Source organism: Mytilus galloprovincialis, chromosome 2, assembly GCF_965363235.1.
Source record: "Mytilus galloprovincialis chromosome 2, xbMytGall1.hap1.1, whole genome shotgun sequence".
Lineage (NCBI taxonomy): Eukaryota > Metazoa > Mollusca > Bivalvia > Mytilida > Mytilidae > Mytilus > Mytilus galloprovincialis.
The window spans coordinates 77222966-77295054 of NC_134839.1; the positions used below are offsets into that span (position 1 = coordinate 77222966).

General features: G+C 32.5%; 1 protein-coding gene across 3 annotated transcripts; it reads right to left on the reverse strand.

Moving 5' to 3' along the window:
• Positions 1 to 11660: 11660 nt before the first annotated feature.
• Positions 11661 to 43559, reverse strand: LOC143064440 (late secretory pathway protein AVL9 homolog). 3 transcript variants are annotated; one of them, XR_012975249.1, is made up of 16 exons: positions 43395 to 43559; positions 41531 to 41651; positions 40815 to 40900; positions 35854 to 35925; positions 32287 to 32443; positions 31483 to 31562; positions 28574 to 28643; positions 24597 to 25873; positions 23442 to 23576; positions 21462 to 21600; positions 20163 to 20243; positions 19497 to 19611; positions 17940 to 17993; positions 15817 to 15884; positions 13836 to 15141; positions 11661 to 13769 (listed from the first exon to the last, which is right to left on the reverse strand). XR_012975249.1 is itself a non-coding variant. In XM_076237268.1 (15 exons), exons 1-15 carry the CDS (start codon positions 43473 to 43475, stop codon positions 15044 to 15046), a joined length of 2634 nt encoding a protein of 877 aa, XP_076093383.1. In that variant the 5' UTR covers positions 43476 to 43559; the 3' UTR covers positions 11661 to 15043. The 3 variants fall into 3 exon arrangements, 2 of the variants coding, with proteins under 2 accessions (XP_076093383.1, XP_076093384.1); XM_076237268.1 differs by having other exon boundaries at positions 11661 to 15141; XM_076237269.1 differs by lacking the exons at positions 32287 to 32443; positions 35854 to 35925; positions 40815 to 40900; positions 41531 to 41651; positions 43395 to 43559 and adding an exon at positions 32255 to 32274 and having other exon boundaries at positions 11661 to 15141.
• Positions 43560 to 72089: the final 28530 nt, after the last annotated feature.

The window sequence follows — 72089 nt, forward strand, 5'->3', positions numbered from 1 at the left end:
TTTAATGTAAATGGTATGTAGATATCAACATTCTGAACATTACTATCCCTGTAAGATTTTCCTCGTCTATAGTGGTTTTAATGATAACAGACAAAAAATTAATTTTACCCCATTCCTATGATGGTGGACATCAGACAAATTTTTAAAATAGATAGAAAAGAGGGACAAAAGATACCAAATGGACAGTCAAACTCATAAATCGAAAATAAACTGACAACACCATGGCTAATCAAAGGATGAGTTTAGTGACAGTAGTTTTTTCAGAGGAAAAGATTTTTTTTAAAGTTAACAAACAAGAGTAAGGACAACAGGCACCACATGATGAGAATAGAACTCCTGGCCAACTTATAAACCATTGAAATGACCTACAAAGAATGCTGATGGTCTATACCCCTATACAAAAATAAATAGAGATAAAAAAATCAACAGAAAAGTCCTTGCAATCATATAACACTGATTTTTCCATGTCTGTTTGATTTCATGTTGTTAGAAGGATATGTATTGAATGAGTAATCTGTATAGGAATGATTTTTTTTTTGTTCTTGTAAGTCACCAAAATGGTTCTTCCCCTTGGTTTCCTTGTTTCACTTTTGAATGACATTCTCCTATTTTTAACTGAACATGCTTAGCACACATGAGGGTTTAACTGATGGTAAAACATATGATCATGAATACAGATTTAAATGAGGTTCTGGCTCTTATTTTTATACTTATTTTGACAAAATTGAACCAAATTCATATCAAAATGTTATTTCAAGATTCCACTTTTATAAATGTTTAAAACCTAAAAAAGATAATTTTTACTTTTTGGTCTTAAAAGGGCACTAGCTAAGAGATATATAAAAATCTAAAATTTATTTTTTTTTTGTTCAATCATTAATGAAAGTGAAAGTTCAAACTACATGTAGTGAAATAACTTTTAGCAGCCAGTATGGTTCAATTTGGTCAAAATAAGCTAAGAAACATTGATGACGAATTATTTACTTGCAAGTGAATAATTTGACCACATTGAATCTGTATTCATGTGAACTTCAATTAAACCCCTTAGCTAGAGATGGATAACGCATGCATTGTGGGTGTAAAAGTATTTAAAGGAAAAGAATGTCAACATTGAAAGTGAAACAAAGGTCATCATTTGATAGACTGATTCGATCCACAAAAATTATTCTTATATAGGTAAAAGCAATGATAAACATATATTTTAATCTAAAATATGAAATTAAAAAGACCTAATAAAATCCAATTGCACGAGTTGCTTAATCTATTTATATCTACATTTATGTTAACATTGTTTATGGTGGTCACCAGAGGTCACCTCAATAGTTAACTAGAAGGGATCTAGGTCTAAAATACATATGAAACGAAGCTACAAATTATTGTGCCCATGCCCTGTAAATTGTCTATTTCAGACATTTGATAGTTTGAATAAATGTTTTACATTGTTAAAAATCAAACATAAGAATTTTAGTCAAATCGGTGTACATGAATTTGACAGCTAGTGCCGCCCGTATATGACACGGAAACCAGGCTTAAAAATCATACTTTATCCTGGCGGCATTGCAGTGTTTACAAAATGCATGTCCAGGCGTCAACCAGGCGTAAACTTGGCGTAAATAAGGCGTACCTAAGGCGTAAACCAGGCGTAAAATTAGGCGTAATATTTAAATGAGTACGCCTGGTTCACACTGTAAGCACTGTAGGCAGTTAACCAAAATCCAAGGCAAACATGATTATGAAAAATTTAGCAATGTTGCTTCAATTTTTTTTCAAAGATTTAAAAGAACAAACATTAAACATTCTTATATAATTGTACATTTATGTTCATTTAATGAATTAATCATTAAGGCAAATAATTCATATTTTATCAAGGTTTTCAATAGCAACGCATATATCAAGTATATTTTTTTCGTGGTCATGAGTCTTGAGTCAGCAGTGGTACAAATTCGCAATGATTGCAGTTCTTCTAGTTGATCGTATTAGTTGACTGTTAGTAGTTCAAGTTTACTTGAGTACGAGCTTGTAAAAGTATGAATGGACTTGCTTCCCTGCAAAGAAAACTGAGTTTGTGTTCTACAGTACAAAATTTATGAGACACAAATCAGACAAATGTTTACTACTACAGGGATCAATGGTGAGGTCTGACTGACCTGTCCATAGTAAATGTAAATGACTCCCACCTTCACCCCAAGTCCATGATGTCTAAGTTTGGAATAAAATGACAGGTGTTAGGTCTAGCAAAGTGATATGCATATGTGACGCCTATGAGATTGACCTTGTATGTCATTCAATATTTTTGAAATAACAAACAGGAATGAATATGGTTTAGGAGTTGGTATCTCAATCTTTTACAAGTTCTCAAAACACACACAAGAGGGTGTGGGGTGACCCTAGGGACTACCCCTATTTTTCATTTGATTTTTTATATTGTCCCATACATGAATATATATGGTTTAGGGGTGGGGATCTCCAGCCTTATCAAGTTTTCAAACAGGAGGGGTTTGGGGGACCCCAGTGACTTCCCCTATATTTCATTTGATTTGTTAAATTGTCCAATACATGAATATATATGGTTGAGGGGTGGGGATCTCATCTGTTTCCAAGTTATCAAACAGGATTGGGTAGGGTGACCCTTAGGACTCTCCCTATATTTCATTTGATTAGTACTTTTGTCCCATACACGAAAATATATGGTTTAATTTAAAGGTGGGGATCTCGACTGTTTCCAAGTTATCAAACAACAGGACGGGTGGGTTGACCGCAGGGACTTCCCCTATATTTTATTTGATTTGTTATTTAGTCCCATACATGAGTATATATGGTTAAGGGGTGAGGATCTCGACTGTTTCCAAGTTCTCAAACAGGAGGGTGCAGTGACCCTAGGGACTCCCCCTATAATTCATTTGATTTGTTATATTGTCCAATACATGAATATATCTATACTATTAAACGAGAAGACCTCATTTTGGGTGTCGCTTCTCCTCTTTCCACATTAAATCAATCAACACGCCTCTGTGTCCTATAGGTATAGTGCATAGTCGCATTTGTCATCTATTCATATGATTATTCAGATTGAGTTATTTCGGGAGAAAAACGAGAAAAAAGGCATCCGGATATTGTCCCGCCATTGGAAGAAATTTTAAGTCAGATTAGACTTCCGGTTTGCGTTTTTCTGTATACTTTGAACATACATATACAAAGAATAAATTGTATTTTCAGAATTCTAACTGCTATCATTTTCAAGTTTACTATCAACGGCGGTCACAGAGTTTATTAAATAGAGAGGGTCTGTATACTATATCAATGACCACCATGGATCGATTAGTAAACTTAGAATTGAAAGTAAATACACTATATTTATAAGTAATGAATTTTCATAATATACAGATAAGCGCTAAAAATATTCATGTGAACTTTTGATACCTTTCCTGAAATTCTCAAGTCATTAAATCTTTTACAAAAAAAAAAGAAGATGTGGTATGATTGCCATGTTGAGACAATTCTCCACAAGCGACCAATATGACACAGAAATTAACAACTATAGGTCACCGTACGACCTTCAACAACGAGCAAAGCCCATACCGCATACTCAGCTTTAAAAGGCCCCGAACTGACAATGTAAAACAATTCAAACCAGAAAACTAGCGGCCTTATTTATGTACAAAAAATGAACGAAAAACAAATATGTAACACATAAACAAACGACAACCACTGAATTACAGGCTCCTTACTTAAATGTCCATAACATACTAAATGTATGTTCATATTGAAATTGATAGAAAACCAAAAATTCGGAATTTGGAAATAAAGGAGGAGGGATAAAAAAAAAAAGCATTTTCCTGTCCCCAATAAGCTATGACTTATGACACTTTTTCTGAAATTCTCCAGTCATTCAATATTTTACATAATTCTTCCAACAACACTTTACATACTTTAAGCTACGCTCTGAATGCCCGCGATTTCGCGGGTGTGTTCTAGTATGGTTTATGGGTGGGAATCTCAACCGTTTTCAAATTCTCAAACAGGAAGGGGTAGAGTGGCCCCACGAACTCCACCTATATTTCATATGATTTGTTATATTGTCCATTACATGAATATATATGGTTTAGGGGTGGGGATCTCGACTGTTTCAAAGTTCCCAAACAGGAGGGGTGGGGTGACCCCAGGGACTCCCCCTGTATTTCATTTGATTGGTTATATTGTCCCATACATGAATTAATATGGTTGAGGGGTGGGGATCTCGACTGTTTCCAAGTTCTAAAGCAGATGGTGTTGGGTGACCATAGGGACTTCACCTATATTTTATTTGATTAGTTATATAGTCCCATACATGAATGTATATGGTTGAGAGGTGGGGATCTCATTCGTTTCAAAGTTATCAAACAGGAGGGGGGTAGAGTGCCCCAAAGGACTCCACATACATATCATATGATTTGCTTACATTAAGGTATCATATAATCTAGTTGCACTATATGTGTAAAATAAGAAACTTCCAGCTATTTTAACTGACCCATCAAAAATTGAGAAAAAAAATATCATTGAAATTGCAGTAATATGTTTACACTTTAAAAGCATCTAACTTGCTTTACCAACATTTATTACTGATAAACAAATATACTGTCACCAGGCCCATATATATTGTTAGATATACTGTTCCCAGCTGTCACAAAGACTCACATTGTATTGGATTTTGACATTTAAATTTGTCAAAAAGTAATTTTGAGTTTCAGTACAAAATATTTTCTGTTTTTTTCATTCTTTTACATATATCTTTTGGTTTTCAATTCTAATGTTTATATATATTTATTTACCATGCAAAGATGTATTTTGTCATCTGTCTGATGATTTTAAAAGTTGATCGCCAAAACCCGGAATTACCCATATCCGCTTCCGGAATCGGATCCGGTATTGTAATTTTCTTCTCATGTCAGCCATTTTGTTTTCAATGTTGTTTTTGTCAGATACGATTTTACTCGAATTTAAACATTATTTGTCGGCGATTTTCTGTATAAAGCTAGCGGTTGAACATAATGATCATCGCTATCATGAATAACAATGCTAAAAACAAGTTTTGAGATCATTTATTAGGAGACTTTGGTAAAAAGGTTTGAAAAGTATATTTTTATTTCCTCTCAAGTCCGGCATGTCGAGCGTAGCTAGTAACCAAGTCGAAAGTCCGACTGCAAAAGTGGAAGGTCGCAGACCTCGGACAACCGCTAATTTGAACCCCTGCCTCCAAATTGAAAAGATACAAAAAGTTCGTCTTATAATTTAAAATTGCCGCCAACAGCATGAACAGTGGAACTTGTTTTAAGACTACTGACGCCGTTGACTACGTATTGACACATTTGAGTGACTTTTAAACATATTATTGAATAAAATTATAATAGAAGTGTATTTTATAACCTAAAAATTATTTACAAGTTGCAGGTAAGTTAATATTGATCATTATAAATTTATGGATATCGGTGTGTACTTCCAAGATGGCGACCAAGGAAATCGTATAGAATGAATAAAAGAAAGATTGCATACAATCCCTCAACGTGTTCATCTTAGACCACCAACGTGGAGCCCTCACGCCACGTCAAGGCAATGAACAATGTGAGGGTGGGCCTTTTTAAAATAAAATATGGAATAGTAAACTGTTTAAATTAGTTTTTGTTTTAATCTTAGTTAGTTATTAAAAAAAATATTATCTTTATCATATTATTATATTTTTAATTTAGAAATGGATTTAAAACTCTAAAATTACAACTACTAAGATATCCTGCACAAGGCACGGGCTTATCTGTCATAGTCCGCGAAAATACTTCATTTAGAATTTATTGTAAAAAATTTATAACTATTAAGATATCCTGCACAAGGCACCGGCTTATCTGTCATAGTCCACGAAAATACTTTATTTAGAATTGTTAAAAAATATCATCCAGTTCAACCTGAAAACATGCGCAACAATACTATACATGCATTATGTATCAAGTGTATAAAACAGCAATGGGTACTTGGGCATAGCTATGTTGAGAAACTCAGAATTTGAGACGTTTGTGTGAGAATAGGCGTAAACCCAATACCTGGGAGAACCCGTCTAATGCTCATGGGAAGGTCTCTGTTCAAATGCATGGTTATCCTGGTGCCACTTTCAAGAGATTAACTGAAGCAATTGAGGCTGGCTTGTTTGTGCATTATAGTCCACATGTGGTTATTTGTCAAATAGGTAACAATGATTGTGACAGATATTCTTTTGATGAGACTGCCTTCAGAACAGACATGAATATTTTCATTTATGCTTGTCTTTCGAGAGGAGTATCAGTGGTATTCATGTCAGTTATGAAGCGGTCTTGGCCTTGGTATTGCACTCCCGATGAGCATACAGTTCGCCGAGAGATAGTGAACAAAATGATGAAAAGCATAGCTCTTGAAAATCATTTTGTACATTATTTCAAGCCAACTAATGTTTATCGGGTGGGATACGAAGCTCGTGACGGGATACATTTCACTGAAGAGGGTTACCGTGCCTTCTTAGTAGCTTTGAGGAAGTCGGTCAGTTGGTTTATTAACAAAGTTAGCAAATGAACTGAAATATTTTCTCATGACTCCACGTGAAATGTATTTTGTTTAAGAAGAAGAATTTTTTTTAACATCGAATGACTAAAATAATCCAAAAGTTCTTACATATTTTTAATTTTAAATTATAATTTGCCAGAAGAAAGCTTTTTTTAACAGGAAAACTCACATCAACTTTAAATACTTTTTTTTTTTTAATAATTTTAAATAATTTTATTTTCAATAATCAAAAATTATTGGTGAAACATTATTACCCTTTCACAGAAAACTAACAGGATGTACATATTGTATATAGTTGTAAATATTTATTTGTGTTCTTTTTTTCATTATTATAATTATTGGTGTTGGTAATGCAGCCTTGGTATACCAAGACAGTCACAAGCCTGTTTAATGCAGAGTGTCCATACCGTAATATAATTTCATTATCTCTTAATGATTAATTATGTAATGGGCACGTGTCAGTAAACAACAACCGAATTAACAATATAACAGAAGTGTGAGGTAATGATTATTTTGTTTATTGGAACATATTAACTCATTATCACTATTAATTATATAATTGGTACTGAACATTTCACTATTAAAACTTACTAGAACACACCCGCGAAATCGCGGGGAAGTAGAGCGTACGTAAACTTAAAAAAAAATATACTGACTGGCGAATTTCAGGAGAGATATCAAAAGTCAAAGGTACTTAGGGACTGGGCACATTTTTTGCCCTCCCCCTATTTTCCAAAGACCGATTTTTATACCTTCTGTTTTTCTGTAATGTATGAACATGCATATATACTTTAATTACTATACAGAGAATTTCAGGAGAGGTATCAAAAGTCAAAGGTACTTAGGGACTGGGCACATTTTTTTTGCCCTCCCCCTATTTTCCAAATACCGATTTTTATACCTTCTGTTTATCTGTACTCTATGAACATGCATTTATACTTTAATTACTATACAGAGAGAGGTATCAAAAGTCAAAGGTACTTACATATAACTCGTCTAAACATCAACCCAACAATGTTAGATCTGCAAATTTGCTTTCGCTTTCGCAAATTTTTGGTTCTTCCCTCGCCGGGATTCGAACCCATGCTACTGTGATATCGTGACACCAAATCGCCTGCACTGCAGCCATATATATATATATATATATATATATATATATATACATCAGTGAACGCCATGAATAATAGTAGAGCCCCCCCCCAAGATAACCATTGGAATTTATTAGTAAATTATAACAAATACAGTTATTCATAGTAAATGTATGTATACAGAAATATATCCGCAGTGACCGCCGTTGATAGTAAACCATACATAGGCGGATCCCAAAGGGGGGGGGGGGGGGGGGGCGTTGAAAAATGTTTGTTGATTATATGGGGAATCACTGAAGCATGAGAGGAACGCCCACCCCCCTTTTAGGTCAGTCAGTGCCCCCCTCCCTTATGAAAAGTTCTGAATCGGCCACTGTAAACTAATTGATAGTAAATAGCAAATATTATTCATTTTCGTTTTCCTCCCAAAATAACCCAAACTGAAACACGTTAAGCAAGTATGATAAATGCTAGAACTCAAAATAATAGCAGAAAGCAAATTTATATACTTTATTCATAGTCTTTGTATGTTCAAGGTACAGAAAAGGAATTTATAGTAAATTATAACAAATACAGTTATTCATAGTAAATGTATGTAAGTATGTACAGAAATATATCCGCAGTGACCGCCGTTGATTATAAACCATAGGCGGATCCCATTGGGGGCCTGGAGGTCCTGCCCCCGTTTTCGTTGAAAAAAAATTGTTGATTATATGGGGAATCACTGAAGCATGAGAGGAACGCCCCCCCCCCCCTTTTAGGTCAGTCAGTGCCCCCCTCCCTTATGAAAAGTTCTGGATCCGCCACTGTAAACTAATTGATAGTAAATAGCAAATATTATTCATTTTCGTTTTCCTCCCACAATAACCCAAACTGAATTTAAACACGTTAAGCAAGGATGATACATGCTAGAACTCAAAATGACAGCAGAAAGCAAATTTATATACTTTATTCATAGTCTTTGTATGTTCAAAGTACAGAAAAATACAAACCGGAAGTCTGAAGTTTTGTCCAATGACGGGAAAATATCCGGACGCATTCTTTTTCGTTTTTATCCTAAAATAACCTCAACTGAATGATCATAAGAATGGATGACAAATGCGACTATACATGTTACCTATAGGACACAGAGGCATGATGATTAATTTATTGTGGAAGGAGGAGAAGCGACACCCAAAATGAGGTCTTCTCGTTTAATAGTATAGATTCAATGTATGAAAATAAAGGAAAGTAGCAATAAAAAAAACGTAAATACTAATTTTAGAAGAATATTAATTGAGTTTCCTTTTATTACTTTTCTGATTTTTTAGTAACTTAAATTAAGTAAATCTAATACATTTTAAATGAAATAAGAAATAAATGAAATATAATAAACTTAGTGAAAGATTGTCTTCTTCGAAATTAAATATTTTATTTTATTCTTCTTGTACCATGTTTTGTTCTCTATTAATAATATAAAAACTCAATTTCACATTTATATACCTTATAATAAATGGTATGTCTGAAATATACTTAAAAAAAAAAAATACTTACCTTTCTATGGCCTTGGCCATGTCATACTTGTTGTCTGTAAAGCAGCAGTCCTTACACAGGAACTTTAGAGACACATCTGACCAGGCCAATAACAATGCATCATCCATTGGGACACAAGCACTGTGAACCCAACGATCACAACAACTGCATTGAATGGTGCAATCAACACATTCTTCATCACATTGAACACACGGATATAAAGCCATTTTGAAAATGGAAGACAGCACAAATGTCTTCATGGTTTTTTATACAATATGAAAATTCTTAATTACATTTTATTTAATGTTGCCCGGAGTAAATTGTTATGAAAAGTAATTAGTGATTGGAGTAATTGCATTGCTTCGATGTACTGGTTAAATTTTCAAATCCTTTCTGAAAAACAATTATTAGACAATTCTCTGTATATACAGTAGATTATTTAATACTATATTTTCATAGCGTTTTCCTTTGAAGACATATGCAATCTTTCTTTTATTCATTCTATACGATTTCCTTGGTCGCCATCTGGGAAGTACACACCGATATCCATAAATTTATAATGATCAATATTAACTTACCTGCAACTTGTAAATAATTTTTAGGTTATAAAATACACTTCTATTATAATTTTATTCAATAATATATGTTTAATGTGTCAATATTGATATTTGAAGTGTCATTACATGTGTTATTCGGATAATAACAGTGTTATTCGGTCATTCGAGGTACCGACGACAATCAATATTCCTACGACTTTTTGCCATTTGGGAAATCTAAACTACTTGTCTTTAGAGATTTTCCGCGATTAAACATTTCATACGTTTGTTCTTTGACAGCTTAGCCAAAATCTCTGGGGATAATAAACTACATAAAGATTCCTAATGTGCCCTACTTCCTATGTGCAACTTCAAAACTTTTGGATAAGTCGACGATCATTTAAGGTTTTTCTGGTCATATTTTTTGTAATCAAGAATTAAAAGTATGTAAAAACTGTCCAATTAGTTATAAATAACATAATATCCAGCTAGATAATAACAATGGCACATATTTCACCATTTATTAAAAAAAACACAAATCTAGGGCGCTCACATAAGGCAGCTTAACTGCCTAAAAATAGGCGTAATATGCAAATGAGTACGCCTGGTCAATAAATAAACCAGACGTAATATCCTTACATAATACTACACTTATTTTAGTTCAGTGTATTAACCTAAGCTGTGTACTTTTGTGTATTTGATACAAACTTCTGTACTGTTGTTTTTATTTCTTATTGTTTGACAAAAAACTTGTAATATTAACCATTGAAGAAGCTAATATAGAAATAAATACATTTTATGCAAACAGTGGCTCAAATAAGTTTAAGTTTAAATAAGAATTATGACCATTATTTTTTCTTGAAATAAAGTAGCATTTTAACTAAGTTGTTTTTGAAAATTATTGTCTTTTGAACTAAAAAATGATAATACTGCAGTTGAACTTAAAGTAAAAGATTTTAATTTTAATTATGCAAGGATAAAGGTTTTGGGATTTTAAAAATTCTGATAGAACATAATACTTAATTATACTCACATTATTATTATTTACCCATGTATTACTTCTTTCCTTTTATTTCACAATTTTCATTAATTTATATGATTCAGTATTTCCAATTTCAGATTCTTCCAAAAAGCACAAAACAAGCAAATTATCCCTGAATATACGAAGCTGCCATGTGTCCAACTCTTGCAAACTAAAACCAAAGAGCCAAATTTTGAAAATAAAATCCCATGATCCTTTAAACAAAGCATTATGGGTATTTCTATTTACGCCATACCAACAGTTTTACGCCCATAAGAAAATTTACGCCTTGCTTATTTCAATTTACGCCTTGCTTATTTTAATTTACGCCAGGTTTCCTGTTTTTTTCTATGCCCGTAAGGACTACAAATTTATGTTTCCTGCTCCCTTACGCTTGGATCTAGACACGTAACTACCACTTACGCCTGGCTTACGCCTTATTTCTAGGCGTAATACGCTTTATAATTTCGTACGGACCCTTTAATTGTTGCTTATTCCCTTTCAACCAAAAAATGATATCTTGCATTTTTGTTTTGTAAATAAATTATTTTCAAAATCGTCCTTAGCAGCTACGAGAAGCTTTATCAAATATTAATTAAGGAATGTTTCTAATAAAATATCAAATTGGTCTTTGTTGTTTCAGTGAAGATGAACAGAATATTTACCCTGTTTAAATCGGAAATGAATTTAAGGTTTCCATTACAAAGATTTGTTAACATTTTCAGGAACAAACTACTATTTTCCTTCTATGTCAGAATGCGGTTTGAAATTTAGCGAACAATGATGAAAACAAAAGCTGTCATGTTAGTTGGTCATCAGATTCAACTTTAAATGTATCCACTACATTCCATTCTTGTAAATCTTGATACTGGGTTAGACATAATCTAACATTTCCTTGCTTCCCTTTTGGTAATTGACAAAGGAAAGACACAAGTCATAAAATATATTAAAGAAGTTTCAATGGTTTATTTGTAGATTTGCAAAGATAATTAAATAATAATGAATACTCAACTTGATAACAAGACAAGACAAATTGATAACAAGACAAGACAAACATAAATATGACCACGTAACATCAGTTCATAACTTCATATTGCACACTTTTTGATTAAAAATCAAGATACATTTCTCTTTAAGGAAAGTTCCACATTATTACACACTTCTTTCAATTCTTTCTAGATTAACAATATACCAAACCCAATAACTACAGGTATAACATTTCAACTATTAAATTTAAATATGTAAAGTGTTCCAATATGATAAATAATTTGAACAGGTAATGTTTCACATTTTTCAGTGGCGGATCCAGGGGGGGGGGTTCCGGGGGTGCGCACCCCCCCTTTATTTTTGCCGATCAATGCATTTGTATCGGGACATATGTTTTGCACCCCCCCTTTGCCCTGGGTGCCCTGGGTTAGCACCCCCCCTTTCGAAAATTCCTGCATCCGCCCCTGTTTTTGTAGGACATCATAGACTTTGTATTGCTATTTACTTAATATTTCTTTTTTCCATTACATTTTTCTTCTTTCTGGATAGAAGAAAGTATCTGAACAGCATCAGATAAGGATTAACAAAAATATTATGCAAGTTGAAATACTTTCTGATATGTTAAAAGACATTTTCCTGTACTATAAGTATAAAGTGCAAATACAGCATTAATTATTTTTCAGCAACATTTTCATACAGCAGTTTTTAACTCCTTAACAACTCTCTCTTTATATATAAAAAGAATAAGAAAAATTTGACATGGCCTTACAGGTGTTTCCTAAATACTAAACAAGCATAATAACAGGAAAAAAGTACCTTTAATTTAGATCATTTCAATCAGAGAATCATTATTTTCCAGCATGCAGTATTGTCTTACAAAAAGAAAGTCTTTACATCAAGTCTAGAAAGATATGTAAAAAATTTCAGGTTTGGCATGAATGTGAAAGTTACATGAGTCATGTTTAAATAAACTTTAAAATGCATTTCATTATCATTATGTTTACTGTTACTGTCTTATTAAATTAATGATTTTCATAAAAACAAATAAAAGTTATTAGGTGGACAACAACCAATTTTGCTCATTTTCTATTTGTGAAGGGCATATCTTCCGAATTAAAAAAGCTTCAAACAATGATACCATTTATTTTGTTCTCCCTGTACAAAAATTGAACAAAATGACGCAAAGAGTGTTTGTAAGTTCTACAGGGACATGCATGCAAGGAATGGGTTTACAATGTTTCAGACTTGATTTATTTGTAAGAGTATCATTTAAGTTATTTGTTATCACAGTGACAGATTTTCATTGATAGACTTCAAAAGTCCCTAAATAAATAGAACTAGAATTTCATCTAAAGTCAAATCTCTTAAAATCATCACAGCTATTGTTAACAATAATTCTAAGTTTAATTAAACTATTGACAACATATGATCTCAAATTTCTGGCAGTTTCAAACATCAAACATGATTTGAAATTAAACATTCTTTCATATTCACAAACCAACTGTTTATAAAAATAAATAAAATACAAAACTTATTTCATACACTAATTTTAAGTACATATAACTGAACACTGCATATTTTTATACATAAGCTCCCACAAGTCCATACAATAAACTGTTCTGTTTCTCAAACTCTATGCCATCTCATAAGTTATTGTCTTGTAAAGTCTTGGTCTTTTTTCAGTTTTAGGTTTTCTTTTCATTTGTTTATAGCTTTCTTTTGTTTGATAATTTTTCTTGTTTTCTTTTTAATTTATACACAGTCAGGTCATACATTAGTAACTTAGTTCCATTATCTTGACACACTACAGGATTAAATTTTGTATTTACACCAGACACATGTTTTGTCTACAAAAAACTCATCAGTGATGCTCGACTCCAAAAAAGTTATAAAGTAATCATTGTTCAATTTATCAAAAAATTGCTCATGGATAAAAATTAATCAATAAAGGGTACAAATTTGGAATGGAATTTAACTGATATAGGGAATTTCTAAGCATAGTTTGAGAATTAACTTTAGATGTGTAAATCCCAAGTCTATGATATGTTGTCATCAGTACTTGACCTACAAGTCATCAGTACTTGACCTACAAGTTATCAGTACTTGACCTACAAGTTATCAGTACTTGACCTACAAGTTATCAGTAATTTTAATTCTTTATTGGTTGTAGCTTAAGTTCTTAACACGACATAACTAAACTGATTTCAGTGCATATTTACCCTAAATTGGAGCTTTGATTTTTTTATTGACATATTTGTATAAGTAATGTGTACCATAGGGACACAGATGATGCCCCCACTTGCATACAACATTATAAAGGGACATAACTAAAGAACAATAAAAGTCACACCACCCCAATTTATACTTGAATTGAGTTTTGTGGTAATGAATATTGTGTATAGGTTGCATTATATTTGGTTGGGGCAAACTTAAGTTACAGTTTTTTTCAATTTTTCAATTTATAAAGGGGCATTACTAGTTAATGGTTAAAGTGACACTACCCAAATTCATCTTGATCTGTTTTTTGTGGTAATAATGCTTCATAAAATTTGGTTGAGGCAACTTAAGTTAGGGAACTGATTCTAAATATTTTGCAATTTTTTTCATTTATAAAGGACATTACTCGAGAATGGTTAAAGTGACCACACCAAAATTCAAAATTGATCTGTATATTGTGGAAATAATAATTGTGTATAAGTTTGATAACATTTGGTTGAGGCAAGCTAAAGTCAGAAAACAGTAACCAATTTTGGGACATACGGATGTAGGTACATACTGACCGAAAAGGGTAAAACTTATTTCCCCTCCGCCTCAGCAAGGACTACATGATTATATATCAATGTTGAATTGAAATATTTTTAATTATTCCTAAAACATGATTTAAAATAAATTGGAACCATATATTCTAGATTTCCCAAAGCAAATCAAATTTAAGATTTATTACAACTGTAGTTTGTAATTCATAAAGCATTTCCTGCATTGTGTGCAAAATCCCTTTAACAATGTATTTACAAATAACAAATATGGAACAAGAAAATATAAAAAAAATGTTTCTTTGTAAACTTTGTAATATGGAAATCTGAGAAACAGAAAAATTGTTTGAATGACTTCAACTAAGATACCTCTATAGACATGATAATATAAATTAGCTTGTTATGGAATGTACAATGATATTTATACAAAAACAGTTTGTCACCCCCTTAATTCCCCATGATTTGAATTCAGTTCAATTATGCTTAAATCTAACTTTTCTAAATTTAATATCACATTTCTCACAACTTTAAATGTTGAGATTTTCATGTAAGCTATATGAGGGTTTAACAATAATAGTATACAAGCTATGATTCTGGTTCTGATTTCTCTTCCTTCTTCCAATCTGTAGTCAAGTTACTGAACCATGAACTCACAGCTGATTTAGCTGTCGTTATAGCACCACCTATCAAAATAAAGTAAAGATATATTACACTTTCTATGTTAAAAACAGCTGATTTGTTCAAATAATTGCACAAATAATTCTTCAATGAATAGGCACGAAACTGTGCCTACACATTTAAAACCTGATATATAACAGCATATTAAATCTTTTCAGTGGCGGATCCAGAAATTTTCATAAGTGGGGGCTGACTGACTGACCTAAGAGGGGGCCCGCTCCAGTCACGCTTCAATGATTCCCTATATAAGCAATTTCTTCCCAAAAAGGGAGGCCCCCCCCCCTAAATCCGCCTCTGCTTTTGTCCCAGGTTTCTACTATTCATGAAAACAATACAGGCAGAAGAAACTCAATAATAATTTAAAATTTACTGCTTCCATGCTATACAGGAGTTTACATCAATTCATAATTTACAGTCTTCATTGACATGTGGTTTGGTTCAACATCATAATAAAGATCACTACAATCTATTAATGATATAGGACATAGTTATTTTTTCCTTATAAAAAGATGGCAAGGTACACATGATCTACTAGAGTATGAATTATTTTGACAGAAAAGGGGTTTACACCAATCCGGTGTCCATGCACAATTGACATCATTCATTGAAACAAACAGAAATACAAAATGTATAACTAATAAGTTTGCCTCTACTTCATTTATCAAAATATATCAACTTACCAACAAATTTTCCTGTCTGTGTTACAGCAGCATTAATTTTCTTACCCCTCTCTGTACTTTGCATGGAACTATCAAAGAAAAAAAACCTTATCGATTAAGCTAAATAAATTGGTGACACTTGCGTATCAGAAATCTCGATTCAGAGCTGGTTCATGGTAGTTCATAGCCTAGGCCTCTCTTATGTCCAAAAAGTCTTGTTTTTTTTTTTTTGTGCATTAGTATTCAACTGTTCACTGCCCCTTGAAACTTAATTTTGAATTAGCCCAGTTTCAAAATTCTGGATCCATTCTGCTTTTGTACTTATATGTTTATTTAAGAAGTGTACTAAGCTTGATGTATTCTATGCCTCAAAATACATGTATATGAGAAAATGTGCTAATACTCAGTGGTTGTCATTTGTTGATATGGTTCATTAATGTTTCTCATTTTTTTATATAGATTAGACTGTTGGTTTTCTCCTTTGAATGGTGCTACTGGTACAATAGTCATTTTAGGGGCCCTTTATAGCTTGCTGTTCGGTGTGAGCCAAGGCTCTGTGTTGAAGACTGTACTTTGACCTATTCATGCTACAAGTTTACACAAAATTATCAGTAAAACATAAAATGTAAGAGATGTAAACAAATAAAATACACATGGACTATTAATATCTGTAAAATCATTATAGTCTACACCAAAAAGCAGACAAAAAGGAAAAAAATATTCTTTTTCTTTGAGCATTTAAAGAACAGAGCTGCATTTTTTTAATCTCTCCAAATTTGATGAACCTGATATGGACAATTAACAAGTTTATGTCATGAAAAATTTAATTTGAATCCTATTCTTTTTTTTCCATTCATTTAACAATAAAGGTGAGTTGTAAGAATTTAATCATTTTTACCATTTTTTTTTCATTAGTTTAAATAAATAACAAGAGGCTGTCACAACGACAGCAAACCGGATTTATTTACATTTATTTGTGTCCTGGCAATATCACAAGAATCATTACTGATGAATGGTGAAAGTGAAAATCATCAATATCAAATTTGACCTCCATTTTGTCATCAGTATCAACATTTTGAAATAATAATATTTGAAAAGCTAAGATTGAATGGTTCATGAGTAAATGCAACAACGTGAATGGAAACGCCATTTTACGATCTTTCAAGAACCATAACTCCTGAACAGTAAAAGTCAAAATCGTCATTATGGAACTTGACCTCTATTTTGTCATCAGTAACAACATATTAAAATTTCAAAAGCTTTGGTTGAATGGTTCATGAAAAAATGCATGGACACAACGGGAAACACCATTTTTCAATCTTTCAAGAACCATAACTCCTGAACGGTAAAAGTCAAAATCGTCATTATTGAACTTGACCTCCATTTTGTCATCAGTAACAGCATATTAAAATTTCGGAAGCTTTGGTAGAACAGTTCATGCATAAATGCACGAACACGACTGGAAACTCCATTTTTCAATCTTTCAAGAACCATAACTCCTGAACGGTAAAAGTCAAAATCGTCATTATTGAACTTGACCTCCATTCTGTCATCAGTAACAACATATTAAAATTTGGGAAGCTTTGGTAGAACAGTTCATGAGAAAATGCACGGACACGACTGAAAACTCCATTTTTCAATCTTTCAAGAACCATAACTCCTGAACGGTAAAAGTCAAAATCGCCATTATTGAACTTGACCTTCGTATAGTTGTCAGTAATAACATATTAAAATTTTAAAAGCTTTGGTTGAACGGTTCATGAGTTAATGCACGGACAACATTTGATTGCCGCCCGCCCGACCGCCCGGCCGCCCGCCCGACCGCCCGCCCGCCCGCCGTACATCCCCAAATCAATAACCGACATTTTTGTCACAAAAATCCGGTTAAAAAGCCATGAAATGTTATTCCTCAAATTTTTGAACTAACCTGATGAGGGTCAAATTTGCTATACATCAACTTATTTCATGGCTTATTTTCTTGAGGAATAATAAATTATCAAGAAATTGAACATAAAATATATAAATTTCAGGGTTACACAAACTATAAATAGACTTTGTGATGGACCTTTTATCTACACAAACATCTTGGGAATTGGAACACTTATGTATATTATATATGTAATACGTTTTGTTTCATAACTTACTGTGCCAGTCTGACTTTGATATCACTGACTCCTAGATTACCATGGCAAGGATGTCTATAAATATAAATAATATTTTCTCCTTTTATTTTGTTTATTTGGTGCATATAAATAGTATTTCATCATAATCAAGTGGGAGATGGTGTTAAATCTAGTAATTATTCAGAGCATATACATTGGTTATCAGTCAATGAACTGTAAATGGACTATTTGGTCAAATTTTGCCTATAATTTTCATATTTGTCAACCTCTATTGTAAGTCAAAGATGCCTTTTTACAGCTGAAAGTTACAGATTTGAATTTTATGCTATAATTAAGAAGATAATTAATGAAATGACAAACAAACAAACTTTTGGCAGTTGTCAAAACAATATTTATAGCAGAAAATTAAGTTCAAATTTATCTTTTACAGTATTTCAGAGGAGGACTTTACTATTTCGACATCAAAAGTATTGGAACTAGCTATATAGAATACGGGTGAAACCAGGTCTGATACTGAAATCCAGGATCGGTTCTTTAAAATATTATACTAACTCAAATTTTATGGAATAAGAATCCAGCAAAATTATCATTAACAAGAATGTGTCCCCAGTACATGGATGCCCCACTCCCACTATCATTTTCTATGTTCATGTAAAATTAGAAAGATCATATCATAAGGAACAGGTATACTAAGTTTCAGGTTGATTGGACTTCAAGTGTATTCTACTACTATGTGTCCCCAGTACATGGATGCCCCACTCCCACTATCATTTTCTATGTTCATGTAAAATTAGAAAGATCATATCATAAGGAACAGGTATACTAAGTTTCAGGTTGATTGGACTTCAAGTGTATTCTACTACTTCAACCAAAAACTTTAACCTGAAGTTGGACAGACAAACAGACAGACGGACGGACTGACAGACGGTAAACGGACGGACGAACGGACACACAGACCAGAAAACATAATGCCCCTCTTCTATCGCAGGTGGGGCATAAAAATAGACATATTTAACCTTTTGGGGGTTAATCTGAATTATCTCTGAATGACGTTAGATCTGTCTCTGAATAAACTTCTGATGTCATGAACACTAATAACTTTTAAATTATGACATTTAATGTTCAAACCTCTAAGCAATAATTTGAGGTAACTTGTATAGTTTTAAGTGATGGAAGACAACAAATTGCTTATGTATGTATGTTTATTCCATTCTCTAAATCCAGTTTATAGATTTTTCTAAAAAATAAAGATTGTTGCCAGATTAATTTCAGTTTTAATGATTTAAAATAATCCTAGGGTATATTTGATTCTTTTTTATTTACACAAGTCAAAGTTGTTTCCTGGTGATAAATAGCAACGAAATAAGCTTAACACTGTTGTATTGTTAAGCCAGAAAATGTTGGGGTTTTTTTTTCACTTTTTTTCTAAAACTGGATACTACACAAAGTGTATTACTGCAAGGAAAAAAGGTTATTAATAGTGTTCAAGTTTGGTATAATATCTTTTCATTTTACATATATCCCATGGCCACTATCAATAATATTCCTTTTAAACTTTTAAGACTATATAAAACTAACCCTAATGGAATCCCACTCATTCCTGGATGAGTGTCACCAGACCAAACTCTGTAGCACTGAGTTGTCTTAAAGGATTGAAGAAATGGAAGTCCAAAATCCTCATGTAATTTCACATCTAAAATGAGAAGGCTTCTGTTAACTTTTTATAATTTGAAAAATAAAATAAAATGTTACCCATTAGTACACAGCTATCAAGCCTGCTGATTTTTCCAAAAAAAAATTATATGTGTCAGGTGCATAAATACAAAAGTGAGTTATTATAGCTTGTCAAATAATTAAATGGAAATTATTCTTTTTTTGAAATTGCTGGATGCCCTTTCTGACCTAAACAAAATTTGTGATCTAAAAAAAAATGTCAATGTGAGATTCCATTCTCACAAAAAATCATAGTATGCCACTAACGTGACTAATGTTTCAAAATTAAAAAAATAAAATTTAACCTTAAATAGCCCAAATTTGTGACAAAGTATTTATGATATCTTAATGATACTGTAGACAGAAAGCTATCAATTGAAATAAAGTATAGAATTGAAGGAACTATATATTTTTATTACACTAGGAAATCAAAGTAATAAAGTAATTCATTGTAGCCAATGTAATAAACTATTTTGCCATTCAATTGTAACCAGCTGTAGATAAAGAAAAATATGTTAACATAAGACTGACCATCCTGTTTACAGGTAACCAATAAAGACTGTAGATAGACTTTAAACTGTGCTCTTAACCATTCATCTCCACCTTCCCAGCCTGAAAATAAAACAGGGTCAACAAGTATTAAATCTCCCGCCTTTTTCAACTGAAAAAAAAAATGTTATCGAATGGTGTCATCATACATCAACTGTCAAAAATTTCATGAACTCACCACTAATTTTCACAGCAAAATAAATATCAAATACAAAATTAATTTATTACAGTAGACAATAGCAGACCATGATTTACTACTACACACATGTATATAAATACACCATATTAAACTTAACCTTAAAAGAACCATTCACTTTACAAGCAAGCAACAGGAGTACAAAATGGAGTGGAGGGATACAAAACTACTGCAGCTGCAGCAAAACAATAGCAGGAATAGGAATTCAAGTCCCAAGCAATCCACATACCATTCTCTTTTCATGGAGTTTTGACCACTGAATGAGTAGAAGTATCTTTCATTTGCATTTAAAAATAAATCAAACATTTCATTGTATTGCATTAAGTTTAGATACTGTATTTAGGAAATTTTATAAATTGACTTATCTCCCTTTATCAATAACTGGGGGAAACCCATAAAGTTGCATGCAGCATATATACCCCATTCCTAATTAGAAATATTAGAAACAAGGGTGGATGTCTAACAGATACACCAAGCCCTCACACATCACTGTGAAGCTGATGATCAAATATAAACTCATTCTGTCCAATGGTACGTGAGAAAAGGGTGACTTCAAAGTTTTTGATAGAAAGGATTGACAAAGTGAATGCCATATAGCCATGTTCTAGAAAGGGGATATAATATCCATATTATACTTTCTGAAACTTGATAAAAATGGTTTTCTTGACTAGTATGGTTATACATATACACACAACAAACATCTTTTTTATAAATTAAATAGTTTTCATCATAAATGAATTGCTAGACATTTGAAAAATCTAAAGAAAGTTCACCTTACTAGCTATGTACTCTATGTTTGATATACTCACAAAACAAAGATAGAGAAAATAGCTGACTGATATAAAATAACTAGTCAATGTCTACTGTCAATTCACAAATTATTGCATGCATCTATTATTGCAATTTTTAAAGAAAGGACAAAAAGTGTAATTATTGCGATTTGAAAAAAAACTACATACAGATGTTTCTGTTAGCAGAATGTGAGTTCTTAACATTGTGATCGCCACACATTATTTCCATTAATAGCACCCTTAAAATAATTTCTGAATTTACAGTAAGTATATTTAGTCCAAATTAACAATTACCTGTTGTTTCAAACAGAGAATCTTCACTGTCACCAACCACAGCCTTAACAAGTATATCAGCAAATCTGAGATCAGCAGTTGTAAGGTTTAACAGTTTCTGTAACTCTTTGTCATGGAAATCAATTTTCTCTTCAGATACCTGAATTAAAAACAAAGATAAACACACTGTTCTAATCAAGGATAACATTTTTGGTTATTAGTTTCTATTGACTCTATCTGTTTCAATAATAATGTGTACAACAGGTCTGAAAAGGTCCCACTATAAAGGTGATTCTGAACACAGGTAGTCTGTTTGTCAGTTCTCCTAATTGACCCTGTAATTACTATTAGAGATCCCTTTTATAGTGGTCTACTTAGGAGGGACGTCAATTGTTATTGACAATTTGAAGTGCTAGCTGAAAGAGCACATTTATCTGTGCATAATTTGAAGAACCTAGAAGTTTTTCACATCTTTAAGTTTAAATTACATTTTATTAACTGTTAAGCTAAATACTTTTAATACACGAATTCGAAGTTATCAGTCAGAGCTCAGACATAAACAAGTTGATTTTTGTTTTTGACCTAAAGAAGTCAAAACATGCATTTATTAAAAAAATGCGTTTTCAATTTTAGACTTATCTAAGTTAGAAAATGACAGACTTGTTTAGGTCTATTTATGTTGATGAAAAAACATAATTTTACTTGGTGGCCAAAGTACACCACCTACGACAGCAAAAACCTGTCTGAGAGTTCACAAGGACTTGAGCTATCTATATTTAATTATCTAATTGAACATCCTTACGAAACACAGATGTTTTACCTCATTAAGTGTGGTTCCAGGTGGTTGCATTGTAAGGTTAATTAACATTATCTCTGATTTTTTAGACCCTCATTCATATTTTTCTTTAGAAGACAAAGCATTGTCTTTCAATGTTGTCATTATTTGATTTAGATGCATGACCTTTTTATAAATATGCGTGGGTCTTGAAGTTTACCAATTTTGATAACTTATCGACTTGTAGGAGTCGATATTTGCAACTTTTTGATTCTGGTCAATTATTTCTTGCTTAACAATATTTGACTTCTTAAAGTCTTATTTTGTCTTGCATTAAAGGGAGACAAATCCTAAAACTTACAAATTTAGACCTCCTGATTCAAAAGCAGATTCAGTTTTCTTTATGTCTGAGCTCTGACTGGTTATTTTTCACTAAAAACACCAAAATTTCACTTTCAACATTATGCTTTGCATGGGCAAAAGACAATTTTGTCCTGTATAGAACAAGTCTATGATTGACAAAGGGAAGTTATTTGTTTGAAAAGTTTGTATTATGGCAAAAAAAATTAAGAACTCAGGGTTCTCACTAAGGCAAGTCCATGAGTCCTGGACTCATCAAAATCTGTCTGGACTCACCATTTTCGAAATTGGTGAGTCCACAGTTGCATCAAGATTTAAATATTCTGTATAAACTGAACACAGTTAAACACAAATATCATCATTTTACAGCAAAAGTTTAAAAGTGATCTGAATTTGATTTCATTTCATTGCTCTGTTAGGAAATGGAGACTAAAATACTTCTTTATATTGCAATGAAATATTTTCTTCTTGCTGTTGGACTCCTCATACCTAAAAATGATGAGTCCCTGGACTCGCCTTCAAAAATCCTTAGCAAGAACCCTGAAATTTAGTCTGAACTTCTTATAATATCCATGAATACTAACTTTCAAGTTGATATGACCACAACTTTCTTGGAAACTGAGGATTGAGGAAAAGAATAAACAGAATAAGAACGAGAATTTCTCGTTGCATTGAAGACCTGTTGGCGACCTTATGCTGTTGTCTGCTCTATGGTCGTGTTGTTGTCTCTTTGGCACATTCCCCATTTCCATTCTCAATTTTAGATAAAGGTAAATTAAGAGAGACACACAGACCATAAAATATAACCCCCCCTTTTTATACATGTTATAGTAGGCACATAAAAACAACTAGTCTAGACACCTTACCTCCACCACAGCATCTGTTAGGTGGCGCTTCTGTCTAAACAAGATGTTTGTAGCACCAATCACAAATCCTCTTATATTCACATCATTAAGTAGGTCATAATACTGCAGAGACAAATATGGATGGCATATATAACCCTGAAAACAGAAGAAAAACATGTACATAGTAACATCAAGACATTTAGCATAGCAAATTAAATCTCTTTATCCATTTTGCACTTAATAGACTTGTTTTAAAACTAGTCATTGGATGTATAATAACCTATAATTGTTTAAATATTGTCATTTCAACTCTGGTGGATAGCTATCTTGTGTTACTGGCAATCGCACCTTAAGTCACTATTTTTATAAGATCATTTAACATGTTTAAAGATATAAAACTATATTATAATAGTCTACATGTATATAATTCCACTTCATCTGGAGAATTCCTTTATAACGGTTGCATCATCTAGGACAAGATTTATAATTTACGATAAATGACTGCTTTCATATTTTACCCACCAATTATCATAGCTAATAAATGTAATGCAAAAAGCCCTGACATACAGTGCTCAAGTCCCCTTAACATAGTTAACTTGGAAAAAAAAGCCCAAAACCTTTAAATTTACGAAATGTGCAAAATTTCCCTTCTTTTAATAATAAATACTGACATATATGATGACTTTAAATCAGTTTAATTGAGGTCTGCAGCTGGCATGTCAGTAACTGATAGTAGACCTAAATGTTAATGAACAAAGAATGTTATCATTGATATTTTGCTCCTGTTTTTTCTGCCTTTAAACTAATTTTAACAGTAAGAATGGCAGTATACTTGTTTATTTTACATTGGCTAGAGGTAAGGGGGGATGCCAAATCTTTCCACCTGTCCCAAGTGATTAATCTATGGCCATTGTTAATCTAGTACACATTTGGTTAAGAGCCAGCTGAAGCTAACCACCAGTTGAGCAATTATCTTACTGTGTTGAAGACCCATTGGTGGCCTTTTGCTGTTTTCTGTTCTTTGGTAGGGTTGTTTTCTATTTGACACAATTCCCATTTCCATTCTCAATTCTATAAACATGATAAAGGACAATTTATTTCCAACCTTTATGTGCACATTCTTCCATTTTCTGAAATATTTTTTGTTAGTATTGAAAGAAACACAACAAAACTCACCTTGGTAAATATAATCAATGGAAATCCACAATCATCCTGCTGCAGTTTTGGAATAGTTGGTACTTTGACTTTCAAATCTTGCATCGGTATCATTTTATTATTGTTAGCCTTTCTGTTCCTAATTTTCTCCTTAACATTAAAGCCACCAAAAGCAGTACTTAACTTATTTTTAAGAGCAGCTGCTTTTTTGCCAGGACTGTCTTTTTCCTCAGCTTTAGAATTGTTTTCAGTGAGAGGTATATCTGTAAATGAAACATCTTCCTTTTTCTCAACATCTCCATCCAGTAATTGACTAGTTTTTGTAAATGGGTTTTCTATTGGTTGACTTAAGCGTTCATCAGCTTCTGACTTTTTTTCAGCCAATGAATTAGCTGCTTTTAATTGTTCTGAATGATCTCCACTAGAGTCTAGGTTAGGATCTATAGTAAGGAGAAGTGAATCTTCCTCCCAAGAGAAACAATCCTCCCGGTCTATTTTCTGTATACTCTCTGGTGAGTCAATATCCTCTATACTATTACTTCTTTTTAAATCTTCTAAATTCAATGATAATTCTAAATTCGAAGATTTTTCATTTTCATCAAACTCTTCACATTTTTCAGCATATTCCTCAATATTTACCACAGAACTGTTATTTTTAATTATCTCCCCTGTTTGAACAGCTTCAATGTGAGTAATTGACTTCATATTCATAAACGGGTCAGACTGAATAGAATCTGCACTAGTTGGAGTTTTTGGCTGTTTTTCTTTATCACCTTTAGTAGATTTTTGTGGTGTTTGTGTGTTTGCTGTCAACTTTGTCTCACCAAAATTATGTTCACCAATTAATATACCATTGCAAAATCCAATAGGACTTGATCCACTTATATCTGGTTTAGCTATATCAGCGTTGTCTATATTATCACAATTATTTAAATCACTAGATTGAGTAGATGATTTCTCAGCCTCAGTATCACAGCTTTCTTTGACCTCTGCTTCAACCCTAACATAATCACTACCTACAGTAGAACCTTCTGAATCTTTGTCTACTTCACACTCTCTATCAATAGTCAGAGGTTGAGGTTCCACACTTAAACTTCTGTTCAGTTCAGCTTTATCACTGGTCTGTTTGTTTAAACTGCTGTCAGAACTTGTTTTAAGAACAGGTTTTTCATCATGGTAGTGAACCTCTAGATATTCGTCACTTTCAGTACTGCCATACATTGCTGGGTGTAAGGTTGGTGATAGTAACCTCTCACCTCCACATGTAGCAGCCTCCTCTAAACCGTACTCAATCATACCTAAAAGAAACACATCAAAGTATTTATAGACATGTACAAGTGGCAAGTCTTTCGCACATGTTACTTATTTTTTTGTATATTCCCATGCCTCACTTAGACTATCATTTTTCTTAAGAAGTGAACCATGAAAAATTTAAGTTGGCATATTATTCCAAATATTTCATAAGGAATATGCATACTAAGTTAAAAAAAGGTTATCTGAACACAACTTCATTCATAGTATACAACCTTAAGGGGGCTCGAGGGTATAAACCTTTTTCTTTTAAATATATGATTTCGCTTTTTTTTTTTATAAATGAACTTTATCATATACTTAATAGAAAAATAAAATTTAAAGATGGGGTCACCATTCATTTGAGCTCACAATCTGCCTTCGAAAGAAGCATGCATTTTTTGTTAATGTCTTTTTTCTATTGAACTAATAGGAGAAATAGAGGGAATATGGAAATAAAAAAAAGAAAGAAATTACAGAAATGGCCTAAAGGAAAAGATAAGCTATTACAACTGGCCCCCTATTTTCGTTGAAATTAGAATGAATAGATTCCAAGAAACATGATTATTTCTAAAAATTATAGTGTATCATCTTACAAATAAACTGTTATCACAGAGATATGTCTCGCGTTTTTGTAATTTTGATGATGCAAATGTTGAAATCAAAATAGCAATACTTTAACATCTTACACAAGTTAAGAAAATATTCAAAGTCAATGAACCATGACTGAGGTACATGGCTAAACATTCTCCATGTAAATGAGATGTGCCAATGCTTATACAACTGCATACCAAATATCATTGACCTACCACTTGTGGTTCCCCATAAACTGACCTAATCACAAACTAATACATGTAAAATAAGCAAAAGTTTCAAAGTCAATAGACCATGACTAAGGGGGCGCAGCTAAATTATTTCCATGGAAATGAGATATGCCGATGCTTACACAACTGCATACTAAATATCATCGACCTACCACTTGTGGTTCCCCATAAACTGACCTAATCACAAACTAATACATGTAAAATAAGCAAACGTTTTGAAGTCAATAGACCATGACTAAGAGGGCGGAGCTAAATTATCTCCATGGAAATGAGATGTACCAATGCTTATACAACTGCATACCAAATATCATTGACCTACCACTTGTGGTTCACCATAAACTCGATGTCGCCGGAAACAGCATACCTATGTCTCACTTTTTGACTCCGTCAAGGCGAGAAAAAAATCAATATAATTTTTCTTTTTCAGTATGTGAAAATTATAAAATACCCATTTCATTCTCTTGAAAAATGTAAATTTTATGAAAATCAAAAGTGTTTGCGTCTGTTTGAGCAATTTTTAACTATGAGTACCACAAAGATATTTCAATGTGTTGTATGGTGTAAGTAAATAATGTACTGTTTTTAATAAATTCATGGTACTCGCCTCGTCTCATGAAAATTTAATAATATTCTACACTGAAAATTCCTTGTTTTATGGATAAGTCGATAATATGTGAACCAAGGACCAAAACAAACTTCCAAATCTGCACAAGTATTTTATTTTAACTCAGGTGTTCTTGATTGAATTTCAAAACTTCAATGCTAGGAAGAAGAAAAGCTTTTTTTTCCTATGTTATTTTTGAAGTCGGGGAAAGTGAAGGAACAAGTGATTTTTGCAACATTTTGAAAGTGTCGCTGACAGTCAGTGGTGTCAACAAACAACCAGCAAACTCTACATTTAACAAAATAAAATGTATGTAGACAAATTATAACCCTTTTTATCCTGGTATATAAGTAAATGAAATGCATCTATTTAAATGGATTTCGAGTGGAAACAAAACTTGAAACGAGATTACCTCCCCTGTCAATGGATTTTAAAGGAAATTATTTGAAATACAACTTTTTAGATACTCTTAAAGATAAAAAAAATCTTAACACATTAAATAAAAAGATAAACAATATGCCTCAAATTGAAATGCTGTGAGGTTTTGATAAAATTTGAAACTTTATAAAAGTGTAGGCAAATATTGTAAACCTTTGGAAAAATAAAAAGTCGAATATATATCTATATTATTATCTCGAACAAAAAGGTAGAGTCCGACTTTCAAGATCCCAAAATAAAATGTATATGCATGCTTCATTGAAAGAAAATATTTGTATTTCGAGCCTCCTAAACAAAAACTTTCAACTGGGAATGTATTGATTTCATACTATCATATTTCCAAGTTCATTGAACCATGAATGGGGATGTAAATGCAATTTGGCATCAAATCTACAAATTTCACATCATAATATACCATAAGCTATAAGTTTAACACTGTAATTAGATTCTCTGATATTGTATTTATCGATATAAATTTTTATTTTGTTGTCAATAAATTAAACCACAACTGAATATTATTGCTATAGACCAATGAACATTCATTGTCCTACATTTTGTTGATACATGTACCTATATTTGAATTTGCACAAGATCATGCTTTATCCGACTGGTTATGATGTCTTTACAATTAAAAATTGCACACCCGCGAAATAACCCCCTTTACAGTATAAGGAGTTTAACCACAAAGTTAAAGTTTTCCTTTGTTTAGGTCAAAGGTAAGGTACATACAATTAAGAAAAAAGGTGAAAAAGTATGATTTTATATAATATAGTTCCTTTTTTACTAGGATTGAGGTATATAATATTTCCTATTGTTTTAACTAATTTTTAGATAATGCTTACCTGGAAATAATGATAAAACTGATAACAACGAATTACACAACCTTTCAACAGGTGTACCAGAAAATAATACCTGTAAAAATAGGAATAAATGTTGACAGGTAACAATTACACAACCTTTCAACAGGTGTACCAGAAAATAATACCTGTAAAAATAGGAATAAATGTTGACAGGTAACAATTACACAACCTTTCAACAGGTGTACCAGAAAATGATACCTGTAAAAATAGGAATAAATGTTGACAGGTAACAATTACACAACCTTTCAACAGGTGTACCAGAAAATAATACCTGTAAAAATAGGAATAAATGTTGACAGGTAACAATTACACAACCTTTCAACAGGTGTACCAGAAAATAATACCTGTAAAAATAGGAATAAATGTTGACAGGTAACAATTACACAACCTTTCAGCAGGTGTACCAGAAATTAATACCTGTAAAAATAGGAATAAATGTTGACAGGTAACAATTACACAACCTTTCAACAGGTGTACCAGAAAATAAAACCTGTAAAAATAAGAATAAATGTTGACAGGTAACAATTACACAACCTATCAACAGGTGTACCAGAAAATAATACCTGTAAAAATAGGAATAAATGTTGACAGGTACAATTACACAACCTTTCAACAGGTGTACCAGAAAATAATACCTGTAAAAATAGGAATAAATGTTGACAGGTAACAATTACACTACCTTTCAACAGGTGTACCAGAAAATAATACCTGTAAAAATAGGAATTACACAACCTTTCAACCGGTGTACCAGAAAATAATACCTGGAAAAAAAGGAATGAATGTTGACAGGTAACAATTACACAACCTTTCAACAGGTGTACCAGAAAATAATACCTGTAAAAATAGGAATAAATGTTGACAGGTAACAATTACACAACCTTTCAACAGGTGTACCAGAAAATAATACCTGTAAAAATAGGAAATGTTAACAGGTAACAATTACACAACCTTTGAACAGGTGTACCAGAAAATAATACCTGTAAAAACAGGAATAAATGTTGGAAGGTAACAATTACACAACCTTTCAACAGGTGTACCAGAAAATAATACCTGTAAAAATAGGAATAAATGTTGACAGGTAACAATTACACAACCTTTCAACAGGTGTACCAGAAAATAATACCTGTAAAAATAGGAATAAATGTTGACAGGTAACAATTACACAACCTTTCAACAGGTGTACCAGAAAATGATACCTGTAAAAATAGGAATAAATGTTGACAGGTAACAATTACACAACCTTTCAACAGGTGTACCAGAAAATAATACCTGTAAAAATAGGAATATATGTTGACAGGTAACAATTACACAACCTTTCAACAGGTGTACCAGAAAATAATACCTGTAAAAATAGGAATAAAGGTTGACAGGTAACAATTACACAACCTTTCAGCAGGTGTACCAGAAATTAATACCTGTAAAAATAGGAATAAATGTTGACAGGTAACAATTACACAACCTTTCAACAGGTGTACCAGAAAATAAAACCTGTAAAAATAAGAATAAATGTTGACAGGTAACAATTACACAACCTATCAACAGGTGTACCAGAAAATAATACCTGTAAAAATAGGAATAAATGTTGACAGGTACAATTACACAACCTTTCAGCAGGTGTACCAGAAAATAATACCTGTAAAAATAGGAATAAATGTTGACAGGTAACAATTACACAACCTTTCAACAGGTGTACCAGAAAATAATACCTGTAAAAATAGGAATAAATGTTGACAGGTAACAATTACACTACCTTTCAACAGGTGTACCAGAAAATAATACCTGTAAAAATAGGAATTACACAACCTTTCAACAGGTGTACCAGAAAATAATACCTGGAAAAAAAGGAATGAATGTTGAAAGGTAACAATTACACAAACTTTCAACAGGTGTACCAGAAAATAATACCTGTAAAAATAGGAATAAATGTTGACAGGTAACAATTACACAATCTTTCAACAGGTGTACCAGAAAATAATACCTGTAAAAATAGGAATAAATGTTAACAGGTAACAATTACACAACCTTTGAACAGGTGTACCAGAAAATAATACCTGTAAAAATAGGAATAAATGTTGGAAGGTAACAATTACACAACCTTTCAACAGGTGTACCAGAAAATAATACCTGTAAAAATAGGAATAAATGTTAACAGGTAACAAAATCGTAACACAACCATTGAACAGCTACCAAAATATAATACTTGTAAGGTTAACAGGTAATAAAACATTACAAAACCTTCAACAGATGTACAAGAAAATATTACCTGTAAAATGTAAAAAAAAAAAGTAATTAATGTAAAACAGGTAACAAATCATTATTAAACTTGTGTATGGGAGTACCTGACAACAACACAACTTTCTATAACAAACATGATTGTTTCATTAACAAAAGTGAAACCAGAAACCACCTCACTCCCTTTTATGTAAGTCATTGTCACTTGGGAATTGTAAAATGGTTCTTTTTGTGTTTTTTAGAGATATATTTTGATTCACTAGTTTTAACACATTAAATGATTATTAAAACCATCTGATTAAAACATCACCTTGTTTTCCTCTACATATTTCAATTTGTAGCACAAGTATACTGATTGGAATGCACTAGTTAATGTTTTTCTGACACCATTATACATATACTGGAATAGAGTTTTTTTCAATTTTTTTATTGTGTAATTTAATCCTGTCATGTGTGTTTCCATGTACTTGTGAGTAATTGTTACTGTTTTTTGTATATTTTTTTGATTTTTTAAAATCTAGCTACCTATGAGGTCAGTGGTATTTCTAGATATAGAAGTTTGAACCTTGACATTCCAAGAATGATAGTGACTATATTGGATCTAAGTTTAAGTTTAAAGTTATAAAAGTGGTTTCTGAAATGTTATAGTCACAACATACCCGTCTTTCCAATAGTATTAGTTTAAACAGTACCACAATCTTGTGTTTGAATTCAACCACAACATCTCTCACAGACATTCCTATAAAATAATATTGGTAATTTCGTTATGTAATTATTCTGTTTTCTTATTCTGAGTCCACATCTTCTTATATCAATCACACAGTAAACACAAGAAATAGAAATATAATGTCAACTAGACTTAAGAGTGCAAATCCTGAAAGGCTTGCCTTACTGATCATGGTTGATTTTATATTGGAAGTCTTTAAGATCACATCAAAATCAAAATAGATGATCTTCTCCTCATAGTATGTGACTATATAATATCTATCAATGTAAGGTTGCTATACATTTATATTTGATTAAGCATCTGGAAATAAAAATTGCTAATGGTTTGACTGATAGAGGAGGGTTAAACTATAAGCTCCCACTACTTCACACAATGTAGTTTGAGATATAAGTATTAGTATAAGTTCATAGGAGTTGGTTATTTTGATTGATGTGGTTTGTTGTACTGTGCAGTATTCATGGTAGTTCTATCTTTATGTTTTTACCATATCTTTAATTCAGTTGCCTTCCCTGTTTTATTACACATTGACTAGCACTTCTAAATGAATATTATCAGATTCTAGAGTAGCAATAAAATTTCCAAATGAAAATATATTTTCCTGTTTTCATATTTTCTTAAATGTAGAGTATGGTTTTCAAATTTTTCTGATTTAAGAAATCTCCTGTAAAGCTGTCAGTAATGAATTTGTGTCTCTTATTTCTTACCTAAACACATATGTGATCCTTCTTTCTCTTACCTAAACACATATGTGATCCTTCTTTCAAGCTGTCACTTAATGAGGTAGTAAGATTTTTGTAGGTTTCCTCTAACAACTGCACTTTACTGAAATCTTTTTCATCAAAGTATGCATGTGTAATAAGTTCTAGTTTGGTTTGTATCAATCCAAAAAGAGGCTAAAAATAAATATAATTCATTACAAAATAAGCAAAACATTTCAGTATAGAAATCTGTTAAATCACCTAATTATCCTTACATATCTTTTCACAAGTGAAAGCAAACTATTGAAATCTCAATTTCTAAAGACCAAATCCATAATCTAATGCTTAGTACTGTGGAGTCATTATTTTTCATTGGGTTCCAATTTTCGTGGATTTCGTGAGTACAGGTGAATGTTCAACGAAATACAAGTTTTACACAGACTTTTATGCAGACATTAGCAAAACCATGAAAGTGTAAGTTTTCCTCAATCCAAGAAAATTGGTACCCACAAAAAACTAGAGGCTCTAAAGAGCCTGTGTCGCTCACCTTGGTCTTGTGCATATTAAATAATGGACACGGATAAATTCATGACATAATTGTGTTTTGGTGATAGTGATGTGTTTGTAGATCTTACTTTACTGAACATTCTTGTTGCTACAATTATCTCTGTCTATAATGAACTTGGCCCAGTAATTACAGTGGAAAATATTTTCTACAAATTTACAAAAATTTATGAAAAATGTTAAAAATTAACTATAAAGGGCAATAACTCCTTAGGGGGTCAATTGACTATTTTGGTCATGCAAACTTATTTGTAGATCTTATTTTGCTGAACGTTATTGCTGTATACAGTTTATCTCTATCTATAATAATATTCAAGATAATAACAAAAAACGGCAAAATTTCCTTAAAATTACCAATTCAGGACAGTAACCTAACAACGGGTTGTCCGATCCATGTGAAAACATCAGGGCAGATAGATCTTGACCTGATAAACAATTAAACCCTGTCAGATTTTCTCTTAATGCTTCGGTTTTTGAGTTATAAGCCAAAAACTGCATTTTACCCCTATGTTCTATTATTAGCCGTGGCAGCCATTTTGGTTGATTGGCCAGGTCACGCCACACATTTTTTAAACAAATTACCCCAATGATGATTGTGGCAAAGTTTAGTTTAATTTGGCCCAGTAGTTTCAGAGAAGAAGATTTTTGTAAAAGATTACTAAGATTTACGAAAAAATGGTTAAAAATTGACTATAAAGGGCAATAACTCCTTCAGGGGTCAACTGACCATTTTGGTCATGCTGACTTATTTGTAAATCTTACTTAGCTGAACATTATTGCTGTTTACAGTTTATCTCTATCTATAATAATATTCAAGATAATAGCCAAAAACAGCAAAAATTCCCTAAAATTACCAGTTCAGGGGCAGCAACCCAATAACGGGTTGTCGGATTCATCTGAAAATTCGAGGGCAGATAGATCTTGACCTGATAAACAATTTTACCCCATGTCAGATTTGCTCTAAATGCTTTGGTTTTTGAGTTATAAGCCAAAAACTGCATTTTACCCCTATGTTCTATTTTTAGCCATGGCGGCCATCTTGGTTGGTTGGCCGGGTCACGCCACACATTTTTTAAACTAGATACCCCAATGATGATTGTGGCCAAGTTTGGTTTAATTTGGCCCAGTAGTTTCAGAGGAGAAGATTTTTGTAAAAGTTAACGACGACGGACGACGACGACGGATGCCGGACGCCAAGTGATGGGAAAAGCTCACTTGGCCCTTCGGGCCAGGTGAGCTAAAAATGAATCCACAGTATTTGAGCTTTAAATAAATTTGACTCATGTACATGTCTTGCCATGGCCGTTTCCTTTATGTATGTTTTTATCCTTTTTTTTCCATTATGAAAATTCAATGACAAGAGATGTATGTTTCAGTAAAGATCATGTTGTTGGTTTTATTTACTTTTACTTTAAAAAAAAAATAAGAAGCAAAACAGAATCCTGGACCTTAGTTTTTACATGCAATTGATTAGAATAATGCATACCTGATGAAGATGATTTCCAAAACTATGATCAATTGGACTTTAATAAAGCACTTACATTGTTATAATGATAAGGAAGGAAATGATTGAATATAAAAATTTATTTAGAATATAATTTATATTTAGGAAAAGGTTTACAGAATCTTAATATACAATTCATACAAAGGATTCCATTAGCAGGAAACCAGTTTGCCCAACCAGACAATTTAGTTCTTCACTTAAAAGTTCAGTTCCTAGAACAATGAGTATAACAACATTTTATTCCTATCTGTAAACAGGAAGTGGCTTCACAGGAAAGGTGAGATTTGCTTACACATTTAAATTGAACAATATCATGCTGCAGGCCAATATATAAAATTCCCATTCATAAAAGCAAGGAAATTCAGACTGAGTTATGTAGTTACTACGTCTGCTGTAACTACAAGCTTTGCAGGTAAAAATTGTTTCATACAAGTCTTAATAACTCAATATAAGGGCAATTAAAATAAATTGATAGATTTTCATCCCCGTCCGCCCCTCTGAAATCGTCCCGCCCCGATTTTTTTTATTTTCTGATTTTGTTCATTTCTGTTACTGGAAACCGTTGATAACTTTGTTACATTCAAAACTTCCTGTTTCAAATTTCGGCTATCAAATTTCTTCGAATGTTTAACAAAATGATTAAGTAAACATATTCTGCTGCTATATGATGACAACATCGTCTACCGAGAACAGATATTGATTACGAGATGGGCATGAAATATTCGGGTTAAGAATAATACGCTGTGTCAAAGAACGCATATCACAAATTTCTGTGATTAGAAAACGTTTTTTTTTTTATTTAAACCATGATGACTTTGTGTCAGACAACTTGGACTTCGAATAATATCAAAAGCGCAAGAATTGTGGAACACATTGGTACAAAAACATGACAGTTAAAGAAATTGACACCAGCACATACTTACGAGATTTACGACGGCATATTGAAATAAAAAGTCGGCAAACATACACATTGTATAACTTATAGCAGCCCTTAGAGTTACCCATGGCTGTCGTTTTTTGTTGACAAACAGCAATCAGCCTCTGTCCAACCATCAATAAAGTCAATAAACTTCTTTCTGGTTGTGGTCATGTTTTACATTGTAATTTTATTTGCATCTTATACAAGAATCTTAAAAGCACCAATCCTTTTATTTTCATTAATGTTTGAGTTTTCTCTGTACTCTGTGCTTATTGACTTGTGTCGCATACAAATGAATTTCTGCATTCTATGCTCACTACAAACCATCGTTTTGAAAGCAAAATAAATATGATGTACGTTGTCCGATTGAAGAGATCATTTTCATAAAATCCCCCCCCCATTTTTTCAAAAATCTGGATGAAAATCCACTAATTAAATTTAGTTGGCCTAACCAAATATGGTCAAATCAGAATTAAACAAAAATAAAAAACAGGTTAAAAATATCAAAGCAAAAAATAGAAATTTGGTTAAATCTTCAAACAAGTCTGTCCTGTACATTTGCCAGTTAACATTTTTGTAATTATCAAAAACACACACTTCTGTGTACTGCACACTTACCAGTTTACTGAGAACACACACACTCTTCTGAACTGAACTTCTTGTCACATCAGATGATTTATTAACAAGATCCTACAAATAAATTAGTGAAACTTTTTGAAGGTGAGACTAGGCATGTTGATTATTCAATGTTTTTTATTCATCATATATCAATGTAATGAAAAACATTTTTTGAAAGTTCACAAAAAAAGGAAAGAAAGTATCTAAACCCGCTGCATTTGTGTGCACCTGTCCTTACTCAAGAAGCTGTTGTTAAGTGGTTGTCATTTGTTTATGTGGTTTATAAGTGTTTCTCTATATTTTTATATAGATTAGACCGTTGGCTTTCCTTTTTGAATGGTTTAACACTAGTAGTTGTTATTTTGGGCCCTTTATATCTTGCTGTTTGGATGTGAGCCAAGACTCAGTGTTGAAAGCCCTACTTTGACTTATGATGATTTACTTTTATTAAAATTTATCGAATTGTTACTTGGATGGAAAGTTGTCTCGTTGGCACTCATACCACATTTTCTTGTATCTACTTATGACCTATTTTCACCAAAAATTATAATCAAAATTAAAAGTCTTCTCTTTAAACTGATCTTTGATAGTTCAATCTGGCTCATTCATAATTTGTTTACCCACTTCTAAGAAGAGACATTGTTACTGTTTTACCCACTTCTAAGAAGAGACAGTGTTAACATACATAACTGTTTTACCCACTTCTAAGAAGAGACATTGTTAACATACATAACTGTTTTACCCACTTCTAAGAAGAGACATTGTTAACATACATAACTGTTTTACCCACTTCTAAGAAGAGACAGTGTTAACATACATAACTGTTTTACCCACTTCTAAGAAGAGACATTGTTAACATACATAACTGTTTTACCCACTTCTAAGAAGAGACAGTGTTAACATACATAACTGTTTTACCCACTTCTAAGAAGAGACAGTGTTAACATACATAACTGTTTTACCCACTTCTAAGAAGAGACATTGTTAACATACATAACTGTTTTACCCACTTCTAAGAAGAGACATTGTTAACATACATAACTATTTTACCCACTTCTAAGAAGAGACAGTGTTAACATACATAACTGTTTTACCCACTTCTAAGAAGAGACATTGTTAACATACATAACTGTTTTACCCACTTCTAAGAAGAGACAGTGTTAACATACATAACTGTTTTACACACTTCTAAGAGGAGACAGTGTTAACATACATAACTGTTTTACCCACTTCTAAGAAGAGACATTGTTAACATACATATTGTTAACATACATAACTGTTTTACCCACTTCTAAGAAGAGACAGTGTTAACATACATAACTGTTTAACCCACTTCTAAGAAGAGACAGTGTTAACATACATAACTGTTTTACCCACTTCTAAGAAGAGACAGTGTTAACATACATAACTGTTTTACCCACTTCTAAGAAGAGACAGTGTTAACATACATAACTGTTTTACCCACTTCTAAGAAGAGACATTGTTAACATACATAACTGTTTTACCCACTTCTAAGAAGAGACAGTGTTAACATACATAACTGTTTTACCCACTTCTAAGAAGAGACATTGTTAACATACATAACTGTTTTACCCACTTCTAAGAAGAGACATTGTTAACATACATAACTATTTTACCCACTTCTAAGAAGAGACAGTGTTAACATACATAACTGTTTTACCCACTTCTAAGAAGAGACATTGTTAACATACATAACTGTTTTACCCACTTCTAAGAAGAGACAGTGTTAACATACATAACTGTTTTACACACTTCTAAGAGGAGACAGTGTTAACATACATAACTGTTTTACCCACTTCTAAGAAGAGACATTGTTAACATACATATTGTTAACATACATAACTGTTTTACCCACTTCTAAGAAGAGACAGTGTTAACATACATAACTGTTTAACCCACTTCTAAGAAGAGACAGTGTAAACATACATAACTGTTTTACACACTTCTAAGAAGAGACATTGTTAACATACATAACTGTTTTACCCACTTCTAAGAAGAGACATTGTTAACATACATAACTGTTTTACCTACTTCTAAGAAGAGACATTGTTAACATACATATTGTTAACATACATAACTGTTTTACCCACTTCTAAGAAGAGACAGTGTTAACATACATAACTGTTTTACCCACTTCTAAGAAGAGACAGTGTTAACATACATAACTGTTTTACCCACTTCTAAGAAGAGACAGTGTTAACATACATAACTGTTTTACCCACTTCTAAGAAGAGACATTGTTAACATACATAACTGTTTTACACACTTCTAAGAAGAGACATTGTTAACATACATAACTGTTTTACCTACTTCTAAGAAGAGACATTGTTAACATACATATTGTTAACATACATAACTGTTTTACCCACTTCTAAGAAGAGACAGTGTAAACATACATAACTGTTTTACACACTTCTAAGAAGAGACATTGTTAACATACATAACTGTTTTACCCACTTCTAAGAAGAGACATTGTTAACATACATAACTGTTTTACCTACTTCTAAGAAGAGACATTGTTAACATACATATTGTTAACATACATAACTGTTTTACCCACTTCTAAGAAGAGACAGTGTTAACATACATAACTGTTTTACACACATCTAAGAAGAGACATTGTTAACATACATAACTGTTTTACCCACTTCTAAGAAGAGACAGTGTAAACATACATAACTGTTTTACACACTTCTAAGAAGAGACATTGTTAACATACATAACTGTTTTATCCACTTCTAAGAAGAGACATTGTTAACATACATAACTGTTTTACCTACTTCTAAGAAGAGACATTGTTAACATACATATTGTTAACATACATAACTGTTTTACCCACTTCTAAGAAGAGACAGTGTTAACATACATAACTGTTTTACACACATCTAAGAAGAGACATTGTTAACATACATAACTGTTTTACCCACTTCTAAGAAGAGACATTGTTAACATACATAACTGTTTTACCCACTTCTAAGAAGAGACATTGTTAACATACATAACTGTTTTACCCACTTCTAAGGAGAGACAGTGTTAACATACATAACTGTTTTACCCACTTCTAAGAAGAGACATTGTTAACATACATAACTGTTTTACCCACTTCTAAGAAGAGACATTGTTAACATACATAACTGTTTTACCCACTTCTAAGAAGAGACAGTGTTAACATACATAACTGTTTTACCCACTTCTAAGAAGAGACATTGTTAACATACATATTGTTAACATACATAACTGTTTTACCCACTTCTAAGAAGAGACATTGTTAACATACATATTGTTAACATACATAACTGTTTTACCCACTTCTAAGAAGAGACAGTGTTAACATACATAACTGTTTTACCCACTTCTAAGAAGAGACATTGTTAACATACATAACTGTTTTACCCACTTCTAAGAAGAGACATTGTTAACATACATATTGTTAACATACATAACTGTTTTACCCACTTCTAAGAAGAGAAAGTGTTAACATACATAACTGTTTTACCCACTTCTAAGAAGAGACAGTGTTAACATACATAACTGTTTTACCCACTTCTAAGAAGAGACATTGTTAACATACATAACTGTTTTACCCACTTCTAAGAAGAGACAGTGTTAACATACATAACTGTTTTACCCACTTCTAAGAAGAGACAGTGTTAACATACATAACTGTTTTACCCACTTCTAAGAAGAGACAGTGTTAACATACATAACTGTTTTACCCACTTTTAACATACATAACTGTTTTACCCACTTCTAAGAAGAGACAGTGTTAACATACATAACTGTTTTACCCACTTCTAAGAAGAGACAGTGTTAACATACATAACTGTTTTACCCACTTCTAAGAAGAGACAGTGTTAACATACATAACTGTTTTACCCACTTCTAAGAAGAGACATTGTTAACATACATAACTGTTTTACCCACTTCTAAGAAGTGACATTGTTAACATACATAACTGTTTTACCCACTTCTAAGAAGAGACAGTGTTAACATACATAACTGTTTTACCCACTTCTAAGAAGAGACAGTGTTAACATACATAACTGTTTTACCCACTTCTAAGAAGAGACAGTGTTAACATACATAACTGTTTTACCCACTTCTAAGAAGAGACAGTGTTAACATACATAACTGTTTTACCCACTTCTAAGAAGAGACATTGTTAACATACATAACTGTTTTACCCACTTCTAAGAAGTGACATTGTTAACATACATAACTGTTTTACCCACTTCTAAGAAGAGACAGTGTTAACATACATAACTGTTTTACCCACTTCTAAGAAGAGACAGTGTTAACATACATAACTGTTTTACCCACTTCTAAGAAGAGACAGTGTTAACATACATAACTGTTTTACCCACTTCTAAGAAGAGACAGTGTTAACATACATAACTGTTTTACCCACTTCTAAGAAGAGACATTGTTAACATACATAACTGTTTTACCCACTTCTAAGAAGTGACATTGTTAACATACATAACTGTTTTACCCACTTCTAAGAAGAGACATTGTTAACATACATAACTGTTTTACCCACTTCTAAGAAGAGACAGTGTTAACATACATAACTGTTTTACCCGCTTCTAAGAAGAGACATTGTTAACATACATAACTGTTTTACCCACTTCTAAGAAGAGACATTGTTAACATACATAACTGTTTAACCCACTTCTAAGAAGAGACATTGTTAACATACATAACTGTTTTACCCACTTCTAAGAAGAGACATTGTTAACATACATAACTGTTTTACCCACTTCTAAGAAGAGACATTGTTAACATACATAACTGTTTTACCCACTTCTAAGAAGAGACATTGTTAACATACATAACTGTTTTACCCGCTTCTAAGAAGAGACATTGTTAACATACATAACTGGTTTACCCACTTCTAAGAAGAGACATTGTTAACATACATAACTGTACCAATATAATACCTTAGTATCAATCTGTCTGTAACAAGCCACTCCATAAACTGTCTTATGTTTTTCTTGTCTTGAAGGCAGATGGAAGAATATAGTGTCTAAAATACAAATTAAAATAGTTATTTGTGACTATTTAAAATATTATCTAACTTCTACATGTTCTATGATTATGTTTATATGGTAACAACTTTTCTTATAATGCCTAACCTTCAGTTTGGTTTTTTTTCACTTTTAAGTTTGAACTTCTTTAAAAACTGCAACACTTTAGTATTTTCATGCATGTAAAGACTGATGACCACTTTTATGAAGGCAAGGTTCAAAGTAGGTTTCAACTTATAGAATTTCACCATATTGATTTTTATCAATTGTAAATTACTGGTAAAAGGTAACCCAATTTTGAATGCTTTATTTTCATGATTTTACTCTTCTGATACAAGTGACATGATTTTAACCGACATTGTTAAAATGTGTAATATGCAGACTCATTCTTAAAAGTCATAATTATACTATCTCATTGATTCGTACTGCATTATAAGTCAGCCTACAAGTATTTGTCAGTTTATGAACAATATATTGACTTTTTTCTCAGGGTTCCTACCAGTTTTAATTTTAAGATAAAACATAAATAAACATGTATGAACAGTTTTAATTAATCAAACTTCAATTAAGTGTACATCTGATAATTTTACTAGTTGAAATCCCTAGTATTAACACAAGAGTGACCTAACCTTTAGTGTAATTGTGGGCTCCATCTGGTATCCCAAGGGAAGGTAAATGTTTCCATTCTTCTGGTACCTGATTACTGTCAACTGGGTTCCCTTCTATCAGAGGAGGATACGAAAACTCTACCTACAATATAAAAAGTCCAAATTATAATAAATTAAAATAAAAAGTTAACAGTGCATATACAAAATAAACATATTAGAATTTATTGTGTATTTTAGTCTAGACACCATCTAATTAACTATAGCTATCGAAAAAACAAGGATAGAAGAGAAACAGCAACAGACATAATCCTTCCTTTTAAAATTTTTTAAATGATATCGGTCGAATCCATTACAACCAGTCCCATTTATGATAAGGTTTTAATTCACGCTGATTTTAGGCCTGCAAACTTAACCTACATATATATTTCTACTCATGAATTAAGTTTTTTTCCAGCTGAATTTAGGCCTACCAAATACAAATGTAGCCCTACTCTGTTATGAAATGTAGATTAATCCCATGATATTAGGCCAACCTACAAATGACCTACACATCCCACTAAAAGTTGTTTTATCTCAATGAATAAAGGTCTTCAAGATCACCCAACCTATGAACAAAAATAAAATAAATCTCACTGATTTAAGTCTACTAACTTCACCCACTTTTTAAAAGTACATTGTAGTTTAATCCTGATAATAAATGTCTGCCATTTTAGTTTGTCAGAATTGCTGATTTTAATTCCATTCAGAATCAAATATGTTGTAAATGATACTTCTTTTTATTAATGAGGTGACTTGGCAAAACTTTTTTCATTAGAATTAAATTTCTTTACATACAATGTACAAAATGTATGTGACTAAATGAATCGGGATATGGCTCTTTTTCATATAAAATTTTATAACATGGATACATTTGACGAGTTGGCAGGATATAACCTTTTTTACGCTAAAGAGGTGAATTTGAAGTCCAAAATTGTATCTATACAGACATGACAGAGAACGTTTTAACATGTTAATAGAAGAGAAGACTTTTTGTGGTGTCCGACACTGCATATAGTTTTCACGAATCCGGGGCTGATTCACGCTCGCGCCCAGTCTTGTGCGCACCCTTCACCTTCGTGCCCAATTTTTAATTGGTTTTGTGTTTAATGATTTGGTAATCAAGTTTTGGCAAGTGTATTCCTTTAAGTATAATTTGTTGTCATTATCTCAAAATAAATTGAGACGTTTTTTTTTTGTGTTGCATAAATCTTAATCATGTTTTGGATTGTGTATCGTTAAAAAAATAATAATAATCAGTTTCTAAATAAAGTGAGATTCTGTCAAGTGTTCACGTTTTTTTTTTGTTGTGTCGAATAACTCTTCATTTTTGGTTAGTGACAAGTGTTTTGCTACAACTTTATTTCATTGTTTCAATTCTGATTCAAGCTGTCACAGTAAAAACAATTATTTTTTTATTTAAGTTTCATTTAAAATCTTCAATTTTTTAATCATAAGAAGCATAATATATGCAGTATTTACATCAAAGCAATTTAAACAACAATGATGATTTTCTAATTATTTAACTAGAATTTGCTTTAAAATTGAGTGGGAACATAAAGGGTGCGAATGAGCGAGCTGCAAACGTGTAGGTGCGAACGTGTATTGGTGTATTGGGCGCAAATGGACCCGATACCAATTTTCACGGGACCTCATACATTCAACTATTGAATTATGTTCCTTACCTGGAAGAAGAAGAAATCATCAGGAATTTACAGTTTTTCATAATTGGGGCGAGTTGGCAGAGAGTGGGACGAGTTGTCTTGCTTTTATTTCTGTTTCAAAAAAAAATAAACAACATCGCCTTCCATTCTCACGGTTAAAATTAACCTACAAATAGTAGAAATACCTGACAACCCTTTTTGTGGTGAAATCCAATAACCACGACATGTAAGACGGGCGATTCGGTCGTGAATGTTTGGTCACCCATTTGAAATAAGTAATTTTCTGCCTAATACATTTCTAAGCCTGAATTTGGACAGTGTCCACTAACCCACTTCCGGTTGTTAATCCACCCGACATTCTTTTGTTAGAACTGTTTTCATTGGTTTAGAAGTCTCATCTCTAAATTTAACTAAAAACCATAAAAAAATAAATTATCAAATAATTCCACAATGGCCACAAAGGGGGAAAAATATACTCACAATATGACTATATTTAAAATTAAGGAGATAAACAGTTTCAAAGCAGTCTTACCGAATATAGATTTACTTCAAGTGATCTTTTTTTTTATCAAATGAAACCAAAAATACAAAGTCAGGAACATATTATAAATCAAATCAAATCAAATAATTTTATTAGTGTAAATTCCAATACAGGAATGATACTGGTCAGTTGACATTTACAAAATACAAATACAAAAATAAAGAACAACAAAATAACAAATAAACAGAGACATATTTTCCTAATGATAAGAGACACATCTTTTATATCTGTATTCCGTGGAGGTGTTATTCATACTATATTAGTCCAAGCCATTACAATAAGCTTCAATACTATAACAGTTCTTATATACCTATATACCACCGAAAGCTTTATTATTGTGAAGCCAATGTGGTCGAGTGATCTAGCGCGCCGGATTCAGTGCAGGCGATTTGGTGTCACGATATCTGAGTAGCATGAGTTCGAATCCCGGCGAGGGAAGAACAAAAAATTTGCGTTACAGATCTAACATTGTTGGGCTCAACCCAACAATGTTAGATCTGTAAATTTGCTTTCGCAAATTTTTTGTTCTTCCCTCACCGAGATTCGAACCCATGCTACCGAGATATCGTGACACCAAATCGCCTACACTGTAGCCGCCCCGCTAGACCACACGACCACCTGGGCTTCAAAATGAAGCTTTCGGTGGCCGGGTATTACCTTTCCACGTCAGTTTTAATCTAGCGTCGTACTACAGTACATGATATATAAGGCATGAAGATGTTATTCTTACAGATCAGCTAAATATATATATATATTGACAGCTAAAGTGTAGAGCAACAAATCACTAAGTTCATACATGTATGCATCACATGCAATCAATACACATTCTGGTATTAAAAAAAATTAAATCATTAAAAATAGACGTGAAAATTATTAAAGATAAAATTGAAAATGACCACGATATTAATAACCAGTTCAAAGAGGGATAACTCAATTTCTTAACTCACACAGTGACACTGGAAAATTTTATTTAGAGACAGGCGTAATATTGAATTGAAATCTTAATCTTCTTTGTTATTACAGGAACATATATAATTAATATAGATACACTGTTCCAGGGTCATTATCAAGATAAGATATTAAAGTGTGTTTTTTTTCCCAGTTTAGAAACTTTCAATGCCAAAAGGTATACTAGAATGCATGGGTACCATTATTTTTTTTTAATTTTAGACGGCTTTCAATGCCAAAAGGTATTCTGAAAGGCCAAGTGTGCACTCAAAGGTGAAAAGAGGGGGGGGGGGGCACGTCATAGAAAATACTAAAAAGAATAATCACTATTTGTGTAAATAGGCAATCAATGACAAATTATTTCCATGATACATTATGATTAGTTAAGTTCACAAGACGTCACATTTTAGCCGTGGATACTTACAAGTTGAAAACAGCATATGCATACCAAGTTAAAGTCAGTTATATTTGCTTAATTTATTTTAAAATCAGTATTAATTCATGATGAATTTGGATATTAACTCAATATACATAAAAGCATTTGTAAAACAAACATCGTGTTTACTGGCTACAGAATACAATGAGACGATTGCCTCGTTGTTCGCGTCGATACTTACGGCAATTACATTACTCCAGGACATTAGCAAACAATGAAAGTTGGCAATGGATTAAATGTAAACTGAAGCATGAGCACAGACAGTCGGATTCGACCAACAATCATATTTTTCAATGTTTAGGACTTTTATAGACACCAGTCCGCTATCAAAAACTAAGTGAAACTAGTCGTCTTTTGGTAATTTCTCAGGGGTAGGTGTACCCCACATATCCTTTTATTAATGTTAAGATATAAGTAAAGAAAAGCACTGAGAGTGTTCCTGAATCCCGACAGGCATACGGACAGGTTAAACTAGTCTCAACCGTCCTACTGCTTTTAAACTACAGATCCGTGAAATAACAAAAGGAATTATGAAGTACCTAGCTGTTCCGGTAGAAATTAATCTGATTAAAACGGGATACCACATTAAACATTTTACGTCGATGTTGATTTTAAAGATCCAAAATTTAGATACGATCCATGTATACTCAGCGATCATTTGAGTAAACTTGTATTCTCGAAGCTTATCTTTTTAGCACCGTATAGTAAAATCACTAAATATTAGTATATCAGTATTAACATTGATTTGGATTTTTGAAAAAAAAGATATAGATAAATACGAATATGAACAGTTATCAGTACTAGTGATCCTACATCCGACATCCCGAATCCTGCATTCCGAGTTGATACTAATATTTTGGCATTGCACAAGGTCGTGTATTTCTTTAATAGACTACATGTTTATGATGTATTTACACTAAATCCATTTAAAGAGTATTTGTTATTTGTAATTGGCTATGAAATAACTTTCAATTTTCTGTGTGTGTTTCGTATCGATCAATTATTTTAGGCCATTTGTAGCTGAATTTTACACTGTGTTTTCTTATGGTTTTCTGTTACAACATCATTCAAGGTTAGAGGGAGGATTGAGCATTTACTTATTCCGGCGTCATCATCAGCGTATAGCTCCGACATACGCCGGGCGTGTTACAAAATCATGTACGCTGCTAATTTTTTGTAGTAATTTTGGTTGCATTCAACCTGTCAATCATATCTGTAACGTGTGCATAACGAGCTTTAGGCGTGTATTGGGCGTACGATAAGCGTAACTTAGCGTTTATCGGGCGTTCTAGAAACGTATGGTTGCGTATGCCTTGCGTTTGTCTAACGTAGATGGAATGCACGCTACGAAGGAAAAAAGTTTCTTGAAGGTATTTGAGACGCGTTCCGGTCGTATCTTGGACGTTCTATTATGGGGTGTTTGTCACAAACACACCCGCATACGTTTTAGTTTAAAAGTCTAACAATCTCGAAGCGTATACAACGTGCCCTAAACGTGTCTAAAACTTACCTGTAGCGCGTTAAACACGCTTGTAGCGTATGTATAACGTGCGTACATGTATATGCTAGATACAATCTTGAGCTGGATGAGATTTTTTATGCTGCTGAGTTGTAGCGTTTACCAAGCATATACCTTTGTATTTCGACGTACTTCAAACTTATGCAACGCGCGTTTAACGATTGCTTAGCGTTCCTCTGGCGTGCAACTAACGTATACCGACTTTCAATTTTCTCTGTACGTTTGGTGCACGCCGGTCTATACGCCAATTTGTTACTCCGGCATTACATGTTAAACACCGTCACGTTCTTTAAGTTACTTCACTATGATGCACTTTTTTGCCAAAATTTATCCCAATGAAATTTAGAATCAGTGAAAATGGAGGATTTGTCAAAGAGACAACAACCTAACCAAATTAAAGAGCAGATAATATAACAACCGAAGGCCACCAATTCAGCGAGAAAATCCCGTACCCGAAGGTAGGCCTCAGCTGGCCCCTAAATAAAAATATGTACTACTTCAGTGAAAACGGACGTCATACTAAACATCAAAACATATAAATGAACTACTAGTACATTTTGTAAGCATTTTCATGCATTTGAAATTCGGTCTCAAGATTGAAATACGCCTGGATATTTTTCCGCCTCAATGTAACAATTTGGTCCTCCCTCATTTCCCCCTTTAATTACCCGTTTTTATGAACATAGTGATGTTGGTGAAACCCAGCATTCTTTAATTGACTGCGATGGATATACTGTGTTTGTATTGCTTTACATAAACATAAACGCTAAACTTGAAGTATACAATTTGAAGTACTATCAGAAGAACTGTTGTAGTGTCGACATTTTTCTCATTCCATAATAGGAGACTTAATTACATTTGTGTAATAAAAGAACATGACAACATTAACCCATTTATTTCCTGGAATCCTGGAAAAGTCTGATTAACTGTCGTACTTCTGATAAAATATAGATAAACCTGTATAATGATAATTAGAAATTCAAAGTTAATTGTTGCTGAACATGCCAGATCGGTAATGAGTCAGACCTGTTGATTCATTAAGAACCAGATTGATTTCTGGACGACATATGAAGCATATAAACCTGTTATCTACAGTAACAAAACCAACTTCATCCTACAATTATTACCACATGTACATATTATACTGTTCGACAAATGAATTCTTAATTGAAAATAGTATACAACCATGTACGTACGTAATACCTGCAAGCATCGTAATAAATGAGTGCACAAGAGTCGAATTCGAAAACCCAAAAATAAAAAAAAAAGGGTTTTCAAATGCAGCTAAATTAATATATCCATTGGTAGTAAATCCTTATAGACATTCGAAAAAAAGAAGTTTTGTAAACAGTTTATTTATAATTATGATCAGATCAATGGAAATTCATGTTGACTACTGGGCTGGTGAAAACATCTGGGAGGAAACCTCCACCAGCCATGACATCAACCAAGTGATTGTAAATAAACTTATCATAAATACCCTTTGTATACCAAGATTAAAGTTTTGTTTCGTCTGCAAAAGACTCACCAGTGACGCTCGAATTAAAAGTTATAAAAGAAGGCAAATTAAAGTTCGAAGTTGAAGAGCATTAAAGACTTACGATTTCGATAGGTTTTGCAGCTATGGTAATAGTATCCTTGGTGTAGACATTCTTAATATTTAAGTATTAGAAGGTCTAGATTGTAGACCGCCAAAATGCATTCAGTTCTACAAGGCAACGTTCTACCTATGTATTATTTGTTAGCTTGGCAACATCGCCGACTTTTTCAACTTCTAAGGGTCAAACTGGTTGGTATCAGCAAGTCTAAAGATAATTTTTCGGCAAACCTATTACATGTTCACTCATATATCTGAATTAAATCGAATTTATTTTCCTTAACCAGTTAGTTGTTAAAGCATCCCAATTAAAATCCTCTAACTATCTGATTCAGATAAACCAGATGTATTGGGTCCTATAATGCATTAACGTTCAATATATTACACGACGGATGCCTCTAGTGGACCAGAAACTGCAAGTTAACTTTCCAGGGCACTTAGTTCATACCCGAGGTTTTTTTTAGTGTTCTTGTTGCTTAGTTATTAATTTTAGTGTTTCATTATTGTTGGGTTTTTTTTTTTTTTTTGTCGTTTTTCTTTTTTGCCATAATGTTGTCTATTTTCATTATGACTAAAATTGTTTTATTGTTACCCTAGCTTGGCATTTCCTCTTTTTTCATTTCTTTTAATTTAACTCTCTGCTCTCAATAAGAATAGCAAACATTCTCAATCAAGAGTTATTTGGTATAAATTTTTAAAATGTATAGTCCTCACCAGTGCAAGGTTGCAACATTTGACATTTTGTAAATTTCATCGGTGAGGATCGGGCATATCAAAACAGCTTCAACGAAAAACCTAAATGAACACTGAAACACTTGGCTTTTACATGATTTCTTTTAAATACAAAATATCCCTATTTATATTGAGAGGAACAAAATTACATGTAACAAAAGCGACGTCTGTATCGTTAATTGACATTTGATTTAAAAATAACTCTTGCAAACTGCTCAGCCGCCTTTGAGACTGCAGTGCTGCTATAATGATATCTGTAAATATCCTGTTCATTGAATCGTCGTCAGATTTATTGATACCCCTGACGATAAAGAACTATTATATCTCAACTGATGAGGTTATTATCTGTATAACAAGACACTTGCATGTAACGCAAGGAACGGCCACGTCTTTGATGTTAAGCAAATGTTGTACTTTACTGCAAAAACTAAAGCCTGATATAAATAATAAAGGGTGTGCGTGTACGTAACACGCTATATATAAATATAACGTGGTAACTTGTAGAAAGTGCATTTATACGATCAGACATTAGATCCAATACGTGGACATCAATTTTTGTTGCAAGGAAACCATGGCATCAATAATTCAGAAAATAGTCCACTTCCAAGTCGAATCACCTGGGAATACAGAACGAAAGACACTAACCCTGGAAACCGTATTTTAGATAGAATGAAATTCAAAACAGTGTGGCTGTGGCCATTGATTGACACATTAAATTCATCCATTGACTGGGACAATTTACGTGAACGTTTGTCTGTAACGACCACTGTTCACGACGTACCTACGATAGACATTTAAACGTAGGGTCACCAAAGGTTTCTTAACGCCTTTAATTATAAAATAATTCGAAAAATTAATCAGGAATAACCTTTATGTTTTGCAGTGGCGTAGCTGGGTCATTTTTACGTGTACGCCCGAACCTTGGCGAGGGATATGAGGGGTGCCAACCGCTCAATGTCAAAGCACCTGTTGGTAGTGGGTTCGAAAGGGACGAAACCCCCAAAGCTATCGAGAATGAGATACCATAATGATTCCTGTCAGTAAAAAATCATTGATAACAATATACTTTTGAATCTAAATGGTTTATTTTTTTATTTTTTTTTTTGGTGAAATTTTGTAATATGTTAACTTATTCATCGTGTTAAACTGGAAGCTAGCCTTATGGTCATTGGTTTTAGAGAAAACGTCCAAACCAATATTACTTTTAAATAAGTTTAAATGGTGCCGTGAGTGAGCATATAATCAACAAAAGCACCTTTTAATGAACACGAAAAAAAATATTTCTAAGAGGTGCAATATAAAAAAATTCTGGAACACCTAGGATTTCTTCCACAAAAAGTGAATCAATGTATCATTCCTTTACAGGGATTTAAAAAAAATTTTAAATTTTCTTTTGATATTTTTTTCTTGATCTGGAATTTTTCACGACAATCTATGAAGGTTTATAAATTGAGCATGTAATTGCGTAAAGAAGAGTCCAGCTATCTGTCTATCAGAAAAGAACCGAAAAATGAACGAAAACAAATGCTTTTAAAATTTTAGCTTTAGACATTAGTCATAGAAAAAGCTTCTTCGACATTTTCATAAATTTCGATGAAGGTTCGACAAGTAGAAGAAATAGCAAAATGTAAGCTCCCAAACTGCGACCACTTATTAATTCTGAGACTACTATAACACATGTGTTATAGTAGTCTCAGATTAATTGCAGAAAGAAATACATTTTATCCTTAAAATGCGGGAAAATTAAAGATATAATTGCATTATTATATTGCTCTGAATACTCTTTTGATCATAAACAGTTTCTGTACATCTTTCGTAAAATTTCACGGTCGGAGAGTCATTTAAAAGAATTTATCCACATTCGGAAACCTAAATATTGACACCACTTTGTCTCGCTTTTGGGACATAAAACACAGGCTCGACAAAAATACAAACAGCATATCGAATCTGAGCAGATAGTGAATTGCTTTAAATATAAGAAAAGAAGGTAGAATTCAAAGTGGATTCAGACTTTTACAAAAGATTCGAACAAATATATTAAATGATCTATTTGAGTAAATTTAGTCCCAATTTTTATTCAAAATTACAATCCATTAAAAAAAGAAGCACAAGGCTGATGTGCTTTTGACCAGATTTTCTTATTCTATGTCGATTATTTGTTTTATTTTCAAAATTCAAGTGTACGCCCGGGCGTTTTGACGTAAACGTAGCTACGCGCATGTTTTGATTTATATAATTGATGTAAATCAAAACATCGTGTTATTTCTGATTAATTTTTCGAATTACTTTATTAAGGTGTTGAGAACCTTTAGTGACCCCATAGTTTAAGTGTCTTTAAAAAGTACATAGTGAGCAGTGGTCGTTACATACAAACGTTCACCTAAATTGTCCCAGTCAATGGATGAATTTAATGTGTCAATCAATGGCCACAGCCACACTGTTTTGAATTTCATTCTATACAAATTAGGGTCACATTTTAGATTGACTCGTTGATGGAACACACATACTCACACAGTATACATATGCAAGTTAACAGCAGATTATTTAATATTAGAACTCATCCTACCAAAGTTTACCTCTGATTGACTCTAAAACCCTTTTCTATAGCTATTTTAATGATCAACTAATTTCTTTTAATTACTCTTTTAAAGAAAGGCTATATAGTGTTATGTATTGATGTTTGTATTTGTGTATCTATTGTTATGATAGGTTTATCTCAAGCATTAAAGAAATTCCGAACAATACATAAATGGTAGCTATAGACTATTTACCTATAACCAGCATCAAATCTAGCACAGTTGTTGGTAATAAGGGAATTAAGACTGATACATTTTCTCTGGCACCTAGAAGCCAAGCCAAGGTCTTATCTTGTTATGGCGACTTTCCGCCAATTTCTGATAGATGCCAATCTATATTATGTGTAGTCTTCTTTATCCAATGACAACTTTTTTTTGTCGTCCAGAAGGAAAACTTCAAGGAAAGGTTTAATCAACCATTTTATACATTAGGAATATGGCATTTGTTTTCCATTCGTTAGATGTGTTTGACCATAAGATTTGGCCATTTGATAATCGACTTTTTGTTTGAATTTTACATTGAGTTAGGTATTTTCGTTATTTCACCTTTTTTTATTAGCAAAACTCCAATAACTGTGAAGTCGATGTACAACGGTTATTTCCCTGACGTGAAGAGGAAAATACTCAGTCCAATAAACATACTTTTCTTGGCAAAATGGAATTCTAGTCAGTTTGCCCGTCATGGCCATAGACGGAAACTAGGAATGTGACATTTTCAAAACGTAAAAAAGCAAAAATTGTAAAGGGAACAATCTAGTTAATGCAAGTTTACCCTCTTTAGCAGTACTGCCCACGTAAATGAACTTCGAACTCCTAGTAGTAGCAGATTAATTTGCTCAGAAGAACTGAAAATAATGACTTCATATTTGGCCAGCAGTGTTACATTGTTGGGTTGTAACGTGATGTCTGTCATCTATAAACATACTTATTGTTTGAAGATTCTTCAAATTTTTCAGTCTGTAAAATTAATTTAAAATTTTCGTCACATTTTCTGAAACTGTTTAAAAGAATGACTCCATATTTGGTCGGCAGCTCAAATGTGGTGAACATTAATGTATGTGCTTTAGTCTATTCTTATATGTCGCACATATTCTTTCCAACACTCTGAATTACGAGTGGGGTTATGCTTTGTACGATAAATTTGCTTTTTGAGCTTGAAGTATAATATATAATTTCGAATGTCAATATATAAAAAAGAAGATGTGGTATGATTGCCAATGAGACAACTGTCCACAAGAGACCAAAATGACACAGACATTAACAACTATAGGTCACCGTACGGCCTTCAACAATGATTAAAGCCCATACCGCATAGTAGCTATAAAAGGCCTCGATAAGACAATGAAAAACAATTCAAACGAGAAAAGTAACGGCCTTATTTATATAAAAAAATGAAAGAAAAACAAATATGTAACACACAAACAAACGACATATATTTTATATAGTTTGCTTTCAATGTATTGTATCGGATATTTTATTTTACTACCAATGCTATTTGGAAGTCCTAAAATATTTTAAGACACTGTAGGTCCATGTTTTACTCTCATTGCTGAACTGTCACGGAATAGAAGTTCCTTCATAATATACGTTCCAAAAGGAAAATATATTCTGGAATATTATTTCCACAGGAATAATATTACAGTGTATATGTTCCTAACGGAATAAATGGTATAGAATATTAGTTCCAACATGAATAGATATTATGACATTGTTTATAACAAAGTTTCCATTGGAACTTCTGTTAGGTTGAACAAATATACGTTGACAGAACCACCAAATAAAAAACGTTGATAGCAACTGATATGGACGAAAGTAAGATTTAAAGACAAGAATAATCATGTGACCAAAATTGGGGAGTCCCTATATTATAGAACTATTTATGCCACTACTATGCAGACTTTGATGAGCGTCATCTGCGTCATAGCAAAAGATTGACGAGCGAGGGTTTTATCGAAACGTTTATCGAAATGTACAAAGACATTATAATACAGGATGGTTTGAGTTATAAATTCTAGGTGCTGAAATTGTTTATCTTTTTATTTACTTTCTTTTTTTCCTTTTGTTTGTCATATTATGTTTCGTTTAGTTTAGTTATGACTCTTGACATGTTCCGGCATTTATGAATCTATCTATTAGGTTGTGGCTGTGTGAGTTTTTGTTTTAGGTAGATCTAGGGGTACTTTTATTTCTAATTCACTTAATTCGTACTTTATCGAGAAGGTGTATACTATCTACTTTTTGTACTATCAAGTACAGCACTGTTTTTTGTTGGCTTCTTAGTCAAATTTGATATCAACAACAAACACTTGTCGTCTTTGTAAGATTTATTGGTATGTTTGTTTGAATTTCTTAGCCAGTTGTGTTGTATGTCTGTGATGTAGGTTTACACAGTTTTGGCTGCTGGATTCCAATTATGGTCACATACCATGTCTGTTTTGGTTGCTCACCCACTTTTGTCAATATAGCGGAACTGTATACACAACTGTCATTTAAGTAGGAGGTTTAGCTAGCAATAAAAACAGGTTTAACTCACCTTTTCTTCGTAAAATGCATTTTCCAAGTCGAGATTATGACAGTTGTTTTTCATTCGTTCTGTTGGTTGATAAAGTTAAACGTTAAATATTTTATCAGTTCTTACCCTTTTTTTAATATACCTTGGAGTTCTTTATTTTTGTTATACTTTTTTGCATAACTTTCGGGTTGTCGTACGTGTGAAATACAAAAAAAATATATACTATGGATGTGCACAAAATTCGTGTAAATATTGATTTGATATTTATTATACAATGTTGGGAGGAACATCATAAGCGGATCCAGGGGGTCCTTGGGGTCCCACCCCCCTTTTCGTGGGAAAAATTTGGTTGATTATATAGGGAATTACTGATGCGTGACTGGAGCGTCCCCCCTTTGGTCAGTCAGTCCCCCCTTACAAAAAGTTCTGAATCCGCCACTGAAAATGCTTCATTCAAAAATTCATATTACTAATCATATTGGTATGTTTATACGCATAAACATTAGAAAATTGTCATCGTTGCATCCTTGCATCATGTTCATGTCGTTTTGTTTGAATTTTGTGATGTTTAGTAAGAAATCGTCAACTGTCAAATATGCGGTTTTAAGATACAAGATAAGTTGTCTGATCTGTGAAGTACATCCCTAACGTATGGAAAATAAAAAATTACATTACGCTCTTGTATAAAGTAAAACAACAAAAAATACCAAACTCCGAGGAATTCAAAACCCTAGTCAAAATTAACAAATCAAACGCACAACTATATCAAACACATTAAACGAATGGATAAAAACTAAAAATGGTGAATAAAACCAGGTTATATAGCTAGGTAAACCTCTCACTTGTATGGAAATCGTATAAAATTTCAATATATATTTGACAAAAAAATAGGTGGAAAAAACTAACAGACATAATGTGTCAAAATGTCAAAATAGGCATACAGCAGTCAACATGGTGTTATAATTTTTATCGTTCTTAAAACAAACAAAAATGTCACAAAAAAAAAAAAAAAAAAAAAACACCAAAAAGTCATATAGACAAAGCACATTATAAAAACGAAAGACAATAATACAAACTTTATCACAGCCCGATAACACACTGACGGGATGCATAATTTTCGAACGACTTCAAATGGATATTACAAAAAAATACTTAACAGTCAGATTAATAGTTTACAAAGACAAATAAAAGAACACTATAACACGTATCTGAAAACTATAATTCAAGACCATCGTGTATCATTGTGAAGTTGATTTGGAATATTTGTTAACAAGGTATTGGTATCTCACAATAAACCTTTTTTTAGAAAAAGGACGCGACGTTTTTTGACACCCCTGGACTTGAAGGCATAAAACTTTGCTCAGTGCTCGGAGCACAAAAATCATGCTCGAAACATGAAATCCAGCAATTTGATTGGTTGATTTTCGAGTCTGAGTACAAAAATCATGCTCGAAAGTTTTATGACCGTGAGGCCAGGTTCATCAACTTTATGCTCAAACACTGGTTATGTTTTACAAAGACTGAGTAGCTGCTGTTTGTTCTAGAATACCGAACGTATATCCAATATGCAGGTGGAGTTGAACTATTGCTGCTAAGATTGGGTAATTCCAAAATTAAAATCGTCTCTTTGTCATAGATTCTGGTACTGAGATGAATGCTTACGTCTAATTCAAGGTATTAGTCTAAAAATGAGGCAGATGAAGTCCTTTCTATTGTTTCTTTAATTTCTAGTATGGAGGATATATTAATGTAACCCAATCGGTAAAAAAAATGGATTAGTAATGGAGAGAACATCATTAATATAACTAAATGTGAAATTAAATGATATGGCTTCTTTGATCGTTTTGTGCGAATAAAGCGAGGCGCACAGTTTGTTCCCATAGGAATGCCAAAATTTCAGGATAATAATGACCTTTGTATGTTTACACTGTACGAACATCATTAACATAGATGTATTCCTTACACAAAAACTGTCCGAACAGAGTGATGAGGAAACATGACTGATATCTAGACTACATACGTTCTACCGTCACAATCACAAATTGGTTGACTTTCACGATGTGTTTGTGTTTTAACTCAACAGCAACAGATTTTGCGGCCTTAGATCTATTCGTCTGATCTGTGTCGGTCTTGTCCCTACTGGAGTTCATGACATTACTTCAGTTTCTATTTGACTTGTATTCGAAATATGAACTACCCAATTCCTTTTAATTTTTCGTCTTAAACCAATTCTAGATATGAAACTACTTATGTTATTTTTCAATTTCGTTAGGTTATTGCCTCATTCTTTCAGGATGTTGAAATTTAACTGATATATGATACAGCTAAGAATTGTGTTCATTATCTATACTAAAATAATATTCACATCAACTCACATATAGTTGAACTATTTATCAAAATTTCGAATAACACTTTTTTAATATGTATGGGTCAGTGTAGTTTTACAGATTAGAAAAAAAAAAGTAAAAATACATTTTGTACTCATAATGAATACAAATATTTGACTAATTTGAATTTAATATGAATTTACATTCCTCAATTAATGGCCAATCCTTATTGAAACCATAAGCTTCAAAGCAATATGATACTGGACTCTATTCAGTGTTATTAATGAGGCCTCTTACTTTAAATTAGTCTTTAAAATACCGCACATTTTTACAAACCATCTTAATGCTTTAAATCATTCATGGGGGTTTGATTCTTACAATTCATTTAGTTTCTCAAAAAGAATTATAATTAATAGACCTATTTTTCTCCTCGTAAAATTGCTCGCGTGTTATTTCAGATGACAAGAAATTCATTCATAAAAATAAATTTTCACATCCACATCCATTCTTTTAAGTTTTTGTATGTCCGTGTTAAAGGGGCGTAAACAATAAGAACAACACAGATTCGATTTAGAAACGTCAATTGTGTATAAGTTTTTAGATAAATAAACAACTATTTATAAATACATGTATTGAGAAGTTCTACGTATTGGATTAAGTCAGGTTTTATTGCTTTACTTTGAAAATGACGCAATATGGACCAGAACGTTGTTCATATCTTTATAGTTAGACAAAGTCTCAAAATCAGGCTTTTCTGCAGTTCGTGGGGAACCCGTTTTAAATTATTAAAATACCTAAAGCAAATATGTAAGACAAATACAAATATGTTTATATCAAAACAAAATCATTATGTACTTCTGATACATGTTATTTGACAGATTTATGATGTATGAAAAATACATAGATTATCATTCTATAAGTTTTTTCCCCTAAATGTCAACTCAGTAAGTGCATTTGTCTAACAAAATGGTCAATCCATGGCCATGAATTATACCGAAACGGAAAAGCCTCACAAAATAAAATATAAGTTTTTACAGGTACAGCCATAATTCAAATCCAAAGTTTTTGAAACAATTGAAGTTAAGGGAAAAAATATTAAAGATTTTAGTAATTTATGATAACGGGATCCCTGAATAAATAATTTACCAATCTAACACATTTGTGACAAAGTCACTACTGACAAAGGGAAAGCAAATAACGCATACACACTGTAATAATACAATAATCTAACTTAGTGTAGTGAGACCTTATACAGATTTGATAAAAAAAGAATCATTCACATATAGCTCCTCAATTTTTAACTACAAATGAAATGAAACATCTCTCTAACATCATCATGTCTTTTTTAATGTTTGAATATAAAAGATAAGATAACGAAAAATCAAACTCCTAGGAAATTCATCAACGGAAAGTCTCTTATCGAAAGGTAATAATAATAAAAAAAAAAAATACCGAAATCCGAGAAAAATTCAATAATCAAATGGCAAAATTAAAAGCTCATACACATCACACGAATGGATAACAACTGTCATATTCCTGACTTGGTATAGGCCTTTTCTTATGTAGAAAATGATGCGTTTAACCGTTAAACCTAGTTTTATAGCTAGCTTTACTTACTTAAATGACAGTCCGAAAAATAAAGACAACTTCTGCTTGGTAAAATTGTGTTGAAGTGTAGTTAAGAGAGTCGAAAATTCATAATTGTCAACAGACTTGTTCATATTAAAGTCCATCATAGAGTAACAAAATGACAGTTAAATAACTAAATATTACCATGCATTTAAATACTAAAACGTTCTGATATTTTGTCTGCTTTTAAATGTCTCAGTCACTCACTGTACGTTAATCGTGTATATGCAACTGCTTGAATCCAGAACAAACCAAATTGAAAATACGTTTGCACACGTTGAGAAATGGGGAATGGATGAATGCATTAAAAAGTAGTTTTTATCCTTTTAAGAATAATATGTGTTAAAATGTAACAACAGCATGTTCATCAAGGATAGTCACTTGTCACATTTACTTTAATTTTATCTGCATGTATGTTTGAAAACTATCGCCGACACTAGTCAGTGGTTTATACGATTCCACCATTTCAGGCTCAGAATTGTAATTAGTCTAAACAAGTTCAAAAGTTAAAAGAAACAACCAAAGAACTGTTGCTTAGGACAGATAGATCATTTTTCTAGAACAAAATGTTCGTCAGTACAACACCTCCTATTGATGATCATTGATCAACATGCACGACTATATTTTGCCAAGAAAATTAAGTTTTTTGAAATGATAACTACTTAATTCAATTTATGACTATTTGCTTTAATACAATGTAGATAGCAAAACAAAATTTGTTGGGGTTTAAAGTTTAAAAATCAGAAGAAAAAAATCAATGATCATGCGGTCTTCTATTCTATAATTTTTTCTTTATGATTTATCCTATTCGTATAAATTTACTAATTGCAAACAGTTTTTACAGGTGGGCCATAACTTGACTATCTTCCCGATCACTGAAGGTTAGAGATATAGGCCTGAGATGTTAGTTATAAGGATTATATCTTTAGATAAGACCGCTATCTCTTCAAAATTCTACACAATCTTTTATATCTGACAAAAGTATTCATTGTATCGGTAGTCAAATCTAAATCTATTTTAAATATGTAAGTTATGTATTCGATTTATGAATGAAAACTGTTATATGTTAATTTCGTTTTGTCCTATCTATCTAGATATTTGCGATTGTATTGTAAATTTATCATATCTATGTAAATTTTATCACGACCAGTTCAATGAAATCGAAAATATTTTGCGTGAAAAACAGTAATTAAGGTCTTTTGATACAATTATTTTGTATATAAATTAATATCAATAATTTCTCTTCTTTTATTTGAAATCTCTGTTTCGTCAAGCTCGAAAATGAACTGAAAACATGAACAATCTAGAATACAGCAATTACCACAGAGCACCGTGTGACCCTAACAAACCAGTCGTTTTTTTTTGTGTTCGGTTAATTAAGAAAAATAAATGTAATCTTTACACAGGTTAAAGTGAATGGTTTATACGTTATTAAAGACACCTTGGTACTTGCTAGTACCTGGTATTTTAGCATTATATTAGACTTTTTCACCTTGCATTTATCATTCCAGGTGTTATAATGGTTTGTAAATGGTAAATTGCAATAGCACCAATTACTGTTATAGAATATTCATCTATTAACGTAACGTGTTTCATAATAAACTAAACACTCAAAGTTTTGAATAGCAACTATTTTATGTAATAACTGAAGGTTGAAAATTTGTCAATTATGTTAATCATTGGTCCAGTTGTTGACCACTAATACCACGAACGCACATGATTTGGCACTTGCATAACAGTTATAAGAAATTCAAATCTTTATAATCATGGATTGAATAAGTTCCATATTGTTTCGCAGTCCGTCGGTCGACTTTCTCATTCTTTCTTAACGTTCTGATATAAAATAATATAAAAAAAAGTGTTAATCAAGAACTTCCTTTTTTATTTATGCTTATTCATTATACACTTGAAAGTATCAAAATGACAATCTGGTATTCACGTAATCATCTATAGACAAAGTACAGTTCTGATTGATGGACAAAGGTTAACATATATTTTAATTTTTTTTTTCTTGACTTTGTTCTTGAAATAAATATAAATAAATCATTACCAAGTTATTTTCCCTATGAGTTAAAGAGTACAATTCAAATGATGTATTGTGTGTTGTTTTATATCAACACCGAATATTACTTACACATACCTACGAATTAAAAGACAGTTTGCCAATAAAACATCACAAACAATCTTGACTAATTATCTCTCTAAAATATTCGTAATACGATTGATACATGGTATGACAGTTTACATCACTTATCCTTTCGTAAAAGATATATACAATTGTAGGTATGCTTTTGTATTCGTTAATATAGGTGAAGATAAATTAATCTAAGTATGCTTTCAAAGCATACCTATCGATTTTTTGCCAAATTATTTAAGAAAAATATGTTTTTGCAGAAAAAATCAACAGCAAAGGATGAAGATAAACTGACAAAAAAATGCTTCTTTAGATTTGACTTTGCAATCAGTCAATAGATAATTACAGACAAAAAAAAACGTCCATGATTCGAAATGATTATAATTAGCTTTTTTGAGTTACTTACCATATGATTTTGCAAACTACCATCAAAGCCGATCGGTTGAGGTCCCATTGATAGTATTGGGTTGGTTTCTACTCTTTTGGTCGTGTTGTTGGCTCTTTGCTATATTCCTGTTTTGTTGTTTTCAATACGTTTGTCAAATATTTACTACTCCGTCTAAGAAGCTGTTATAGAACTATTTTCTTTACATGTTCATGTGCTGTATTTTATATTTTTACGTTACATGAAAGTACCTGCCTCGAATGGGGAAATATATGGGATTGTTTTTCTTTCAAATTCATAGAATCAAGATATGTGAAGTCAATATACACTTTTCTTGGAACCTAAATAAAATAAATTATCAATTGATGTCAAATAGTTTCAAATATGAAATTTGCATATAATCAGAACTGGTGATGATAAAACAATTATGATTTATGATAGATAAAACACGTTTATCAAAGATAACAGGCTTATAGTTTGTATAAGAATAACCGTATTGTAATTTAGCAAAAAGAAATAGTCATATCATCGTCTTTACAAATTAAGTTAACAATTGTTGTTTGTATCTTAATATTTTTGTTGTAATTCATGTTTCCATTCAGAAGACAGACCGATAATGATACTGAGGAATAACTGATGAAATCTTTTTTACAAGAATTCTTTCATGTTTTAAGAAAAAAAACAAAAAAAAAAACTCATCACAAATAAAAGGTTCAAATATCAAAACAAAATCAATTCTTTTGAAGTAAATAGATATAAATTTTAATCTTCTCCTATTCAAAAAGATGTTATCTGCTTATCTTATTTCAAAGAAAACCCATGTGACTTTTCACCAGAAAATATAATTGGAACATCTTAAAGAAATCCTGGTTGTTGAAAACATTTTTCTTTTTTCTTTTTGACCACCCAAACTAGTATAACTTGAAAAAGAGGTACTCATGGATATTTGAAAATAGAAAAAATAAATAAATAAAAAGAGACGTGAAGTATAAGGGCAAAGACAACAACTCGAGAAAGCAATAACCGACAGTGATAGTTTACTACGTGTATCTTTCCATAAAAGAAATACACAACTAGGATTTTGTATTTGTTTATATAGTTTGATGCAGTTATCTAGATATTTTCAATATTGCTCTTAGACAATAAAAACAGTACCGTATATACCAAAACTTTATGTCTCCGAAAGGATAGAGACGAGATGATTTTCACAAGCTCAGAAGGAGTTCCTAAAATCAAACATTACTGAATATTTTTTTCTTTTAAATCTCAATCAAGGGAATAATAGAGGCATACAGACCGTACAAGGGCTGTATAGCCAGTCAAGGTCGTTAAAATTTCCATTTGTATAGAGGCATACAGAGTACACTAATATTAAATATGTTGGTACAAAAAAAATGTATAACATATAAAAACACGGCTATACGTAAACACATAGTATAAAACAATAACACGTACACATTGTTAACACATACTAAATCAAGCTGTTCAATATAAAAAAAAAAGATGTGGTATGATTGCCAATGAGCCAATTATCCGCAAAAGACCAACATGACACAGACATTAACAACTATAGGTCACCGTACGGCCTTCAACAATGAGCAAAGCCCATACTACATAGTCAGCTATAAAAGGCCACGATAAGACAATGTAAAACATTTCAAACGAGAAAACTAACGGCCTTATTTATATATAAAAATGAACAAAAAAAATCTGTAACACATAAACAAACGACAACCATTGAATTACAGGCTACTGACTTGGGACAGGCACATACATAAATAATGTGGCGGGGTTAAACATGTTAGCGGGATCCCAACCCTCCCCCTAACCTGGGACAGTGCTATAACAGTACAACATAAGAACGAACTATAAAAATCAGTTGAAAAAGGCTTAACTCATCAGATGGACAAAAATACAAGTGGACTATTCTATTGTTGATTCAAACAGATAAGTCCATGCTAATGTGTATAATGTTATAACTTCAGTAGAAAAAAACACGGAAATAAACAGACCAGTAAGAAGTAAAAAAACTATTGAACTCCGGGCAAAATCATAAACGGAAAGTCCCTAGGTAAATGAAAAAAAGCTGAAATACATCAAACGAATAGATAACTACTGACATATTCCTGACTCGGTACAGGCATTTGCTTTCGTAGAAAATGATTAATTAAACGTGGCTTTATAGCTAGTTTAACCTCTCACTTGTATGACAGTCACATACAATTCCATTATATTGACAACGATATATGAACAAAAGAAACAGACATAATAGGTACAAATGTAAAAAAAAAGGGGGGGACTTTTAATCTGATGGGATATGCCAATCTTCAAAAAACAAAGTCTTTCAATGCCAAAATACAACAGTGTCTATATTATTGTAATGGGAATATCAAGGATATTAAACTAGCAATACAGCAGAAATAATATTAATTTACTATGTTTCTTATCACTTGCTCTTTTCCTATATTAATATATATATATATATATATATATATATATATATATATATATATAGGAAAAGAGCAAGTGATAAGAAACATATATATATTAAATGACTGAATAAATAGTCAACGATAAATCTTACGGGGCGATGGATCATATAATTATGATTCAGTACACTACAAAATATAATATATAACAAGTCTAAAAGGGTACAACATCACCAAAAACACGATATACAACAGTTCCTTTAGCCTGATGAATCTTTTACGTCAAGAAGCAATTCATCAAGTTAATAATTTATACAAATTTAGTGATAACTTGCACTGCCGATCTCGTGACCAATTATCTGGTCTTGAACTTGACGAAATTCAAGTACGGCTTAGTGATATCAAACGTATTGAATCACATAAGCTTCACGTCAAGCAGATAAACAAATTTAAACGTGATGGTGTGAAAGTTACCACTCCTTTAAACAGACCTTCAAAAAATTATAGTAAAAAGCCTCGCAACCGTAGATTTCGAAGAAAAATTCATATTACGACCAATCCCAACAACACAGTTGTCAATTTGTCAACAGTCTCTTTAACTGAGGATGAAACCAAAGTCTTATCTAAGGGTTTGAATTTTTGCCCTACTCCTAGTAACATAGATAACAGTGGCGTAGCTGGGTCATTTTTACGTGTACGCCCGAACCTTGGCGAGGGAGATGAGGGTAGCCAACCGCTCAATGTTAAAGCACCTACTGGTAGTGGGTTCGAAAGGGACGAAGCCCCCGAAAGCTATCGAGAATGAGATACCGTAATGATTCCTGTCAGTAAAAAATCATTGATAGCAACATACTTTGAATCTAAATGGTTTATTTGTTTTGCTTAAATTTTGTAATATGTTAACAGAGGCGGATTTAGGGGGGCCCAGGGGGCCCGGCCCCCCCCCCCTTTTTGGGAAAAAATTTGGTTGCTTATATAGGGAATCACTGAAGCGTGACTTGAGCGGGGCCCCTCTTAGGTCAGTCAGTGGGCCCCCACTTATGAAAATTTCTGGATCCGCCACTGGTTAACTTATTCATCGTGTCAAACTGGAAGCTAGCCTAATGGTCATTGGTTTTAGAGAAAACTTCCAAACAAATATTACTTTTAAATAAGTTTAAAGGGTGCCGTGAGTGAGCATACAATCGACAAAAGCACCTGTTAGTGAACACGAAAAAAATTATTTCTAAGAGGTGCAATATAAAAAAAGTCTGGAACACCTAGGATTTTTTCCCACACAAAGTGAATCAATTTATCATTCCTTTAAAGGTATTTAAAAAAAAAATCTAAAATGTTCTTTTGATATTTTTTTCTTGATCTGGAATATTTCACGGCAATCTATAAAGGTTTATAAATTGAGCATGTAAAACAATTAATTGCGTAAAGAGGAGTCCGGCTATCTGTTTATCAGAAAAGAACAGAAAAAATGAACGAAAACAAATACTTTCAAAATTTTAGCTTTAGACAGTAGTCATAGAAAAAGGTTCTTCGGCATTTTCATAAAATTCGATGAAGGTCCGACAAGTAGTTAATGTAATTGAGGAATAACAAATGTAAGCCAAAACTGCGACCACTTATTAATTGCAGAAAGAAATACATGTTGTCCTTAAAATGCGGAAAAATTAAAGATAGAATTGCATTATTATATTGCTCTGAATACTCTTTCGATCATAAACAGTTTCTGTCCAACTTTCGTAAAATTTCACGGAGAGTCATTCAAAAGACTAATTCCACATTCGAAACCTAAATATTGACGCCGCTTTGTCTCGCTTTTGGGACATAAATCACAGGCTCGACAAAAATACAAACAGCATATCGAATCTGAGCAGATAGTGAATTGCTTAAAATATAAGAAAAGTACGTAGAATTCAATCATAGTAGATTAAGACTTTTACAAAAGATTCGAACACATATATTAAATGATCTATTTGAGTAAATTTAGTCCCTTTTTATTCAAAATTACAATCCATTGAATAAAGAAGCACAAGGCTGATGTGCTTTTGACCAGTTTTTCTTATTCTATGTCGATTATTTATTTGTTTTATTTTCAAAATTCAAGTGTACGCCCGGGCGTTTTGACGTAAACGTAGCTACGCGCATGGATAATATGAAACTGGAAGATGACCTCAATAACTTTGCCAGAACCCTCAGAATTAAAGAATACTTTGGTAACAAGAATAAAGAGGAGGATAATGAGGAAGACACAGACACGTCCAACTCGGAGGACGAAATCATAATTCCGCATTTTAAAAAGAAGAGTTCATGGATTCCAAAGCCCAGCAAATCTGCTACACCTGGAAGATGTTATTGACAAAATCAAATCGGATGTTGTTCATCTAGCCAGCAACAAGTCCTCGTCGTTTTATAACACCTCTTCTGACGAGAAAAAAGCCATACAATCGCTGAAAAACCGAGATGATATTGTTATAAAACCAGCAGACAAGGGAAGTGCCGTTGTGATAATGGACAAAGCCAACTACATCGCGGAAGCAGAGCGTCAGCTCTCTGATGAGAGATTTTATAAGAAACTTGACTATGACCCTACTTCCGAGTTTAGTTCCAAAATTATTACTGCGTTACAAACCATGCACAATGACGGTCACATAGATGAGGATACAATTGGATATTTAAAACCAGAGAACGCCAAGCCTGGTCGATTGTATCTTCTTCCTAAAATACACAAGGTTTACAACCCTGGTAGACCCATTGTATCCGCTAACGGCCACCCGACTGAGAAAATCTCGGAATTTGTAGACTTTCATTTAAGATCTCATGTAGAAAATCTTCCTTCTCACATTCAAGACACTACAGATTATCCTCGCAAAATGGAATCCATGAACCCTCTTCCTCCGGAAACCCTCCTTGTCACTTTAGATGTCACCTCATTGTATACCAACATACCTCATGATGACGGAATACAATCGTGTAGGGAAATATGGGACTCGCGCAACATTTTAGAACCACCTACCGACTGTTTAGTCCAGCTGCTTACTCTGGTCCTGAAATACAACAATTTTACCTTTAATGGTGAGAATTACCTTCAAATAAACGGGACAGCGATAGGGACGAAAATAGCACCGTCTTACGCCAATATTTTCATGGGCAAATTAGAGAAACAAATTATTTCAACATCTTTAACCAAACCTCTGTCTTGGTTCCGTTTCATCGATGATGTTGACATGAAATGGATTGAATCCCAACAAAAGTTGGATGCTTTTATCAGACATGCAAACAACGCCCACCAGTCAATTAAATTTACATATGAAATATCCGACTCTAAGATATCTTTCTTAGACACAACTACATCTATAAAGGACGGTGTCATATCAACAGACCTCTACTGTAAACCTACAGATAAACATCAGTACCTTTCTCCCCAAAGCTGTCACCCCAAACACTGTACAAAAAGTATCCCGTACAGTCAAGCTCTCAGAGTAAAGCGTATTTGCTCCTCTGAGGAGGCTGTCACTCAGCGGTTACAGGAACTTCGCGGATTTTTAATCAAACGAGGTTATGAGAAATGGGACATAGATAAGGGGTTTGCGCGTGCTCACAATAACAGACGCAATGACCTGTTACAGTACAAAAAGAAGAGGCGCAGCAAAATAGTTCCATTTTTTTTAACATACAAACCCGCCTTTACCAACCTTTCACGTTTGATCCGTGCCAATTGGCAAAGTATTGCCAATCACCCAAAATTATCCAAAATCTTTCCCGATCCTCCTGTCTTAGCTTTTCGAAGACCAGCAAGTCTAAAAGACTTATTTGTGAAAGCTGCCGTCTCCTCTAATAAAAGCTGTTCAACTACAGGATGGTGCAAGTCATGTGGTAACAAACGATGTCTGACTTGCCAACAAATACTAAATACTCAAACATTTACTTGTCACTCCACTGGGTCTGTGTACACAATATTTTGTAATGTAACTTGCAAAACCCAGAATGTTGTATACATTCTTCAGTGTCGATGTGGCATGCAGTATGTTGGCGAGACAGAACAGCCATTCAACAAACGCATGAATGGTCATCGTAGTGACTACACCTACAAGCCCGACCTCCCCGTTAGTCGTCATTTAAGATCACATGGGCACGACCAAGTTGATCTAAAAAAACTTACCATCACCATCATAGATCACAACGAGGATTGGTCAAAGGCCGACAGACTTGCTCGGGAAAGTTTTTGGATAAGAAAGCTCAGGACAGTTTTCCCAGAGGGCATTAATGAAAAAAACATAAAAGAATCACTCATTTTCCCTACCATCACTAACTTCCTGCCATCACTTGTGTCCAGTAACTCCGGCTCCCATACTAAACACTTACACTTTTCAGGAATTTTTGAATTATACTAGTTTTAATTACAGTTGGCAGAGATGTGTAAATACACAGCCACGTTCTATTACTTAACCTTAGTAAAAATTTATTACTCATTTTTCTTATTATCAAATTACTATATATTTGGAATGTTTAAATACGCAGTCTCTGTTGCAATTTTTCTACCGCTGTCATATTTTAAATATCATACCAGCTTAGATCGGTCAGGACTGTTTATTGGGACTGTATTCCCACGCAGTTGTTTAACATCTCAACTATCACCACCTTTGGGAATTTAGAGTTGTGCCAGTTCACATCGTAAATAACTATTATTATTTTGGCATATCTCTGTAGTCTTTGCGCCGTATTTGGAAATTTTAAAATTGTTCCAGCGTTTGCTTAAATTGTATTAATTTCAAGATTTTGATAGAGTCTTAATTTGAATTGACATGATTCATTTGTCATCGTGCTATTACCGAGGAAGGATATCTGTTATCCGAAATATCTAACATATTGTTCGTTTTATCGTGTTTTTGGTGATGTTGTACCCTTTTAGACTTGTTATATATATATATATAAACGAGTCTACATTGAAAACTACGTTCAAACCTATGATTGCGTATATATACATATATATAGTCCACTGATCTTTAAACTAGCAATTGATAATACATAGTAAGTAAATGTTACTCTAGTATATTTATGTTAATCTTACACACACAAAAAAAACGAAAATAAGAGAGAAAAAAACCAAAACAAAACCCAAATATTTTGAAAATAAGTTGAGTTCAAACAAAGATTTTCCTGTCCCCAAGTACTTGTGGGTGGCAAAGATGTATTGTGATGATCTTATTAAAACTGTGAGACGGTTTCATCTAACGCAAATTTAAAGCCATCAAGTACATTTAGGGTTTGAATGAAGGTTTATAGTTACGTATGTCAGTCACATACAGTAGATATTACTACTAAAGTTTCAGACCTTTTGTAGAACATGAATATATTCTTATGTTATTGAAATTGATATTTGAATAAGACAGGAGTTCAGAACTTAGTACTATAAAGGCGTGTCGTTTAGTTTGATTTTTCAGACGATTTGTTCATATTACTGTTACAAATTTATTTAATCAACTTGTATTATGTTTCAATGTTTTACATTTTTTATATGATGTAATAATAACTGTACTGATTATGCCATTGAAATTATGTATCAACTTTAGGTTTACTTTTACATTTGAATTATGATTATGGTGTTTTAAGTGCGATCTTTATAATGTAGAATCTCAAAACAGTTCAAACCATTAAGTTATAAAACATTTGGAAATACAGAAATAAGCAAAATATTCTATGAATACATACCAGTAGAACAATTAAAGTATGAGCATAATATTTTTACTTTACTTCCCTTATTGATTTAGTTTTCCTAGATTGTCTATTTCTCAAGATACTATTCCATTGATTCCTTAGAAATGAGTTTGTTCTAGAAATTATTCAACTAACTCATTCTTTTATATATATATATAGATACTAAACTCATTCTTTTATATATATAATTTACAGATCTAACATTGTTGGGTTGATGTTTAGACGAGTTGTATATACATTATGTACACAGCCATGTATCACCATCATTGATGGCGATCCGATGGATACATCTGTTGTAGAGTTGTCACTGACTCAGACGTACTTATAAATATAATTATTTTCTGTGACTGTATATTACATTAATTTGTAGGATCCTTTACTATAGATAATTTAGCTGATCTGTAACAATAACATCTTCATGCCTTATATATCATGTACTGTAGTACGCCGCTAGATTAAAACTGACGAGGAAAGGTAACACACGGCCAGCGAAAGCTCTTTTTTTGAGAGCCCAGGTGGTCGTGTGGTCTAGCGGGACGGCTGCAGTGCAGGCGATTTGGTGTCACGATATCACAGTAGCATGGGTTCGAATCCCGGCGAGGGAAGAACCAAAAATTTGCGAAAGCAAATTTACAGATCTAACATTGTTGGGTTGATGTTTAGACCAGTTGTATATACATTATGTACACAGCCATGTATCACCATCATTGATGGCGATCCGATGGATACATCTGTTGTAGAGTTGTCACTAACTCAAACGTACTTATAAATATAATTATTTTCTGTGACTGTATATTACATTAATTTGTAGGATCCTTTACTATAGATAATTTAGCTGATCTGTAACAATAACATCTTCATGCCTTCGATACGATGTCACGATATCACAGTAGCATGGGTTCGAATCCCGGCGAGGGAAGAACCAAAAATTTGCGAAAGCAAATTTACAGATCTAACATTGTTGGGCTGATGTTTAGACGAGTTATATATATATATATATATATAGCAAAAGTAAATAAACACGGTGTACAGAATGTATATAATAATATTTTTAAATTTGCAAACTACATTTCACATCAAATAATAACAGTTCGTTAAAATATTGTCACTAGCGCTTTCATGCCTTCTGGCAATCTTCAGGCGACGTTTTAACAATGTCCTTGACGACACTGCCGTTGGTAACGTTTACTACGTTACAATAACGGTAAGGGGAGATAAATCAAACGTGTTTACGTAGATCCGTTTAATTTTGGCTGAAAGTCCTTTATAAAGTGTGCTTCCTTTGCCAGTCTTTTATATTTGTTCGATTCGTTCATTTTATAGAACGGATATACGGTAAATTTTCCACTACTGCACGTTTCGAAATGTTCGCTCACATCTTGCATTCGTGTGGATGGATCTCGTATCTGTTGTCTGTGAACACGAACTCTTTGACAAATTGAATTACCAGTCTGTCCGATGTACCATTCCTTGCAAGTGCTGCATACAATACAGTAAATAAGGTTTACCGTTTTGCAATTCATGTCTGCATTTGGAACAATGGTTTGGCCGTTTTTCAATGTTATTTGCGGGCCGGTTGCCATATATTCACAAAGACCACATCTAGGGTCATTACATTTTGAAACTTTGTATTGTATTCCATTTGGGTCATAAAACTTAGCCCTTGTTAAAATCTTTTTAAGATTTAAAGGCTGTCTTTTACTTTTCAGGAATTTTTCTGTAGGGAAAAGCTTTTTTAATTTTTTCGTTTTTTGTAAAATTGGCAAATTTGCTTTTATGACGTTGAATATGTCAGGATTGTACGGGTTATGAGTGCTAACAAACGGGATAAGTTCTGTATTACTCTCTTTACGTGCTGTGGACCTGAGTTCCGTCATTGGTATTGCTTTTGCCTTTTCTATACCCTTTTCTATTAGTGGGTTTGGATAGTTTTGTTCTTTCAAAAACACCTTTAGTTCATTCAAACGTAATTCCTTCGTGAAATCATCACTCACAATTGTACATACACGTCGTGCTAGACAAAACGGGATGTTTCTTTTCGGCCAAACCATTGTTCCAAATGCAGACATGAATTGCAAAACGGTAAACCTTATTTACTGTATTGTATGCAGCACTTGCAAGGAATGGTACATCGGACAGACTGGTAATTCAATTTGTCAAAGAGTTCGTGTTCACAGACAACAGATACGAGATCTATCCACACGAATGCAAGATGTGAGCGAACATTTCGAAACGTGCAGTAGTGGAAAATTTACCGTATATCCGTTCTATAAAATGAACGAATCGAACAAATATAAAAGACTGGCAAAGGAAGCACACTTTATAAAGGACTTTCAGCCAAAATTAAACGGATCTACGTAAACATGTTTGATTTATCTCCCCTTACCGTTATTGTAACGTAATAAACGTTACCAACGGCAGTGTCGTCAAGGACATTGTTAAAACGTCGCCTGAAGATTGCCAGAAGGCATGAAAGCGCTAGTGACAATATTTCAACGAACTGATGTGAAATGTAGTTTGCAAATTTAAAAATATTATTATATATATATATATATATATATATATATATATATATATATATATATATATATATATATATATATATATATATATATATATATATATATATATATATATATATATATATATATATATATATATATATATATATATATATATATATATATATATATATATATATATATATATATATATATATATATATATATAATAATAATATATATATACTAAACTCATTCTTTTATACATATATATAGATACTAAACTCATTCTTTTATATATATAGATACTAAACTCATTCTTTTATATATATAGATACTAAACTTATTCTTTTATATATATATATATATATAGATACTAAACTCATTCTTTTAAATATTTTATTTTTACATATATTTCAAATCTATAACCAATCAACAGAATCAAGAAGAACGTGAAAATTGGTGAACTGATAAACCTATGTTGATTTTCTGTTTTTGATATTTTTCATGCATTCTCATTTATTTATAAAAATTTTCCATAACATTCAGTTTTATAATTTATTTTATTAAAATTTGTTTTGTTTTTATTTGAAGTATCATATGACTTTTAATAATAGTTTATGTCAAAAATATAAACCTGTATTTTAACAAACTTCACACTCTGTTAACATGATTGCATTATCTTTTTACCCAATACTTGTAGCTATCAACATGTGTTCGTTGATGTTTATTATTTAAACAAATAACACCAACTCACATCTATCTGAGAAACTATGATTTATTTATAAGTAGAAGTTGTATTTGAGGTATATTTTAGTACAAACGAGTATTCATATATTGATACTTCGGAGATTTTGTCCTAAAGTTAGTTGTTTGTTTTGTGAAAAGTGCCTTGATTAGTCAAA

What these genes read in the sequence shown, in the direction of transcription:
- LOC143064440 (XM_076237268.1), bottom strand. Translation starts at nt 43,475, where the DNA reads ATGGGTGACCAAACATTCACGACCGAATCGCCCGTCTTACATGTCGTG. An exon ending in ACAGACAGATTGATACTAAG is followed by an intron (nt 35,926 to 40,814) that starts GTATTATATTGG and finishes ATTTATTTGTAG; the next exon opens with GATCTTGTTAATAAATCATC. An exon ending in TTCTCTGTTTGAAACAACAG is followed by an intron (nt 20,244 to 21,461) that starts GTAATTGTTAAT and finishes TTTTATTTTCAG; the next exon opens with GCTGGGAAGGTGGAGATGAA.